The following is a 72,089-nucleotide window of genomic DNA, read 5'->3' on the forward strand; positions in this document are numbered from 1 at the left end:
AATAGAGCCGGAATCGTTCTGTACGGCCCAAGCGGCACAAAACTGGAGTATGCACTACGCTTTGAGTTCGTGGCATCCAACAATGAAGCAGAGTATGATGCGTTAATAGTCGGGCTAGCTCTAGCCAAAGAAGTGAAAGCCAAGCATATCGTCATCTGCAGCGATTCCCAGCTCGTGGTCAACCAAGTCACAGGCGAATACAAAGCTCGTGAACCAAATATGATTGCCTACTTGGCCAAAGTAAGAGAGACTCTGCTTAACTTCCAGTCACACTTCATCAAGCAAATCCCAAGATCGGAGAACGTTGAGGCCGATGCCCTGTCCTAGTTAGCCAGCACCTGTGATAATACCATGAGAACCGTGTACATAGAGAACCTACCTCGGCCTAGCATTCTCGAGGGGGCAGAGGAGGTCGCTCCTATTATTCAAGCAGAGCCGAGCTGGATTGATCTGCTCGCGAGCTTCCTGCTACACGGCACCCTCCTTGCAGACCGCAATGCCGCCAGGAGGGTAAAGCATCAGGCGACCAAATACGTCATGATAGACGAATGATTGTACCGAAGATCTTACACGCTCCCCTACCTGCGCTTCCTACGACCTTTCGAAACCAAGCTCGTGCTCACTCATGAGGGCCTGTACGGTGGACACTTGGGGGGTAGGGCCCTCACCCAAAAAGCGCTACGATAGGGGTACTATTGGCCAACAATGAAAGAAGACGTGATCGAGCTCGTTAGAAAGTGTGACAAGTGCCAAAAGCACGCCAATATCCACCATCAACCTGCCATCGATCTGAAGTATCTCACCAGCCCGTGGCCTTTTGCACAGTGGGGGATCGATATACTTGGACCGTTTCCACCAACAACAAGCCAGAGGAGGTTCCTAGTGGTAGCAGTTGATTATTTCACCAAGTGGGTAGAAGCTGAACCTCTCGTAACAATCACAGCTCGGAACGTATAGAACTTCTTTTGGAAAAATATAGTGTGCCGCTTCGGGTTACCTCGGGTACTGATTTCTGATAACGGTAAGCTGTTTGAGGACATTAAATTCCAGAACTGATGCCAAGACATGGGAATTTGGCAGAACTTTACCTCAGTCGCACACCCTCAAGCAAATGGTCAAGTGGAAGTCACAAACAGAGCTATCCTCTACGGACTGAAGGCACGGCTAGACCGAGCTAAGGGACTATGGGCAGACGAGCAACCTAGTGTTCTATGGGTTTATCGAACCACAGTGAAGACCGCCACAGGTGAAACCCCCTTCAACCTCACCTACGGCACTGAAGCAGTCATCCCAACCGAGATCGAGGTTCCCTCGCTACGACTAGAAGCGTACGATGACAAGGCAAATGAAGATGAGCTACGCACTAACCTCGACCTCCTTGATGAAGTACAGGACCTCGCATATATTAGGACCGCGGCCTACCAGCAGAGGGTATCTCGGTACTATAACGCCAAGGTCAAGAAGCGGAACCTCCGTGTCGGCGACCTAGTCCTCCACGTGTGTATTTAATGCGATTGGTCAATCAAGTTTGAATTTTAGGTCAAATCCACCCATCACACTCCATGAACTCCTCGCACCAAAGGGGAATCCTTAGCCCAAGGAGTGGAGGCAATTGATGGAGGGTGATTTGACCCGACCTCCTAAGAAGGTGACACGTGGATGTGACTTAGCATAAGCAACAACTCAGCATGACAGCTTGGTTACAACTAAGTAGCGAGCTCGTTAAGGTCCTCCCAGGACAGCCCGTTACATTACAGCTTGCCACGGAACGAGCTCGCTACAGCGCGAACTCATGGACCCCGGCTTGTGGGAAGGGAATACTCCAAGACAAGTCTATCCCAGCTCGGGAGTTGAGAGAACCAGCTTGCTCCAATACTTAGGCAAAAAGACTACCCCAAAGGCAACCTCAGGCGGAATCACCTCGGGACACATCCAGGAGCTCCTTACAAGGCAGCTCGCTACAAAGTAGTTCGCTGTTAAGCGATGCGGAGTTCTCAGGAAGCTTCTTATTTGACAAGACCGTACCCATCAGACTGCATCACGTCTCCTGATTGACGGTGCAGTCCCTGCCAACCCAACAGACTGCACCCACATCCCTCGAAAGGTGGTGGCGTGTCTGTCCTTTCCAGATCGTGTCTCTCATCCGATTGGGTAGTACCCTGCAACAGTTACCTGCGCAGCCCTAGCAAATAACGGCTGCAACAAAGAGACAGTGGCGGTTACGCCCATTTTGACAAGAACACATGCATTTAAAGGCCCCAGGGTCGAAGGGGTGAATGTATCTTGCATCTTGTATCTTGAGTTAGTCTCGAACTTTCATTGATCTATCGCTACTTGCACTCTTAGCTCTCTTCGCATTCCTTACCGCTTTCTCAGGTGTTCTAACTTAAGCATCGGAGTATTCCCACCGGGCAAGCCCCTCGGGAATCCTTCACCGTCTTCTCCTCAGGTACCATCCGTCACCAGCTAGGAGCTAGTCGACTGCTAGCTAGGAGTGCCCGGATCACGTTGCATCAATTATTATAATTTTAATAAATATTTATTTTAAAAAATAAATTTTCAATAATTATTAGAATATAGATAGTTTTCTTTTGTAATGAAACGTGGAGGGTTAATGATTAATTGAGATTGATAGAATATAGGCAGAAGTGGTTGTCGATAATCACTTTTGCATTTTCTGCATTTTTTAGGAAAGGATTGAAAATAGTGGTATTGGGTTGTGGGTTTCAACAACAACTTCTCAGAAAATGCCATGCACCTAGCTTTCCAGAAAAATGAGAAAGCCATATGTATGAATGATGGGGGATTGTAGCCTAGTAATGGGCTATGGGCTTTAGCAGGAATTTCTTAGCAATTGCTACGTGTCTAGCTTTCTAGAAAATGAGAAGACCACTTTTTTGAATGGTGATAGCGGGATATAGGCTTTAACAACAACTTCTTAGAAAATGCCATGTGTCTAAATTTGAAAAAACCATGTGTCTGAATAGTGGGGGCTATAACCTAAAAACCTTCCTTTAATATATATATATTAGATAACAATATTCCTGGATTAACAACTTAGGTGAATGATGATGCAGTTTACAGTAAATCTGAACCGTCCATCAAACAAGTCGCTTTGTTGCAAAATAATCATATAAAATAATAAATTAGGAACAACATTTTCGATAAAGTGGTATATAAAAATTATATATGTTTTTTTCTATATTAAATACCCATTTTATTAAAATGGGGGTAACCTAATGAATAGTATAATAGTATACATAAATATATTTTTATAATCATGAATAAACAAGATCAAGAAGAATACATGTGAAGTGTTCGGATCAAAGGGTGATATTTATGACGTGCGGCTGCAATGGCTGTTGGGACTGTGTATTGGGACTCTGCCTTGGGACCATATCCAAATTCATATATAGGGATGTTAATGGGTTGGGTTAAATGGTAAATCTAGCCTGAGGGTCGAGTTAGAGTTAGACATATTCGGCTTTAGGGTCGGGTTTGAGTTTGGATTATTCAGTCCGAGTTGGATTCGGATTTTGATCATTTAACCCAAGTCGGGTTTGGGTTTGGCTGACCTGCCCATCGAGTCATGATACCCTACAAATATACAAAGTTTTCTTTTAACTTCTGACTTTTAACCATATAGCCTTAAAGTTTAAGATTTATTTACATGTTAATTTTGGATTTTTTATTTTTCAATGGAAAAATGTTACCTTATAATCTATAAAACAATTTCCTAACTTAAATTAATAGATTTTAGGTCTTCAATATGTGTTAAGAAAGTACAATTGAAATGCTACAAGCCAAGTCAGGTTGGTATATATTGGGTTAGAGCCTATAGGGTCTGGCTGGCCCACTGGAGGTTCGGGTTAGGGTTAAGGCAAACCCAACCTGTTGACATCCCTACAACCCTACCCATATGTGAAAAGTGAAATACAAAAACTACCTTTTATGAGTCGGTTTGTTTGTGATACAAATCTGAATTAGATACAAAGTTTGCACCTAGATAAATTTTGCATCCATTTGTTTGTTAATATGATTTGCACTTTTTGATAAAAAATTGTACTTTTTTGTCTTATTTATGCTCATTAGCTTTGCAAAATTTGCATCCCAAATACTAATGTATAATTTGCACCACCATCTTCCTATATCTTTGTTCTCTCCTATATATAATGGGTAGCGGTGGCAATTGGGCGGGTTGGGTTGGGTTTGGTTTGGGTTGAGCTTCAACCCAACCCATCTAACCCGCCAACCCATTAATGACCCAATTGTATAAAATTAAATGGGTTGGATTCAACCCAAACCCACCTTGACCCAATCAACCCACCCAAACCCATTAATCTTATATTTCTATACTTGAAACAAGAAAATAACTCTCATTTAACAAATAAGTTGGTCATAGCTTGGTGGTAATAATAGTTGTTACTTGTGTAAATGGTGCAAGTTCAAATCACATTACATGTATGTTATTTTTACACAAGCGGTGAAGCCATTTAACTATGTTCAGGGTTTTGGATTTGACTAAACCACTTAGGTTTAAATCAATCAGACCAACTTGAACTATCTAATTGGATTGTATTCGTGCTAATCACATCAAGAGTGGTTGAATTGTTTGGATTTAGATCAATCCGGTTGGACCAGACTAGACCAGTTCAGTCAATAGTAGATTAACTTAGACCAACCCATATCATGTTGCAATGGGTTTGGGACCGAACCAACTGGCCTAAAGTAAGTCCATGGAAGCAAAATCGGGTCGGGACAGAGTGGGCCACCACCTGTCCATTTCCTATTCCTAGATCGCCATGATTTGGAGCAGCTTGGGTTCGGCTTGGATTGACCGACCCAAACAAAGTGAACTAAGGTGATCAAGTTTGTTCATATTTAGATCAAGTTGAACTGGTCAAGTTGATTTGGGTGAAGTGTATTGATTCAAGGCAAAATTAATTTTAGTCAATAATTAATAAAAAATTAATACATTAATTATAAATTATTTCATTCAAACAAAGAAAATAAAAAAAAAACTAAGAAATTAATAATTGTATCTTTACTGATTAACCCAATGTTTATCCATAACCCAATTCAACCCAATCCATTTAAATTGACCCAATGAGTGAGTGGTCAATCCATTTCCAACCCGCGAAATAAATGGATGGATGGGATGAATTAGATACGGGGTGTATTGGGTGAGAAATTACCATCCCTACGGAGACCTCGAAATCTTGTTTCCTATATTACAAACAAATAACCCTTGTCCTACCTCTATTTTTTTTACATAAATAAAATATATATCACATTATTTTGCTTCCTAATTTACTTCTCACCATCAAATAATACAAAGCCAAATCTGAAGCAAAAGTAAAATTTTTAAAGCGTACAATCGCATGAATCCGTGACATGGTGAGGTACAGTTACTGAGGCTGGGTGGTGAGCTCTGAGCTGCACCTCATCTTCTGACACACCCCCACCTGCGGCCTACAGAAAATCCTTCCACGATGCGATGCAAAGCTGACTCCGTTACTCGTCGTCTTCAAAAGAAATCAACTCTTTTCTTTAGGCTGTCTTTTGTTTGAAGGAAAAAGTAGAGAAAGGTAAGAAAAACTTTTACAAACCTTGTATGAATTTTTTTACTTTTTCCTTCCTTTTCCTTCGAATCAAACGTAGCCTTAACGCTACAACACAAAGTTAGCGTCTCTTTTTTAGATTTTGGAGCCGTGTTGAACCGGAACAGTGTATCTAGCTGATGGGCATGTTCATTTTTCCACACAGCAACCCCAGGTTGACTGTTTCTACGAAATAGAGCTAGATGGCTGGTCCAGTCCAGGCCCAGTTTGGTTCTGATTTAAAACAAGGGCCAGGCTCGAGCCATATTGTCCAGAAGTCAATGAAGAATGGACCATTTCATCTTCGCGTGCGAAAATGCCTAACCTAAACCCAACCAAAACCATCATCCAACCTAGTTTAGGTATACCCGAAAAGTTTGCCACTCATACCACTAAAAATCTAAAACTAGGTCCACCACAGCCCCTGGATTTCTACCACGTACAGATCATCCATCTGAAACCGTCCAACACACGTTCAATCGATTTATTAACAGCCTCATAGTAAACGAACCGTGTTTGCCCAAATGCTGACGAAAAGGACAGTTGCTGTCTTGCCGAGAAATTGATATCCAAAACAAAATCAAATACCACAGAATTCATTGCGACAAAGCCATTGATAACAGCCAAGTTTCTCATTCACAAGCAAAGCATGATGGGTCCCACGCGCGACAACAGCCAAGTTTCTCCCAAGTCCTAACGCCTAACCGAGCACAAGCAGAAACCAGAGAAAGGAATTCTGTGAATCTATATATCTCTCTCTCACTCTCATTTTCTGAATTCCTCCGACGCGGACTCGTCTACCATATGTCAACCCAGACCCAACTGGCCGGAATCTCCCGCGGCTCTTCTCTTCTTATCTATGCATACAACATTACAACCCACCAAAGAACAAGGCCTCAAGTCGTCTCTATCCTCCACCTTCTTCAACTCAGCCCAGAAGACGTTCTGAAATCTGAACCAGTAGAAAGAAACCATTAACCATCAAATTAATTCCTCCTTTCTTCTTCGCACATGGGCAACTACAACTCTTGCACGCTGGCCAGCCCACCGGGGAGACAGTCAAGAGGCGCAAAAGTGATCCTACCAAGTGGCGAAATCCGGCAACTCGACGGGCAGGTCAAGGCGGCGGAGCTGATGTTCGAGACACCTAATTACTTCTTGGTGAATTCCCGGTCGCTGCAGATTGGGCGGAGGTTTTCTGCGCTTAACGCGGATAAAGATTTGGAGATGGGTAATGTTTATATCATGTTCCCGATGAAGAGGGTCAATTCTGTTATCACAGCTGCGGATATGGGGGTCTTGTTCATGAGTGCCAACTCGGCCGCCAAGCGGGCTTCGGATGGAAAGGTTAGGATCTTGCCGGAGGCTATCAGTGGGAATTCATGGGTCACGCCGGTGTCGGCTGTTAACAATTCGAGCAGCAGCGAGGCACCGTTGCCAAGACTGGATTTGGGTGATATTGAAAAGTTCTCGACCCCAGAGTTCAGGCGTAGGTTGTCTGTGTGTAGGTCAAAGAAGCCCTTGCTAGAGACCATTACAGAAGAGCCCATTTGTTCAAGATGAAGATAAATCAACTTCTTCTTCTTCTTCTTCTTTGGAATGTAACCAGAAGAGCCCATTTGACCCTTCTCTTCTGGAATGTAACTCTCCTAATTTTAGCAAAAATTAGACATACTTAGGAAAAATCATTCTACAGATTGCATGAACGAACTTAACAATAGTTGTATTCAAATATAGAATTAATGTTATCCAGATTTTTCTGTATGGATAATTTATATTTTGAGCATTGCCAGAAAAGGAATTGCAATATTTTGTGGATTTTGTTTTTACCACTGTGTTTGTCCCTCAAAGGTTAAGGTGGTTGGATTTGAAATCATCAGATAATTAGGAGATATTCTATGTGAATTGTTTTTCTTATTGTGAGTTTCAAAGAAAAATTAAAACCACATGTGTTGAAAACAAACTGCACACTGTTTCTAAAAACAAAAACACGATCTTAATTAGTTGTTTAATATATGCTTTTTTTTTCAAAACTGAAACAGGGAAAAAAATCTTCTTGAATTTTTAGTTTGAAAAACATGTTTTCATCTGATGATATCTGATCATTATCATTCACAAGTCATACATTATTCGTGCCCCATAATTTGTTCTTTTGTTTTAAAACCCATCATTTTGATGGTTTCAGAACATAAATTGATATATGAAATAAAACCAACTTAGTTTTGCTTCTCAAAACAAAAATGTAGTTGAAGAACATGATTTTGTTCTTTTGCGGATGTAGCAATTTCATAAACAATTCGTATTGTAGAAGCACCTCCTTATTGTGGATCAATGTGCAAACACTTCTATTGTGTGGATAATCCTTCTACCTGAAGCCTTAATACATTAGCAAATCCAATGAATCAGAAAGGTTAGAACTTTGAATATATATATATATATATATATATATATATATATATATATATAACATTTTTATGGTGAATCCACTACAAATTCCTTGCTTTGAAGTTTGAAGTTAGAAGACTTTACTTAGATGTAAAGAGAGATTATTAATTAGTCAGCATATGTGAAGTAACTAATCAAAATGATACTAAATCAGTATTTAATAGAGTTTGCTTTCCCCCTATGATTCAAAGGGGCTATTATGATTTATGAATCTTGTACAACCCCACCACACACACACAATAATAATAATAATAATAATAATAATAATAATAATAATAATAATAATAATAAAGAGATGTTATTATGAATACTTTTCAATTAGGCTATGTTTGGTTTGAAGGGAAAGGTGTGGTATGATTTCTTTCGTTACTTGCAGACTTATATGCTTGAATTATTAGTTTTTGATGGGGGTCAATAGAAAATCGTTATAAGATAATTACTTTTTTTTCTGGAAACCATTTTATTTAAAAAACTAACTTTTATGTTCATCTTAATCTTTTAAATTGAAATACAATGCAAATGTATAACTAATTAAGCAACCATTTCAAAGCTTGCAGTTAAGATCATGGCTATTAATATAAAAAGATAATAAATAAATTAAAAGAAGAAATTGAATCAATTTAAAATATATATCATAAATTCATAATATAAAATAAATTGCAAAGAAGAATAACCCTAAATACCAAAGTCATCCTTTACCAACAAAATAACAATATCATCAATAAACAATAATATATATTTGACTGAAAATTCTGTGAAGTACAAAAATAAAACATATCTAACTTCCAAAAAAATAGAGAAGCAAAACTAATCTTCATTCAAAAGAGCAGGTTTATTTTTAATGAAAAAAAAAGAACATTGTTAAGGATGTATCATTATATGAGGTAGATGATTCAATTAGTCTTTATTAAAAAAACTAATTTATTCTAAAAATAAATAAAAATGTTAGTGACATTTGAAGACTGAGTCCGGCCCCAAAGAGATTTTACTTCTATATTTAGTTTTTTTTCTTCAATGGTTTGGTAACTATGTGGTAGTTATGATAGATGATAACATTTTGCTTGGTACTTTCCATTTGTTATAATTAACACAAGATAAAGCAAAAGACAAGCTACAGCTGGGCTTCATCTAAAAGAGCAGTATTCAACGCACCAAGTAGTAAAAGTAGATGCCTACCTAAAAAATGTAGTAAAAGCAGGTGATGTTGTAATAGGTTTCTTTTTTCTTTATTTTTTCCCATTGCTGCTTATTTTGGAGACCTTTTCATCTCCAATAGAATTTAATTGATAAATGGGATCTAATTAGGGGTGTCAACGGTATTTGAAAATTCGATTTCAAATTCGAGATTCGACATAATCGAATCAAATTCGAATAATTCAAATATCTAGTTGATAAATTTTGGATATCTTATTTATATCGAATAGTTAATCGGATTCAAATTCGGATATGACCTGATTCGATTCGATAAATATCCGAATTCGACCAATTATTTAATTCTTATATATAGTATATAAAATATTTAAATGTTTTATATAATTTATATATATAATAATTAAATTATATAAATAATTTATATATATTATATACTTTATACAAATAAAATATTTATTTTATATATTTATTAATTATCTAAAATAATTAATTGGTCAAATTTGAAATGAATATTTGAATATTTAATCGAATTCAAATTCAAATATTAATTTTCAATATCCATTGGACATCAAATCAAATTTGGATATTGGATTTTCTATCATAATCGAATTCGGATATTGCCTTATTCAATTCGAATTCAATCCATTTACACCCCTAAATACAATGCAGTAAATACAAATAATGGGTCTCCAATAAGTATGAGGGGGTTTTATTTTAATTAATAGATTCAAGAGGAAAACAACTATTGCAATAGGGTAGCATCCATTTGTTTGAATTCCACTTCCAATTTGATATGGTTAAGGGTGATTTGAACTTATTCGCTTATATTTGGATTGGATACGAATCTATCCAAGTAAATATGTTGCATGTGGCAATATCATATCACGATAATAACCTCATTATCCTTATCAAACCCATTAAAAAAGATAAATAATCAAAATACTATTCCAAAATGTTTATCTAATAAATATCTTATCAAATAGCATTTTAGAATAAACACCTATGTGGTGATTGACGGATACCATTTTTCAAATAAGCAACCGCAGAACCAAACACCATCTTTATTTTGTGATGGATCCTCCCTCAAATTTCTAATTCTAGCACATTGCCCCCTATCCCATTAATGGAGTTAATAGTGAAAGTAAAATCACCAAACTATTGGGTGAAGATTCTATGGGCTTACAAAACAAGTCAACAACAAATATCAAAATGATGAAAATAGCTATTTTAAAGCACATATTGTTCTCATGATAAACTTTGTAGAATGAAAGTTAAGAATAAAACATAAGAGTTAGTTTTTTAACAAAAAAAACTAAACTCAAAAGGGCCAAATAATTTTATAGTTTTATAAAGGGTCATTTACTAAAACACCCTCTATAGTTTCCTCATCTTTCCCTTCCTTTCCCTACCTTTTTCCTTCAAACCAAACATAGACTATAGTTTGTATTTTACTAAAACATCTCTTATAATTTGCAATATTGACTTTCCTTTAGATGAAAGTGGAAATGATAGTTTTAACACTAACATCCATTCAAATAAATTTAATCAAAAGAAACTAAAAACAAAACTGCTATTTTTGCCCCTAGTAAAACATGGATAAGCACTCTATTTTTCTCTATTAGGTCAATTTTGTTTTCTATACTAAAAAGTGATAGGAGTACTTTTGGAATAAACAACAATGGGTCCATGCCCTTAAACATTTTCCACTTAGTTTAGGTGATTATGTTACTATTTTTACATGGCAAAATAAATAATTCTTAATGAAAGGTTGGTTAAGAAAATAGGTTGAAAACTATAAGGCTGAGTTTGGAAGGAGTACAAATGTAAATATGTACAGTGCAAATACATCTATACTACTTTAAAAAGCACCAATGGCCTCAAGAATATTTCTGGAATTTTCTAAGGACAAAATTTACCCTTTTATATTTAAATTTATTGATAACAAATGAGGGCAAATAGGGTAATCAGTTCTTGATATTAAATGAGCTTAAAAGCAGTAATTTTAAGATATTCAATGCATTCAATTATCTCTCATTAAATCCAACATTTAAGTTATTAACTTGCATTCATGTTCATTGAATCATATATTTAAGTCATTTTTGTTTTCTTCTCATCATTAAGTTTTATTAATTAAATACATACTTAATAAATTAATAATTCCAATAACATAAAAGCTTATACTTTTAAAGTCTACCTAACAAAAATAGTATTTTCATCTAGGTGATGGTAAAAAATAAATAAATCATTTTGGGTCAAATGGGTCAATACATGTTGCCAAGATTAAATAATAAAATGAAAAATGAAAAATTAAAAAAATTGAGAACATTTTTAGCATACATATTAAACAATAATAAGTATGATAAATAAGAAATGTTTTTATTAATGATGTAAATGAAATGTAAAATTTAAAACCAATTAGAAATAAAAATATTTTCCTATTATACTCATTAACTCCTATATTTAAGATATATTTTTCTCACAATTAAACTATTGTAACTAAATCCATAATATTAAATTTAATAGTATAAAAATAAATATTTTGAAAAGTAATTTGAAAACAAAACCATTTTCTTCCATCCTGGTGGTAAGCAAGTAATTCGACCACTTGGGGTGAAATAGATTAATAAGTAATGCCATAATTAAATAATAAAAAATTAAAATAAATAACTATGAAATGTAATAAGTATTTTTATTAATGATGAAAATGGAATGTTAAAATCTATCTAGAAATGAAATGATGCCATAGTCAAATAATAACTTTTTTAATAATAGGAAATAACAACAATCACAAAAATAAAAAATAAAAAAAAGATAAAGAAAATTTTGGGCACATATCTAATGTTATATATTTAAAAAAAATAAAATATTGGGTGCATCTCTAATATTCTATATATATATATAATGAAAACACAAAAAGAAATAGTTTTATATTTTTACAAAATATATCTTGAAATTATGTACTAACAATTTAAATTCTGCTTTCCAGATTATCAATTTAAATTTTATTCAAATAATAAAAACTTAACATTAAAAATAAAATCTTATTTAAATATTTCAATAAATAAATATCATAAATAACAAATATTATAAATATAAAAATAACTATATAACAAAATATTTAGTAATACGTAATTGCTTTAAATAGATAAAATTCAAATAACAAAAAATTCAAGTATTTTACATATTATTTGAACATTTAAATAAATATTTAACATAACTAGATTTTAAATAGTTAAAATAACGAAAATATGTAATAAATTTAAAAATTTTCATAAAAGTATAAAAATATTAATAATAACATAATATTGAAATTAATAATAATTTAATATCTTACAAAATTAACAATGAAATTATGTACTAATAGTATAAATTATAATTTAATGGATTATTAAATTCAGTAAAAAAATTTAAATATTTTATATATTATTTAAATATTTAAATAACTAGATTTAAATAGTTAAAATAACGAAATTATGTAATAAATTTAAAAAATTTCTTAAAAGTAGAAAAATAATTATAGAATAATATTGAAATTAATAATAATTCAATATCTTACAAAATTAACTATAAAAAATATGTAATAATAGTATAAATTATAATTTTATGGATTATTAAATTCAACAAATAATTAATATTTTAAAATTTAAATATCTTACATATTATTTTAGTAGTTAAGTAACTAAATATTTTAAATAACAAAATGTTTAACATAACTAGATTTTAAATTAGTTAAAATAAAGAAGTTATGTAATAAATTTAAAACAATATGAAAAGTAGAAAAATACTTATAACATAATATTGAAAATAATAATAATTTAATATTTTACAAAATTAATCCGTAAATAACTTTAATAATAATTTAATATTTTACATAATATTGTAAGTAACTAATTTGATTTATATCAATTAATAATTTGAGAAAATAACTTTCATAAAAATTAATTTTTATTAATAATAATTATAAACTCCCAATATATATTTATTATATAATTATATATTATAATATTAATATTTATTGTATTTCAGTAATTATTTATTATTTTTTGTGATAAATGTATTTTCAATATAATTATGTATAAATTTATTTTTGTTTTGTTATTTATCAAAAAACTTTTAATAATTATTGGAGAGTAAACTACTATTATTGAATTTTTTAAATTTTGTTTATTGTACTTATTGTATTTTTTATATAACTTATTGATTAATATTTATTAGAGATTATACTATTATTTGAGATTATACTATTTATTGACTAATTTAATATATTTTTAGTACTTATTGTATTTTTGCAATTATTGTATTTTTTTCATTATCAATATATTTTTCAATAATTGTATATTTTCGCTATAAATTTTTCAACAATTATTGGAGATTAAAATATTGTTATTTGTCAAAGATGAGACTATTAATTTATTTGAAATTATGAATGTTCATGATTTGGTTCGGTTCGGTTGTATGTTGATTTGCCAACCAAATTGACCTGGTCAATTGAAACTGACTGACCATTTGTAAAAACCGACCCACTCAAGTTGTATTAGTTTGGGTCCTTTTTTTTTGTCAGTTGGTTCAAAAGATTTAAACTTGAAAATTAAATTTAAATTTTAAAAACTATAGTGCAATTGTTAAAAATTAAATTTATAATATAAAACATTTTAGACTAAGAAATATGGGAAATTTCCCACTTTTGCATATTAAAAATTATATTTAATATATATATATAGTGGTCAAGTCATCCGATTTTGGTCGATTTACAAATGGCCAAAGAAAAACTGATCCAATATGATCAGGTCAAGTTGATCGGGTTGGTCGATTTCATCAATTTAATGAATAAACCTAATTGAAATTAATTATTGTTATTTTTGTATTATAAAAAAATTTATTAAAAGTAGTATATAAAATATGAATAATTATTAATTATTTATAAATTTGAAAATATAAAATAGTTTTATACTCTTATGTAGGGGTGTCAATTGGACTAGATTTGGTCCAATCCGGTTTAGTCCAATGTGAGTCCATTACAAATGGACCTGGTCCAATCTAGTCCAATGGATATTTTGGACCAGTCCAGAGACTGTCCAATCTGTTCAAATTCCTGTTAATTTAGATTGGTTTCAATTCAAACTTGGTCCATTGACACCTATGTTCTTATTTTCTATCAATGGACCAAATATTGGCTCAATCCAATATAAATTCATTATGGACAAACCAGGTCCAATCCAATATATTATATTGGTCTGTCCAGTCTGTCCAAATTCAATATGTCTTATTGGTCCATCCAATCCGTCCAAATGGATTTTGATTTGGACGGAGTCCAACCCAAAACTGGTCCATTGACCCCCCTACTCTTATGTGTTTCTATTAGGGTTAATTAGTAGAACACACCTTAGAGTCTTACATATTTACTTAAACCTACCTTATAGTTTTCATTTTAACAGAATATCTCATATATTTTCCAACTTATTTACTTAATCGACCTTTCATTAAGGAGTGTTTGCTTTGTCATTAGGACCATGATTTTTTATTTCAAAAATACCCTTGTCACTTTTTTTGTATAACAAACTTGACCAAATATAGCCAATAGAGTGGTTGCCCGTATCTTACTAGGGGAAAAATGGTATTTTTATTTTTGTCTTCTTTTGACAAAATTTATTTAAATGAACATTAGGGTCGACCTTGTCATTTTCCATTGTCATCTAATGGAAGATTGATTAAATCCATAGTAAATTATAAGTGTTGTTTTAGTAAAATACAAACTATAGGGTAAATTTTAGTAAATCCATGAAACTATAAGGGGTGTTTTAGTAAATGCCCCTTTCTATTATTTAGCTTTCACGTAACAAATCCCGTGCATTGCACGAGTCCCCACTAGTGCATTCATTATATTGAACAAAAATAAGTTTTATACATAAGAAACAATTTTATCAATGATGGAAATGTAATACAAAATTTAATGTCAACCTAGAAATCAAATTATTTTTCTTTTTAGATGGTGGGTTAGTGTATTGAGTCAAATGACACCATAGACAAACAAAAATTAAGTGCAATAAGTAAAAGATATTTTATATAATGTAAATGAAATATGTAATTAAAGGGAAAATTATAGTCAAAGTCATTTGTAGATTTAAAATTAGGTTGTAGGTTGGTCTAGAAACCAACAAAACTCTAGCAAATGACTCTACATTTCAAATTATAAAAAATCCCCGCCATATCATTGAAGGTTTATGTGGTTGTTGCCAACATGAGACTTTTAGTCCATGTTGGACATAGCAAAAAGCCTATACCGAAAATATGTTTTCAGTTTCTCTCCCACTCCATTTCTCTCTTGATCTCCCTCCCTTATCTCTCACTCTCACAATCATCTCTCGATCTCCCACTCCTTCTGTCTCTCCCACTCTTTCAGTTTTGGTCTATAGTCAAATCAAAACCTCTCTCTCTCTCTCTCTTTCTCTCTCTCTCTCTCTCTCTCTCTCTCTTTCTCTCTTAGTGTGTGTGTGTGTGTGTGCATGAGAGAGAGAGAGAGAGAGAGAGAGACCAAAAACCTTTTTTTATTTTTCCAATCACCCAACATTAAAGGGCAATTTTGGTATAAGATTTTTGTTGTGTCTAATATGAATTAAGAGTCCTATGTTGGCAACAACCACATAAGCCTTTAATGACATGGCAAGGGTTTTTATAATTTGAAATGTAGAGCCAATTGTCAAAGTTTTGTTGATTTATAGACCAACTTGTAGCCTAATTTTAAATGTAAAGGCAACTTCGACTATATTTTTCCCTAATTTAAAACTAATTCGAAAGCAAAACTATTTTCTTATTTAGATGGTGGGTCAACGATCAAACTTTTCAAAGAAATCTATGATGTCATAATTGAATAATAAATATTTTAAAAAAATAGAACATAAAAAATGAAAATATACAAAAATTTGTCGAAAACATTTGAGAACATTTTTGACGTTATATATTCATCATATTAAATAAAAATAATTGTTAAAATAAAAGTTACTTTTATTTATGATAAAAATGCAATACAAAATTTAATAATAATAATTGATATTTTCTATAAGCATTTAATTTTATTTAATCATATTGTTACTTTTGTTAATTTTCAATTTTTATCTTAACTATGATATATCTAAAATTCAAGTAATAAATATAAAGAAAAATTTCTCACATGCAATGCATGTTCTTAATTACTAGTACAAAATAATACAAAATATAAAGTTTTGCACTCTATATATTTGCATTTGTATTCTTTCCAAACTGAACCTAAAGGGTGTTTTAGTAAAATGCAAATTATAGGATAAGTTTAAATAAATCTATAAAACTATTGTGGTGTTCTAGTAAATAATCCTTTCTAAAACACTAACAGTTTGGGGTTTGAAAAATGTTTAACGAAATATTGCATGAAGTTAACTAGCGGCTGTGAAGTGTTAAAATCCAAGAGTTCGGGGGGTTTCGTAGGGGACCTCAAACCAAACACAACCAAAAGAGAAAGATTTAACACCAGTAAACTATGATTACCAAAAAAAAAAGAAAAAAAAACCCCAGTAAACTAAACACTAACGCCGTACGTGCACAAGGCGGACATCTTCACCGCTGAAGTAGAATCAAGCAGTCGGTCCGCTGCTGCAGGTCTGGTCAGGTAATGGGCTGAATTTCAGAATTTGTTGAGACAACGCGCGCGTCGCTAAATTACATCCCTCGGCGAAAACGAGAAAAAACCAGACGATGACCGTCGAAAATCCCACTAAATGCACATTCTGTTTGACCTTGAGGCCTTCTATCGATGTATCCGTTTAGCTGACATTCATTCTTTCACGTCCCTCGTTGAATACTCCGCTGCTACTTCTTCTAGGGCTTTCCTGTTTATCCCTGTGTGAGTGTGTTCTTGATCATGGCGGGAATTCGTTGGCCTCCCGATGATTCGGAGCTTTCCCAAGCGAGAGTTCCGAGCACCTCCGACCTCATTTCTGATGACGATCGCTCCATCGCTGCGGATTCTTGGTCCATAAAGAGCGATTACGGAAGCACTTTGGACGACGAGCAGCGTCACGTCGACGCCGCTGATGCGCTCTCCACCGCCACCTTTCGAGCTGCATCCGATTACAGGTTGGTACCTCTCAGTTGCTTATGTTTATTTATTTTTTCGTCTTTGTTTGATTATTCTTCCCCTGTTCGCTTTAAGGTATTGGTGGAATTTGAAGAAAAGGAAATGTAATTACTTAGATTAGATGAACAAGCTTTCTCGTTTGTGGTTCTGTCTTTAGATGTATAATGGCTAATGCATTGGAATTGGTTTGCCGTTCTTGAATAGTGGATGGGATTGAGTTTTGGCTCCACATTTCTTTAATTTTTGTCGGTGAGAAAAAAAGCTTGTAGAGAACTAGAGATTATGGAATGTATGCAATGGGATGTGAAAATGTGACGTGTTAAAAGTTAAAACATTAAGCAGTAAAGGTAAAGTTGATTGTAAAATGAGGTTTTGTTGTTTAAATTTGAAGGCGAGCAATTTCATGTATGCACACTTTTGCTACAAATTGGTGGATATTTACTTATCCATAAATATATATTTGGAAACAGTTCTGACAAGGAGGAACCAGATGCTGAAGTGGAGCCATCAGTGTTGGGCTTGCAGAGCTACTGGGATGCCACGTACGCAGATGAATTGGCAAATTTTCATGAACATGGTCACTCTGGTGAAGTCTGGTGAGTGCTAATCGTAGCCTCATTAGGGAAAGATTCATTTCGTTAATTAGTTGCTTCTCTTCTCCATTTTCTGGTAGTCAAAGTTTCTCTGTTTTCTTGTGTGGTATTTTTCCTGCTCTCTCATGGGGGGTTTCCCTTCTCTTTACACCTTTGAATCATCATTTTTGCTTAGCAGAAAAAGGGGAACATTGTATGCGATGTTTCTGCATTGTGATTGCTTCTGCTTATGTGATTTTTGGTGCATGACTTCAATCCAGCCGTAATGTCTAGCATGTTAATAGGTTGACAGTCTATTTAGGAATTAGGTTTATGATCATTACTTGTTATTTAATTTTGATACCCTATAAAAAATGACAATACAGATTTAATTTGCAAAATTAGAATATCCCCAGATTTATCTTTAGCCCTTCATCATTCTAACCCTTAGATCTCATCATTTTTATGGTGAGGCTAGTTGAACCATAAATATACTTACCTCACTACTCCTTTGTTGTTATAATGAATGATGCCAATAGATACAAGGTTTAAGTATAACAAATTTTTTAGGTATCTTCTTGGGATTTTGTTACAGGGTCCAAAAATCCAGCTTGCTCTCGAGAAAGGAAAAAGGCAGTACAAGAAAATCATGCTGAAAATTATTGAATTTTCATTACTGAAAGTTTATGAGATAGATTTGCACTCAAGAAATTGCTAAATCTTCAGTGGTGGATAGTCTGTATATTGGAAACTACATGGTCATAGTTGATAGCTACGATGCTTAGTAGATGAAATAGGAATAATGTTTAATATTTACCTCTGACATGGAAGAGGCAGATGATATTTGCAAAAGCATTGCTAGTTGAAATGCTCAAGTGAACTTTGAACAGCATCTGATGTGGTCACTGAAATTGTTTCAAAAGATACTTCAATTGTCTTCTGTTGTAACTTTGGAAGAACTGGAGTAAAAAATTGAAAAGAGATAATGGGATATATGGAAACAAAGTGCACTCTTAGTTGAATTTCAGGACAAGCATATGATCTCATAAAACTAATTAATCCTTTGCACCTACTTCTTTTAGCCTACAAGCTAAGAAAGTATTTTTTTTCCTCATCTTCTTTCCCTACTCTATAAATAGGAAATAGTTAATTGACTGATAGGTTTGAGACAAAAAAAATTCATTGGTACAAGGTGAGGCATCTCTTTGGGAATTTATATTCCTTTTCTTGTTCAATCAGTTGTCAACTAGGGGTTCTTTCTATTCAAAAATGCAAAGTCCAGAGTGGGTATTTACTCATTCCCAAAGCTACAATACTAAATTCCGAGCCTGGATTGACCCATCCTGAAATTTTAGACAGGCTGGGCTTGGGCCCAAAACTTTTTTTTTTTTTTCATTTTTTTGATTGGGCCTGGGTCTAGCCCTTGGGTAGCCCGATCATTGTCCAACCTGAACCAGCCCAACTATAAAAACATATACACATACATAATATTTCTGTCTAATGCCATAAATACATACATACATACATACAAAATATATAATATTCCTATCTAATGATTTAGATTACTGATGTGAGATTGGCCCAGGCCTGAGCCCAGCTTGAGTATGTCAAATTTTAGTTTGGTCTGAGTCTGGGTTGTGTAGATCTGTCCTGACCTTCAGCTCGATCCAGGCCTGAGCCTTAGGCCCAAGTCTTAGGATTAGGCTTGGCTTGGCCTTTATCTAGCTAGCCTATCCTGGTTGCATCCATAACTCTGACTATTCTTTCCAGTCAGTGCTTTCACCTGCAGCTTGACTGTTGACCTGTTATGTCTGTTTTGGGTGCTTAATTCATTATCCACCTACAAATAAATAGAAACAGTTGTCAAAATTGTCTCTTTTTTCGGTAGGGAATTTGTTAGAATTGTCAAATGCAGGATTTTTGAAAGCATTGCTTCCTAAATGCTTGTTCTGCTTGGTTATGAGATACACAACACTTATATCTGCATCATAATTGACTAGTCTGACTGTTCATCGTCTTTTAGGTTTGGAGCTAAGCTCATGGAAATTGTTGCATCTTGGACCAAAAACCTATGTGATGACATTTTGCAAGGTTATCACATAAGTTATGAGATGCACACCATCTTATATTCACATAGAAATTGATTAATCTGACTGTTCATTGTCTTTTAGGTTTAGAGCTGAGGTCATGGACATTGTTGCATCTTGGACCAAAAGCCTATGTGATGACATTTGGCAAGGTCATCACATAAGTTATGAGATGTACAACATCTTATATTCACATAGGAATTGATTAATTTAACTGTTCATTGTCTTTTAGGTTTGGAGCTGAGGTCATGGACATTGTTGCATCTTGGACCAAAAATTTATGTGATGACATAGCACAAGGTCGGTTGCAAGGTCTTGCTGATGGTGCCAAATCTGAGTCAGTTGAACAGGGTGGCAAAATTTTATCTAGCTGGAATGTACTTGATATTGGAACCGGCAATGGTCTGCTTCTCCATGAGCTTGCAAAGCAAGGGTATTGTTTGCAATTTATTATATTTTTACCTCTACGTGATTCAAAATGGTACTGTCTGCTAGTGGCAAATATTGTTCATCCTCCTTTTTTCCTTGAATTTTGAGGAACATTTGTGCCATCTCTCCCTTCCCCCATTTGCGTGTTTTGCATCCATGCATGATTACATAGCATATTGCTGATTTGCTTTCGAACACTGGAAACTAACTCAAACACCATTCAGTTGACACAACAAAACCACTGAATTGCCCTCTTCAACAGAAAGATTTCATTTTTTTTCCTTTAACCTCAGTTATAATTATTTAATAATGAGTCTCCCCAAGTCCCCTTCCCTCAACTATGATACCCGGATGCCTGTACATACTTAGCATTGCCAGTTTCAGACATGATACTTGCTGGATACAACATTGGATGCTACATAGACACTTTTAGATATACTCTGTATTACACTTATAAAATATGTAAAAGGGTATTTCAAGAAAATTATACTATGATAAAATCTATTCATGTTAGAAATTAGTTAATTTAAAAAAGTTTTTTTTTGAAGAAAGGTAGGGTTCAAATCTATGCTGTCTTCCTTTATAGTTTAATTCGAAACCATTGTCATTCTCAATAAGTATTCATAGCAACAAAAATAAGAAAGAAAAAACAACTATTGTTATTCTTCATGAGATTAATCCCTTTGTTGCCTTTCTTCTCTGGCATATCAACAATCTCTAGAGAAAGAACATCAGGTTTTCTCATGGGGACCACTAACCACTCACCAAAACCGCTGATCTCTGTTGCCAGTACAGAAGAGAACCAGTTATTTTCCAGGCCATTCATATCACATTCTCTAGCTTCCTTTTCTTGTCAACTTTTCAGGCATATCTTTTGTTAGAATCTTCAACTAGATTGCTGCTACAAGCACAGTCAGGTACTTTAAGGATATCAAGTAACCATCCAAAAAAATTGGCTAGTCACTAGACGAATCAACATTATCCAAGTATAATCTTTTATTTGTTGGTCTTTGAAGTTTGTAGATCACTGATACCCCTCCTACGTGTTTAAAACTGCCTGTAAGCCATGTCTATCTATCCTTGAAAAATCCCCATACAACCTGTCTTGACAAACTAAGCTTCCATATGAAAAACTGCCAAATAGACCCTACCTTTTTAATGCCAACTAAAATATTTTTTTAGATACTCCCTCCACTAACTTTCTCTATCTTAAAAAAAAGGAAAAGCATTGGGACCCAAAGAGTCCATCCTACATTGCCACCCCTTAAAAGCTTCAGCCCATTAAAACCCAACTTAAGCCCCCTTCTTACCACATGACCTCTGCCCCCTATACTCTCACCACTAAAACCCAACTTGAACTAGAAATTCTCTGATCACCAATTCACTCCAAATCAACTTTTTGATGTCCATCCCTGTCTCCAACCTTGAACTCCAACATCATTCCTAATCCCCCCAAAGAGCTTAAACAATAAAACAAAAAAAAGCTTTAATTTCTTTACATTACCACTGAACCCAAAAATATTGCTCCCCATTTATTCCTTGCTTAGCTAAATGATCTGTAAAGCCATTAGCTGATCTTGGATTCCAATGAATGAACACCAGCATCTCCCTTGAAAGCCTTCTAAGCTTTTTGATCTCATTCCTGAAATGCCAAGGAAATTTCTCTTCTGGTTTCAGCCAGCTAATAATTACCTTGGAATCTCCTTCAGTTACCAGCTTCCTCACCCCTAGCTCCATTGCTTTTTGCACCCCAAAAATCACAGCCTTTAATTCAGTGGTTGTAGAGTCTCCTATACCAAGTGGTCCTGAATACTACCCAACTTCTTCCTTTTCATTCCTTATCACTCGTCCTATACTGGAGGGCCCCGGATTGCCAAAGCTGCTTCCATCAAAGTTCAGCTTGAGAAAGCCAATCTCAGGTGGATCCCACTCTCTTACTAATTTCTTTTTCAAAGTAGAGGAAGCTGCAACCACTCCTAAACCCTCCCCTTCAACAAAAATTCTTATCATATTTCTCCCTTGTAAACAACAAATCCACTTCAAGTCGAATCCTATTTAAATAATTGACCTCTACAAGAATTCTTGCGTTGTTGATGATCTTCCAACAGAGGTTTTTCCTGTCAACTGAAATGAAGTGACCACAAGTGCCTCTGATTGCCTTCAAAATATTTGGTTGTGGAAGGGGATTCTAGGGTGGTTTTAGGATGGTTAAAAAACACCAATAAGGTTTGAATTGTAATCTATAGAAATTAAGGGAGGGGTTAGGTATCTCCATGGAGCCAACAGTCCACAAGAGCAAGGAGGAAGGACACTTGAGTTTTTGAAAAGTGACTTCTAGAGATACATCCATTATTAGGCAAATGGCACTAGAGATTCCCTAGTGACTTAGACAAGTTTTGGCACCTAGTAATTAGGAGTATTCCTGGACATATTTCCTATAGGTGGGACTTTAGTCTTCATGCTAGAGCTTCTTAGCTGTCACCTTGGAAAGCCATCACATCCATCGTTCCATCTTTTATTTATGTTCATTCTAGTTCTAAAACCTTGTTTTGGAAGGACCTTTGGTTGGGGGGAAGACTTTAAGGATTTGTATCCCTCATTCAATCTTGTACTCAGCAAAGATTGTGTGGTATCCCATTGTGTTTCTATATCCAAACATGGGCTTGCTTGTGATTTGGGCTTTAGAAGGGGTCTAAGGGGCAATGAAACCTCAAAGATCATTGCCTTACTTGATATCTTAGAAGAAGTCATTGATCCTAGTGAGCGTGATGAGAGAATTTGGACTCTTACAACTTTTGGAGCCTATACTTGTGCTCCTTTTTTCAATCTCTTAATAGAAACCCTCAATGTGGGGATTAGTTGGGCTTCCCTGCCTTCCTAGGGGTCTGTAGGGGGCATTGTGACAATGTGGAAAAATGATGTACTTATAGGTCTGGAGGAGTTGATAGGACAATTTTCAGTTTCTTTGAAGTTTAGGCAAGTGGAGGATGGACTTGAATTGGTGTTAAACCAATATTTATGGGCCGAATGACTATAGGGAGAGGAGTAAGTTATGGGAAGAACTGGCTAATATACGGGGTTTTTGGGAAAGGCCATGGTGTTTAGTCGGTGACTTCAATGTAATCAGATTTTTGGAAGAAACAAACAGTCCCAGACAAAGGTTGACTACGAGCATGAGGAAATTTAATCAATTTGCGGATGCTTTTGAATTTAAGGAGATTCCATTATCACATAGTTGTTTTACTTGGTCCAATCTCCAAGTGAATCTTGTTTGTTCCTAGTTGGACAGATTCTTATTTTCAAATGATTGGGAAGAACATTGGAGGAATTTGACCTCTAGATCACTTCCAAGAGTAACTTCCGACCACTGGCTTATTGTAATTTGTAAGGAGGAGATGGGAAATGCAGGACCTGCTCCTTTCAGATTTGAAAATATGTGGTTAGGACACCCGGGCTTCCTTCAGAAAGTTAAAGAGTGGTGGGTAGAGAGTAATCCAATAGTGGAATGGAGTGAAATAAGGTTTCACAAGAAGCTCCATCATTTGAAAGATAGAATCAAGGAATGGAACCTCTTAGAGTTTGGGAGATTGGAAGAAAGGAAGCAATCTATGATTACACAAATTGAAGTCTTGGATATCAAAGAAGAGAGGGGATGCCTTACAGAAGAGGATAAGGAACAAAGATGGAAATTGTGCAAATAGTTAGAAGATTATCTGCTCAAGGAGGAAATAAGTTGGAGGCAAAAATCAAGATGTAAGTGGCTGAAAGAGGGGGATAGAAACACCAAGTTTTTTTAGGTTGTGGCAAATGGAAGAAGGAAAAGGAACTTTATCTCAAGTCTGGAGATTGAAGGGGTAACAGTTTCCAATCAAAGAGAGATTGCTGGGGCTTTTGCGGATCATTTTAGGTGTATATTTAGAAGACCTCTGAATAATAGGGTGTGGTTGGAGGGGCCAAATTTGAAGTTAGAGGATAGGGAGTGGCTGGAGAGGAAATTTGACCTGGAAGAGATAAAGGAGGTAGTGTTCTCTATGGATAGATCAAAGGCACTAGGGCCAGATGGTTTCACAATGGCTTTCTATCAGGATTGTTTGGAGGTACTAAAAGAGGATCTAATGAGGGTATTTGGTGAATTCCATAATTCCACATTCATTGCCTTGGTGCCCAAGAAAAAAGGTGCAAACCATCCGAAGGACTACAAACTAATCTTCTTAGTTAATAGCCTCTATAAGATTATCAATAAGGTGTTGTCCATCAGGATTAGGAAAGTGCTCCTAGAAATTATAGCAAATAACCAAGGAGCTTTTGTGAAGGGGAGGCAAATAACAGACCAAATACTTATATAGCTAATGAGAGTTTGGAGGATTTCAAGAGATCTAAGAAAAAAGGGGTGGTCTGCAAATTGGATTTGGAAAAGGCTTATGACTTGGTTGATTGGTCTTTCCTGTTGGAGGTGATGATCAATTTTGGGTTTGGAGACAATTGGTGTAAGTGGGTGATGGGTTGCATTAGGACTTGTCACTACTCTATATTGGTGAATGGGACAGTGATGGATTTCTTTCCAGCTTTGAGAGGGATTAGACAAAGAGATCCCCTCTCTCCTTTTTTATTTACTTTAGTTGCAGAGGTGTTGGGGCGACTAATTTGTAGAGCAGATTCCATGGAGTTAATAAGGGGGTGGAGAGTTGGAAGGGAGAACATACCACTCACACACTTGCAATTTGCAAATGACACAATCTTGTTTTGTGAAGGAGGGGACCCCAATAGGATCAGGAACTTGAAGCTCACTATACAACTCTTTGAACAAATGTCAAACCTTAAAGTGAATTTTGAGAAAAGTTGTATAGTAGGAGTTAATTTGGGGGAGGTGGAGATATCTCAATGTGTAGACATTTTGGAGTGCGTAGTATCTAATTGGCCCTTAAACTACCTTGGTTTGCCATTGGGAGATAACCCTCAGAAAGGAGAGTTTTGGGATCTAGTTGTGGAGAGGTTTGAGAAGAGGCTTGCCACATGGAAGAAAAATTATTTGTCTCTAGGAGGGAGAATCACCCTAATTAGGTCTACATTGGCTAACCTTCCGGTTTATTTTTTGTCAGCCTTTAAGGTCCCGATTGGGGTGGCTAGTAGGTTGGAAAAACTAACAAGAGACTTCCTTTGGGAGCCGGGGGAGGAGAAAAAGGACCATAGGGTTAGGTGGGAGGTGGTGTGTAGAAGCAAGAAGGAAGGAGGTTTGGGTATTGGGAACATAAGAAATATGAACTTGGCACTACTAGGGAAATGGTTGTGGAGATTCTCATTGGAGAAAGAAAAGCTTTGGGTTAAGATTGGTAGTATTCATGGGATTGTAGACAATGGATGGGACTATAGGATTCTGACAAGGACTACAAGAGCATCTCCTTGGAAAGCTATTCAAGTTATTTTGCCTTTGTTCTCTCCCTGGATCAGGTATGACTTGCACTTAGGCAATCTCATTAAATTTTGGGAACATGTTTGGGTTGGAAATTCTCCTTTAGAAGACCAATTCCTGGCTCTTTTTTCTATCACTACCCTTAAAAATGAATCGGTTTCTACCTTCCTTGTACCTTCCAACTCAACTTCTGGGTTTGGTTGGAACTTGGGTTTGAGAAGAGACATAAGGGACTCAAAGTTAGACTGTACCTTATTGTTACTATCCATCCTTGATGGGGTTTTCCTGGATCCAACAAAGGCAGATAGTGGAATCTGGACACTCACTCCCTTGGGGTTCTTCACCTGTGCCTCATTCTTTAAAGCCCTATTACAACCATCTTCTGTTGGAGTGTCCTTTCCTGTTAAAGAGGTGCGGTGTCAACCTATACCTCTGAAGGTTGGGAGTTTCCGTTGGGAAGCCTTTTTGGAAAGAGTTAATACAGGAGATTTGCTTCAAAGGAAAAGACCCAATAACTGTTTGTCTCCTCACTGGTGTGTCCTCTGTAAAGCCGATGATGAGTCTGGATACAACTTATTAATTTCCTGTCAGTTTGCTAAATTCATTTGGGAATGGCTTACTTCTTTGTTTAGGTGCAGGTGAACATCCCCATTGGATGTGCAAAGCTTATTAACTTCCACTCCTAACTGGTTAACAAAAAGGGGTAAGACTATGTGGCGATGTGTTAGGGCTGCAGTTTGTTGGACTTTCTGGGAAGAGAGAAACTCACGGATCTTTTCAGAAAAGAGGAGAAGTTTGGAAACAATAGTGGAGGTTACTCATATTAGGGTGATACATTGGCTGAAAACCTTGGACTTGTTTTGCAGATTTCTCTGTAGATGAGTTGCTAAGAAAGTGGAAGGAGATTGCAGAATCAGTTTCAGCCAAGAAGGCTTCAAGTTCTTGTTGGACCCCTCCATCGCAAGGCTTTACTAAACTGAACTTCGATGGCAGCAGTATGGACAATCCAAGGCCCTCCGGAATAGGGAGAGTTATAAGAGATGAAAAAGGGAATCTGCTAGCCATGTATTCTGGTCCAATTGGGGTGGGAGATTCCTTGAGGGCTGAGATACTAGCGGATTTTGAAGGGGTACAAAGGGATAAAGACATGAATATCAAGAAATTGATCATAGAAGGAGATTCTGAAATTGTGGTGAACTGGCTAAAAGAGGACAACTCTAGGCTTTGGAAGTACAGCAATGAAAAGAGAAGATTTAAGTGGCTGACTAAGGAACTTGAAATTCAATGTACATGGGTAAAGATAAGGGCAAATTCATTGGCAAGGGTAACAGAAACTCTATGTTTTGGGCTGTGTTGTAAATTTGTAATTGCTTTTTAATTTGGGTGTACCTTGGTTGTTTCTGGGAGTTAAGATTGTTTAGTTCCCTTGCTTTGTAACTTTTTATTCCATTAATAAAGTTCACTGTTATTGATAAAGAAAAAGAAACCCTCAATCATTCATTATCTGCCCTATTAATGCCATTTGGAAAGGTCCAATCCCACCTAAAATTAGAGCCTTTTTGTTGAGAGATCTATCATGACAAGATTAATTCCTGTGAGAGCTTGCTAAAGAAGGAAACCATGGTGGTTGCTCTCTCCTTGTATTTGCCTCATGTATTGAGCACATGGTGAAAACTCTTTCCACTTAATCTCCTTTAGATTTGAGTTTTGCTATTTAGAATTCTTTTCTTCCTCTATTTGGAAATAGGTGGATCCCTCTTGCAAATTTAAAGAGTTTATTCCTTAACTCGTTTTTCTCTCTTCCCAAGAAAAGGGGTAAAGTGCTTTGGAGGAGCACAAATAGGGGTGATCATTTCTAATCCAGCCCAGAAGCTTGGCCCTACCTAGCCTGGAAATTTCATTGTTGGGTCTGGACTCTGGACCTAAATAATAATTCAAGCCTCTCCCAGGCCTGACCTAGCCTGCAATAGAAGAGATTGGAGCTATGATACCCACATGGGAGAATCTCCATTAGTCTTGAATCTCTTGATAAATGGAGGACAAAGAGAAGAGAGATGAGAGAAATGTGAGAGAAAGAGGAAATTTGGTTATGAAGTTCAGGGAAGAAGGAAGAGCCACTATCTACATAATAGGAGAAGCAGTAGAATGGCTGAAAGGATACACAGATGGGGCTTTGTTTACCATTAAGATCGATGGGTGGAAAAGCACACTGGAACTCTCAAGTAGAATGTATCAAGAGATTCTAAAAAAAACAACCAGAAAGGGTGGTTCTTGGAGGTTTCAGGTTTTTTTGGAAGCAATAGAAAACAACTTATATGTATTCTAGAAGGAAAAAGAGGTTGGGGTTGGAGACTGTTGGCACAAAAGATACAAAACTTACTGACAATTACAGAAGGTGAACTGGCTACTTTCAGAATCCCTGTTGTCAATCAAGGAGAACCTTTTGTGATTTCTTCTGAGTGCCCTTGGATTGAAGGAGCATCTGAAAACTGTGTGCTAGAGGAAGTCCAGCAACACCTTTGAGTGGCTAACCTAAGTAAGGTTCAGAGGCTGGTCTTGGAAAATGATAAAAGAGATTGGGAAAGACTGGTTTTAAAGGCTGGGCTTGGAAGAAGGTTTCTAACTGAAGGTGATTGTAGAGGCTAAGGGAAAACTTCAAGTAATTTCTGGAGTTTCAGTGTTCCCTTTTGATGATAGAAGAGCCATTCTGGATTCTGAATACAGGGTCGAAGATGGTAAACTTTAAATCAATGGAGGCTGAACTGGGGGTGGTTTTATTAGAAAATTGGTCGTTTGGTCGTTCCTTTGCAGCAAGAGGGAGGTAGAAGCTGGAGCTTTTGAAATAAGGTCGACTGGCTTACATTTCCCTCTGTGTAAGAAACCTTCAATTGAATGAATTGTTTAAGCTCCAGGGTGTGTCCTTTTGGAGCTTGATGTAGCTACTTTATGAGCAGCAAAGGTTAAGATCACCGGAGTCAAGCCAGAGGACGCCCCTCGGTTGATTGACATCCTTGTCAACAGCCTCTGCACCAAAGTTTGGTTGGTGACAGAATCTGAAGCGTCGCTTTGGGGAGAGGAGCTAGAGGTTGAAGATGATGTAGACATGGAAGCTAGGAATAGACGTGGCTGCAGAGGAAAGGAGGGGAGATTTGGTTTTAATGGCGTGTTCAATTTGGAAGGGGAACAGTCGAAAGTTGGGGCACAACCTGAGGTAGGCTTTGAAAAAGAAAATATTCCAAAAACTTTTAGAGGTAACCCTGAAATGGTGGATGGTAAATCCTACACCAAAGTTACTGGAAAGTTAAAATTCCTCCCAAGTTCAAATTATTCATGTGGTGAGTCATTAGGAGGTTTATTTTTGCTAAAAGGGATTTGATTCAACTAGGTATCAATGTGGATGATGTTTGTCCTTTGTGTAAGAATGCTCAAGAATCTGTGTTACATTCGTTTTATTATTGTCCCTTTATTAGGGCTGTTCTGTTTGGTAGTGCTTGGAGTTTAAGAGTAATTTCTCAGTATTCCTCTTTAGTAGACTTTATTTTGGAGCTTGTTAATTCTTTGGTCTCTTGGGGATCCTCTGATGAAGTTTTGGAATGGTTAGCTATTGCTTTATATATTTAATAATATTAATAGATCAATCGTTTGGGTTCTGAATTCAGCTAACAAATTATTTGGGTTAAGGGGCAGCGGGTCAAATTATATAAATTCTAGTTATGCTGTAAACATTATTTCGTTGGAAGATTTGGAAGTTTGGGTCAAATTATAGTTATTCAATGTGATGAGGGTGTTGCTAACTCGGGTAGGATTACTTACGGACTTTGTGTTATGGCTGCAGGTGGTATAGGAGGCACATGGAAGGATACAGTGGTAGCTGAATTAAGAGCAATTTGGAAGGCTATTCTTCTTGCTAAGGATAATCAATGGATTCCATTAATTTCTCTTCTGGGTCAAAACCTAAAAATCTTCCAAGAAGACAACACTCCAGAAAAAGTAACTTGATTCCATTAATTTCCAACATCTTTGACCTCCACTACTGGAAGACACCTCAACAAACTGCTAAGTGTTAACCTCCTCCATCTTCTTTCAGGCCTTCAAAGAACAACGTTTTAATGCATGTTCCCTGTTTTTCTTTTGATCAAACATCTTTTTCTTTTTCTTTTTTTTGATCAGCAAGAAAAATCTTATTAATTATATTAATTGGTGAAAACAAATTAATACATTAGATTGGCTCCAGCCACCCATAAAGACATTGACCAAACCTAACCCCAAATAAAATTACAATAGTTCCCAAAACAACTGCTGTTTATAGACCCCCTGTTTTACTAAAGCATCAGCCATCCCATTTGCAGTCTTTCTTACCCAATTAAAAGTAATGTTCAGCTCCCTTGATAGGGTCTCTATTTCCCTAAAAGCATGTAGATCCATAGCACAAGATGCTTACTCCTGGCCCAAGAAACAACCAGTTTTGAGTCTCCCTCTACTTCCAAGTGTTGGAAGTTTGATTGCTTAGCTAGTCTTAAGCCTTGCAGCAATACACAGTTCAGCATTTAGTGAGTCTCCCAATCCTAAGGGTCCTGAAAACATAGCCACCACCCTGCCTTCTCTAGAAAACCTAGAATACCTGCCATTCCCGAACTTTCCATGGAACTCCCATCAAAACACCTCCAATGCCTTTCATCAAGAATCTTTACCTAAGAAAAAAATTGTAAAACTGTACTCTATTTTCTTCTTTAATTTTATCCTATAAAAATATACCCAATGATTTTTTTTGGTTGGAAATGGTAACTTCATTAAAGATAATTCAAAGTACAATTGTCAACCCCAAGAATAGGGTGTTGACCCAATCTGCATGCTGATTACAATACTGTCCAAAACATGTTTTCCCTAACAGTCCCTTGTTTTGGTAAAGTATCTAACCCATTCACTGACCTTCTTGTCCACCTGAAACACTCACAAATCTCCCTTGTTATGCTACGTATTTCCCTTATCAACTGTCTTTGTTTTCAAGCTTCCAAGCAACCTGACTGCATCCAACCAATTAGCAACTTAGAGTCCCCTTCAATCTCAATTCAATGCAACCACAACTGTTTGGCATGTCTTACACCTTGAAGCCAAGCCATCACCTCTGCTTTCAATGAATCTCCTGCTTCTATTGGTCCCGAAAACATTGCAATAATTCTGTCTTCTCAATCTCTAAATACTCCCCCTATACCTGATGGGCCCGGATTACCTATAAAGCTTCCATCAAAGTTCAACTTCGTCCATTGTTGTGTTGATAGGAGTTCCTGTACCTCACCCCAACTTCTATAGATGTCATCAACTAAGAAGTCTTTAAACAACTCACTTGATTTCAACCAGTGAATAACCTTGACGGTTATTCCTTCTACAATTTCCTCCTTGGATCTTTTGACATTTTTAAAGTTCCTATTATTTCTTTCTTCCCAAACTGACCACAAAACAGCTTCTCTTGTAGCTCTCCACATGATTCTTCCACATGTTTATCCACCAACCGACCAATGCTCACTCTTCCTTTCTCTGAATTATCTTCCCCAACAGCCTTTTCAGCTTCATCCCCCACTTTCTCCTCTTCTCTCTCTCTTGTGGTTTCCCCATTCTCCCTTTGCTCCCCCGTTTCCCCTTTCAACCCTGATTCCTATCACACCTTGCCCACCATTTTTTCTTCCTGTTATTAGACCTATGTGAAGCATCCCCATCCCTTTTTCTCTTTCAATTATTGCTCCCTTCGACCACTGCTTCAAACCCAACTCCCTTGAGATTTCCTTCCTTCTCAAAGCACCCCCATCACAAAGGAGAAGATGAAGTTAGATGGAGAAGTATCAAGTGAACAACTAGAACCCACCTTGTTATTCAGTTGAGCGATGATTTCCAATGTTTTCGCTCCCACAGTTGTTACCAAAATTCCTTGTTCCCTGTTCACTGAACCTTCAACAATCCCTTCGATTTCCCCCTAAAAGCTCTCCCCTTCCCTGCATGTGCTATTGGTCTCCAACTGCTGGATGTCCAGTCAATTCAGGCTCTTTTTTTTTATCAATAGGTCAATTCAGGCTCTCGAGAACCTTCCTTGCTTTGATCCCCTCTTGAGTTCAGTTCTTCCACCACCTATAAGCCTTTGCATTGCAGTAGTTCATCCTTTCGATTGCCATTTGCTTGGAGCACCTTCATCTTCCTTCCTTCTGAAACTCCAATCACTCTACCATCTTTATACTTTGTAACCACCTATTGTCCAATTATTTATGGGATCAACCCCTATTTGCCAAGATCTACCCTTCTTCAAGCTAATACCCTTTTTTCCAAATATACCCCTAGAAACTTGAGACCCTTTGTTCTCGTTTCCACATTTGAAACTCTTTGCAAGATTCTTAAAAAAAGTTGTCCCCACTCCCTTTTTTGTACTGAATCTTACTGCCAATCACTAGTTGCTTATCCCTCTCCCTTGCCTCCCCTCGGAATGATCCTTGGCCTCCCTTCGACACCTCTGCCACACCTGCCACCTGTCCACCTCCTCTTGTCCCACCCGCCAACCTGACAGCTCTCCATCTTCCGCAACTCCAATTTCTTCTTCACTATCACTCCTATTCTACTCCATAATCTTCTCCTCTGCCTTCCGAAATGTTTATTCTGGACCTTCAAATTATTCTCAGCTCATAACATGCTCCTGCAAATTAAAGCATTAGTTTGTTTGGAATTTCAGCAATGTCCCCGTCTCCCTGACTTCGACCAGAATCCTTGCCACATTGAACTTGTCCCAAGCTTTGTTTTTATCATCAACTTCAGGAATTTGGCGCAGCAATTTCCCATTTATAGTTTCTTAGATCCCCTTCTCTTTTTGTGTTGAACTGGAATTTGGGCTTCACTAGGAATCTTAGAGAGTCCGAGGTTCCCATTGTGTCTGCTTTGCTTACCTTGCTGAATTCGGTGGTCCTAGGGGAAGATGGTTTGGATAGTAGGGCGTGGACCCTTAATCCAACCGGTCTTTTCACATGTAAGTCTTTGTTTACCTCGCTTGTTGCCTCCTCACCTCGTCCTCCTTCCTTCCCTGTTAAGGAAATATTGTGTGCTCCCATTCCTCCTAGAGTTGGTGCTTTTTGTTGGGAAGTGTTTCATGGTTGTTTTAACACTTGTGATTTACTGCAAAGGAAGAGGCCAAATTAGTGTTTGTTCCCCAATTGGTGCTACTTGTGCAAGTTAAATGGCGAGACTTCATTTCATCTCTTAATATCTTGCCCTTTTGTCAGTTTTATCTGGGATTGGTTTGCTTCTCTTTTTGGGCGTAGGTGGCTTCCTCCTGCTTTCTTGGAAGGGTTGTTTAGCCCTTCTGTTTGCAGCTCTACAAAAAGGAGGGGCAGATTGATGTGGAAATGTAGGGCAGTAATAGTTTGGACTGTTTGGGAAGAAAGAAACTCAAGAACCTTCCAGGACAAGATGTGTAAGGAAGCCTTAATAGAGGTCATAACTCTGAGAGTGGCTCAATGGGTCAAGACATTGGAACTCTTCTCTGATGATTTCTTTAGATCTTGGGGAGTTATTGCTGACTCATCCTCTAGAAGACAGCTGATAAAAGTGGAATAGTCTCCTTCTATTGGCTGATGAAGCTGAATTTCAATGAGAGTTGTGTGGGCAATCCAGGACTATCCAGAATTGGGGGCGTAATTAGGGATGAGGAAGGAAAAATATGCTCCTTTTTCTCAGGTCCAATTGAGCAAGGTGATGTTGTCACAGCAGAATTTTTGGCAGCAGTTTTTGGGGTTGAGAAAGCCAAAGAATTGGGTTTTGGGAGGTTAATTATTGAAGGTGATTCTAAAATAGTTGTGAACTGGTTAAAGAAGGGGGAAGGAGTGTCTTGGCATCTATGGAATGATCTCAGATGGTTCACCTGGCTCTCAAAGGATATGCTCACTCAGGTTAATTGGGTTAGAAGGTCTGCAAACAGCTTGGCGGATGGTCTAGCTAAGCAAGGGGTTCAGGGACAATCTATGTTTTGGGCTCATTTGTAATTCTGTGGGGGATTTAGACATTGTCGTGTCTATTTGTTTATTCCACTTCTTGTTGTTCTGTTTCTTCTCCAGCTGTCACATACCACCAATCCAACCTTAAATCCCACTCTTCTTTTTATTTTTTTCTGAATTCAATACCCACTCTGCATACTGTCTACTGTGAAACATAAACAACAGCAGACCTGTGCTCAACTTCCTTACCTCCATCACCTTCTCCCTTCCCCATTCCAGTGCCACCCAAGCTTCAAGTTTCTCCACCTTTGCCTCCTTTCCCACAAATCTACCAACTAAACTCGCCTGTAACACTTGCATTCTATCTTCCATCTTCCCTTTGATCAGATCCTCTAACCACTACCATATCGTCCTTTCTGCTCCTTTGCCCATTGGTATAGACTCAAGTTTTTCCTCTATTTTTTCTCTTTGAGTTCTCTCCTGTTCTTTGATTCACAGCATCAATACTATCCTTCTCAACTTGTTCAATTCCTTTTGCTTTAAATTCTTCAAGCATTACAAAAAGTTAAACTCCAAATTATGTCGGTCTTTTCTCTATCCTCCCTCCTAATTTCCACCCTTCTTCCGCTACTGCTACTTCTTTGTTCCAAATCCTTCCAAATGATGATGTTGTTAGGAACAAAAAGCTATGTATGTTATATTGAAAAACATATAGTTTAAGTGAGCATATACTATTTGGGAGGTATTTAACAAAGAAAATTTTAGATTGCCCTATAAGGCAACTATAGTTGCTAGATATGCATAATTTTGTCTTTTATGTTTCATTCTTCTTTCTTCTAGTCAAATTTATCCTCTTAGGCTTCGAAGTAAGTCTCCTATTGTGTAACGTATGGTTTTCAGCTTAGTAATGGGAATATGTGTTTCGAGTTTTTAGCTTACAAGGTGGTAACTTGTTAAAAACTAACATTTAGATTTATTTGTAGCATTTAGTACTTTACATTTATTTCTTTGTTATTATGTTTTGGATTTGAAGCAATAATAGACCAAATTGTGATGTGCTCCTCCAGGTTCTGTGAGCTGACTGGATCTGATTATAGTGAAGGGGCAATCAACCTTGCTCGAAGCCTTGCTGATCATGATGGATTTAGTAACATCAACTTCTTGGTATGTAATGATTCATATTTCTGATTTTATGTTCTTTCGTGTTTTTGTTATTTTCCATAAAACCTTAGCCTCAAAACTTGAGAGTTTTCCTCCATTTTGCTGCCAGCAGTAAGAGTCTTTTGCTCTCCATTTCTTCTTCTAGCCCACTAAATGACTATATATATTAAAGTTTGTAACTGTTATCGATAAAAAAATGTAAAAATAAAAAAAAACCATCATGTAAGCCATTCTTTTGGATGCTTGCACAATATTTGAGCTGCTTGAAACCAATTAACTTAAAATGGCATAGAGTAAGTATGTTTTTATTTTTTATCAGTCGTACAATCAAAGAGAATCTTTCTGCAAGAATAGAATCAAAATATTGGATTGGATTCTGATATTACAAGAATTTAAAGAAGCTTCCAAAGAACCATTTGGGTCTGACTTTTGGTCAGCATTAGAGTTAGAAAATGGAGATGTTGGTTGTTTAAGTTTCTTGTATTTTCTTTATTTGTAATATCTTTTATTTTAATGAATTTTTCTTTATTATTTACTTTCAATCAAAGAGATACATCCGCACCCTCCTACCCAAAGGTGAATGGATGGGAAACAGTGACCATCACTGGCCAAGTGGCAAGTGACAACATAGTGAAACTGAACACCTGACATACCATATACACTATTGGTTTGTTTAGTTATGTCCCTGATTCTTTATGGGTCTGCAACAAATATGATTGACAATTAATAGTCTTACTTTTTTTATGATTCTTTTTCTTTTCTTTTTTTTTTTTTATTGGAAATGGTAACTCCATTAAAGCAATATAAAGAAATATCAAGGTACAACTGGCAACCCCTGAAATAGGGTGTTGAACCCAAGGTAATTTTTGTTACAACACTGCCCAGAATAAAGGCTCCCTTGCAGTCCCTTGTTTGACTAAGGTATCAGCTAGTCCATTAGCTGACCTTGTCCACTTGAAACAAGCACCAGTCTCGCTTGTTATGCTAAGGAGTTTGCTTATGGACTGTCTATATATCCAAGCTCCCAAGCTACCTGACTGCAACCCTTCAATTAGCAATTTATAGTCTCTTATCTCAATTTGGTGTAGCCCTAACTGTTTGGCATATCTTACACCTTGAAGCAAAGCCATAGCCTCCACTCTCAATGAATCTCCCACTCCTATTGGCCCTGAAAACATAGCAAAATTCTACCATCCTCATCTCTGAATACTCCCCCTATACCCGAAGGACCTGGATTGCCTTCTAGAGCTCCTAACTCTGAATACTTTTTTGCTGATTCTCTATACAGTTTTTTTTTTCTATGGAATTTTTTACACCAATTTTTATTCAATGCATTTGTTGTAGGTTGATGATGTTCTTGAGACAAAATTGGAGAAGCAGTTCCAACTTGTTATGGATAAAGGTACTTTAGACGCAATTGGATTGCATCCAGATGGCACCTTGAAAAGGTAATAACTTGAGTATTTACTTCATTGATTGTCAATTTTCCATGCATTTATATTTGTATGCTGAGATATGTCTTGCTAAGCATCAGTCATTCTTCACTGGGCAGACAACTAACCTAGATGTCATAATTGGGAATTTTTTTTGAAAGAAGTTAACTGATTTCATAAAAAGTAGAGAAGGGTACACAAGAAAGTGTACAAATACGTAACAGGGGCCAGACCCCTGAGAATTACACAGGAGTTTTGTCACAATACAAGCAGTCCAGAATGACACCTATTTTTGCTAATCCATCTGCAATGGCATTTAGCTCCCTTGGAATCCAGTACAGAGAAACATTCATAGGAGCCAATAGGTCTCTTGCCTCTGTTAAGAAGTGACTAAGTCTCCACGGTCCAGCTTCCTGTTGTCCTAACCATTTTATAGTGTTTGCTGAGTCGCCTTCAATGGAGAAGTTCTGAATACGTAGTTTGCTGACTAGGCGAATCCCTGTAAGAGCTGCTAACACTTTTGCCTTTGTAGAATCAGCTATTCCAATCGGTCCACTGTATACCCAGTAGATGAGCCCATTTTCATCTCTTAGGGTTCCCCCTATGCCGGAAACTCCAGGGTTACCCAGAGAACTTCCATCAGGCACAAATTGGCCCTTGTGCTTTTAAAACACTGCTATCAGCCAGTAAACCTTACCTCTCTTGCTTAGACCTCTTCCATGCCACTGAGAAATCAAGTCCTGAAGGTGATTAGGAGCCACCCAACTATACTCAACTAGCTAAAGGAAGTAGTTCCAGATGTTGCTGGTTACCTGGCAGTGTATGAAGAGGTGGTCAGCTGTCTTTCCCTCATGGAGACAAATGATACAAACATGAGGGGCTATAAAGCCTTCCAAGGTTCTTCTTTTGAAGTAACTCACAAGTGTTTACTCGATTCAGACAAGCCTCCCAAACAAAGAAACTCACTCTTGAGGGGACAAACTTACACCAGATCTTCTTGAAAGGGAAGTCACAATCTCGGTTTCCTACAACCAGAGCTTCGAAGAAAGTCTTGGCCGAGAACTCACCTCCTGGGTGGGGTTTCCAGACTCGGGAGTCTTGGGAGTTTGGGGAAATGTAAACTTCTCTGATAGAGAGGAGGAGGTCAGCTAACTCAGTGATCTCCGGTTCCCGTAAGGGTCTTCTGAGGCTCAAGTTTATGTTGCTTTCATTGGGAGAATTGGGGAGGCACTGAGAGATGGTTGCATCTTTGTTTAGGGTAAGGTTGTAAATCCTAGGATAATATGCTCATGCGGAATCACTCCACCACAGATCAGTCCAGAACTTTATTCTATTTCCATTACCCACCCTAAATCTTATGAAAGAAAAAAAGAGGTGGTGAATGGAAGTGATACCTTTCCAAGGATTTGAGGAAGCTAGTCGGTTTGAGCGGAGATTGCAGTACCAACCGTTTGCATTTAACCCATACTTGCTGGTGATGATAACTGCCCAAAGGGAGTTTGATTCAATGGGGAATGTCCACAATCTGTGATCTGATTTTGGCAGGGATCTGAAACACTGAAAGGAAGTAGACGGGCATGTTTGCAAGAGAAGCCTTTATGAGGGTGAGTCTGCCCCCTTTTGAGAGATAGCAACGTTTCCAAGTAGCTAACTTCTTTTCACATTTTTCCACCACTGGCTCCCAGAAACTTGGACTTTTTGGATTCCCACCAAAGGGCAAGCCCAAATAAGATAGGGGGAAATTTTCCACTCGATAATTCAGAGTTTCCTTGAAACTTTCTAGGAGGGAATCTTCAATTTGGTTCACAGTTGCTAGGATACTCTGAGTAATTAACCTTCAACCCAAAGACTAATTCGAAGCATTGAAGCACTCTTTTCATACTTGTGATATTCTCCAAATTGGCTTCCAGGAACAGGATGACATCATCTGCAAATAGGAGATGGGATATATTCATGGCATCTCTTCCTACCTCAAACCCCTTGATTAAGTTAAGGCTTTGGGCTTTCTCCATTTGCTGGATAAAGACATCCATTACCAAAGTTTAGAGGAACGGGGAGAGAGGACAGCCCTGTCGGAGACCCCTACTTGCTTTAAAGTAACCTTTGGGCTCTCCATTGATCATGATAACCAGGTTGAACTTATACAGCCTTTCATCCACTGCAGCCACCTCGTTCCAAACCCCCTCAATTTTAGAACTTGGAGAAGGCAGTCCCAATCTACTTTGTCATAAGCTTTTTCCAGATCTAGTTTCACAAGTAGGCCCGTCCTTCCACTCTTCCTTCTATCTTTGACAACTTCGTTTGCAATTAGGGTGCTGTCTATAATTTGTCTTCCTTTCATGAATGCAAACTGGTTTGGAGAGACCAACTCTTTTAGGACTTCTCTAAGTCTTTTTGCTAAAACCTTTGATAGGATTTTGTACACACTCGCTACTAGGCTTATTGGTCTGAAATCTTTCATTTCCAAGACACCATTTTCTTTTGAATGAGGCAAATAAGTGTAGAGTTATTTCCTTTGTTTACAACCGCCATGGAGTGGAAATCCTTAAAGACCTCCAAAAGATCCACTCTTACAACTTCCCAACATATCTAAAAAAGAAGATTGGGAAACCATCGGGCCCAGGGGCTCTGTGTCCATCCATCTTGAATACTGCTTCTCTTATTTCTTGCTCCTCAAATTCCTTTTCGAGCCATATTCTCTTATCTTCTGCTAGAGTCGGCCCTTCCCAACTTCTTAAATTAAACTTTCTACCACTTTCCTTAGAGTAAAGATTTTTGAAGTGGTTAAGAAATGCTTCTGTGATTTCTTCAGCATCTTCCACCTCCCTCTTGTCCACCTTAATTTTTGAGATGAGGTTCTTTCTACGCCTACCCGATGCATAGCTGTGGAAGAATTTTGAGTTATTATCTCCTTTAACCATCTGACCCTAGACCTCTGCCTACAAAAGATTTCTTCTCTTCTGATTACCTTTTCCCAAGAATTCCTTAAATCATCTCTCCTACTTCTTCCTTCTTCGTCCAGAACTCCTGATTGCTCTCTGTTATCTAGATCTTCCAACTCCAAGAGGATGGCACTTTTTTCCTCTGCAAACGATTTAAATTCTTCTCTCCCCCAGGCTTTCAGTTTTCTTTTCAGGAATTTCACCTTTTGCAACAATCTGTGCCCAGCCCAGCCCTGGACTCTACATTCCTCCCACCAGGAAGCTACATTTTGTGGAAATCTTTATGTAAAGTCCACATTTTCTCCAGTCTAAAAGGGGGTTTACCATTCAGGACCAGATCTGTTCTTAGGACTAAAGGCCAGTGGTCTGAAGTGCAGCGGGGTCTGATTTCTTGGAGAAAATTTGGGACCTTTTCTACCCAATCTGAAGTTACCAGAAACCTATCTAGTCTGCAGCTTGTTGGGTTCTCTTGAAGATTTGACCAAGTGAACTGGCCATTATGGAGGGGGAGGTCGCAAAGGTTATGTCTTGAAATAAATCTGGAGAAGTCTCTCATGCTTCTAGTTGCTTTTCTTCTGTTGGAGTTTTCTTGAGAGAACCTTGTGACATTGAAGTCTCCTCCTAAGACCCAAGGGATTTCATCAAATTCATGTAGAGCATCCAACTCTTCCCAGAGTCTTTGCCAATCTGCAGGAGCATTTGGTCCTTATACAACAGTCAAAATCCAGCTGAAACCATCATTCTTATTGGTAAAGAGAACAGAGATTGAGAATTCTCCTTTATCAATTTCAATGCCCGAAACCTCCTCTTCATTCCAAGCTAGGAAAATTCAGTTTCTTTTGACTTCTTTTCTTCTTGCTTAGGTTTGTTTGGTACCATTTGCCCTTTCAGGCTCAAACATTTAGAGAGACAATGGCATTTCATGTCAAAACTCCAACACAGACATTTTGGCACGAAACTTGTTTGGTTGGTACTTATGCTGACTAGCTGTTGAATAAATGTTTTGACTTTTGAGCAGCATTGTGTTTAGTATTGGCATTGCTACCTAAAACGTTAGAATGGAATGTTTATATTCAATGTCACACCACTCTACTATACTGATTCTCATCCAATGGTCAAATTTAAAAATAAATGTTTTCTACTAATTGGCTCATTATTAAACATAGACTAACATCTAGATGCAGATCTAATGGTTATAAAAGCATAGAACCAGGAAAAAAAACTTTTGTTTTGGAGGTAGGGTTTATAGGTATTTGAACGTGCCAGAACTAAGATCCAGTATGTGATGCACCAGAATGTATTTCTATGCTGCCACATAGGACATGAACTAAGACCCAGGTCATTGGACTGTTTCTTCAAACGTGCAGCCAATGGAGAAAACATCAATGCTGTTTCCCCCAACACCCCCTGGTTTATGTTTCTAGTAAAAACGTTTTATGACTGGTTCAACTCAAAACAGTTTCAACAAAAGAGAAAAATAATGTTTAAATTCAAACCATTAAAGTGGTGTTGATATGGCAGTGTTTCAAGTGGAAACAGACAAGATACCAAACATCACCCTAGCGAGTAAACATAATATGTGTTTTAAACTTCAAGATGTTTTGGAATCAATTGATTCACCCAAACTGCAACTAAGAAAGCTAAATCCATGCATTTCATGATTTCAAATGCTGAAAGAAATACGAGTTTATTTTTTTGCTCATCTTCTCTTTTCAGGATCATGTATTGGGATTCAGTCTCGAAGTTGGTTGCTCCCGGTGGAATATTGGTTAGCACTGTATCTTCTCCAAGCTTGTTTTTGAATGCTAACTCTTATTTATTGTGGTGTTTTCTGAACTGGTTAATGATGTTAAATACCATCTAATCATATTCAATCACGGGTCTGGGCCTCTTGGGTCCAATCCAATACCATTTTTTTTTTCTGATTTCTGACCCTATTTGTGGTCATGGTTGCAGGTGATCACATCATGTAACAATACAAAAGATGAATTGGTGCACGAGGTGGATAATTTCAACCAAAGAAAACTCGTCTCCCAGGACCCTGAGGCCCCCAAGGACCAACAAGCTCTGTTCCGATATCTAAGTCATGTTCAGTCATACCCTACATTCACGTTTGGAGGATCAGAAGGATCACGTGTTGCCACTGTGGCATTTCTGCGGAGCTGAACCAGTTTTTGATGATTCAGATTGGTAATGCTTTCATCATTGTGTGGGTGTGAGATTTAGGTCTTTGTGCGTGTGAGAGAATGAGGGATAGGGGCTTTTGTTTGGTTGTTTCAACTGAACATATTTTGGTTGATGCTGTAAGAAACATTCAGTTCACTGCTCTTTTGGAAAGTAGAATGATCCTTCTGGGCTTTTGGTTCGAGGGTAGTACTGAATCATCTCAATGGAGGAGAGCGTTTCCAACCAGCATGTTTAAGCACTTGTATGAACTTCAAAGTGATCTGTTCTTGAGCTAAATCGTGCAAAATGACCAATCCCAACTTGACAAGGCATTATTTTACCCAAAGAAAAAGCAAAAAGCTTGACGAGGCATTTACTTTTTGCCTACTACGAAATGCTGTGGATTATATTTCCAGTGTCAAAATTATTGTTTATAGAATCGGCCATGAATCTAGGACTAGGAAAACTGAATGACCACCTTTCTGTTTTCCATCCTGTTAATTCGCTTATTGAATACGATTTATTATAACGGGACAAGTTAGGGCTGCTCAGTTGGTGGTCATGCTTGTGTTTCATTTGGTTTGCGAAGACAACTAATGTTATGCTGGTTCAGCAATTCATGGTTCCAACTATTTTATAGTTCACTCAACCAGGAAACATGGTTTGTTGATGTAAGCATGGCAATGACAATTATGTAGGGTATTTCACACACCAATATGGCTCCAGTTATAATGTTTCATATGATATAGCTGGCCTTTGTAACTATTTTATAGGGTTTTCCTTTTACTCAAGTGGCATTCGCATATCTAATATCTTTTCATTTTGCCATCCTACCCTAATTTTATGGTTGACATCCTTTCAATATCTTCTTTGTTATGAACTAGCGAACATGCACATACTTTGCCAATTCTTGATGATGATGATAAATAGTAATGTGGCTAATTTTATTACATCTTTTTTATGCTTTTATGTGTATAAAATAATTCTTTTTTATTTCATTTATAAAATTTTTCATAAAGTTGTCTTTTATTTTTTAATTTTTATTATTTAATTATGACATTGAAGGTTGACCTATTAAACACTAATGGTTGAATTGTTTACCCACCACCTAGATAAAATAATGATTTTGTTTTTTTTTTGTTTTATATTGTTAAAGGCAATAGAATTAACTAATAAAATTTATTGATGAGAAAAAACACCTTAAATATAAGATTTAATAAATGGGAGTTAATACCTCAAATATAAGACTTAATAAAGAGGGGGTGAGGTGAAAGTAATAGCTCGAATTACATTTTTTGCTCTCATAATTAGAGATAAACCAAATTCAATATTTATCACCATTGTTTTTTGTTTAATATGATGAATATACAATATTAGAGATATATCCAGCTGTTTTCTATGAAATTTATGTATTCTTTGCTTTTTTTTTGTATTTTTATTATTTGATTATTACACCAAATGTTAATACATTTGATGTGAAAGTAGAACTATTAACCCACCACCAACCAAGAAAACAATTTCACTTTTTTGTTAGTTTAAATTTTGTATATCATTTTCATCTTCAATAAAAATAATTTTTTTATCACACTTATTTTTCTTTAATATGATTAATATAAAATATCAAAGATATGGCCAAATTTTCTACAACTTTTTTGTATTTATTTATATTTTAAAAATTTTATTAGTTAGGTATAATATCATGGGTATATACATTTGATTTGACCTAAATGGTTGAATTGCTTACGAGCCACTTGTAATAGTTTCATTTTTGGGTTTTTTTTAAGACAAGTTTTATATTATTAAAATATTGGATATAGATCCAATTAGTATAAACTATTAATGACAAAAAAAATCCCTTAAATATAGGATTTAATGAAAGAGAATGCAAGTTAATATTATATACACACACACACACACACACACACTAAAACATAGTAGCGAAGAAATTTTTTCCTTTTTTGAATTTTCTATTTTTTTTTATTTCACTAGCAAGGACTCCTGCGATGCATGGGAAAATCTAAAAGATTTAATAGTTTTATTTTTCATTTAATATTGATTTATAAAAAATAAATATTGTTAATTGAATATCAACAAATACTTTTTAATAAATTTAGTTTTATTAATAATTTGTATAGTTTTAATAATTTTTATTCTTTTTATTATTTTGTAAATTAAATTTTGATTAACATTAAATAAATAAAAATAATTATAAAAGATAACATTTTTATTAATTCCACTAATAATTAATGATTATATAGGAATGACAACGGGGTGGGTTCAGGGCAGGACACCCCATCCCTTTCTCTGCCCCATGGTCAAGACACTTTACCCCATCCCTGCCCCATCCCTAGTGTCACGTGGGTTTAGGGCAAGGCAACCACTCCTCAATGTCGGGCAAGTTCAGGGGCAAGGCACCCCACTCCTCATCAAGGATGGAGAATCCTCGAATTTCCTTGCCCCATCCCCTGTATTGGGCGGGTTCAAGTAGAGGTGTAAATTGGGTCTTGCTAGGTTGATATGACACGACCCACATGTGGCCCGTACAAAGTGTGATTCTGCCGTGCTGGCCCACGAGGTGTCCCGGGCCGTGCCTCCCTCCTCTAGGGTAATTTGGGGGGTTGGTTTGGCATGGCCCACGGCCCGAGTCCGCACGGGCACGTGTGCCGTGCTATGGGTCGAGCCTTGGGCCAGGCCATGCCATACACCGAGCCGAGCTCAAGACAAGGCACCCACTCCCAGTCAAAGGTTTTTAAAATTGGATTGGATAGGGAACCGTTTTGGGGTTGAATGGTCCAACTGTTTGATCCAAACAGACGACCCACTTTGACAAAAAAAAAAGAAAAATGGAAAAAGGCCAAAAACTGTTGTCTGGGTTGACAGTTCGACCGCCCAGGTCAGCAGTTCGCTAACCAAATAAATGGTTTTTGGACAAAAAGCGGTTTTGAGGTGAAACGGTATTCGGTTTCCAATTTTTCCGGTCTAACAATCTAGTTTGATCTAGTTTTAAAAACATTGTCCCCATCAACCCAATATTAAAAAAAATAATAATATAATATTTTAAAAAATTAATAACGAAATTATGTAATAATAGTATGAATTATACTTTTGTGGATTATTAAATTCAATAAATAGTTAATATTTTAAAATTTAAATAATGATATTATTTAAATAACTAAATAATATTGTAAATAACTAATTTCACTTATATCAATTAATAATTCTAGAAAAAACTTTAAAAAAATTAAAGTTTATTAATAATAATTTTAAAATCTTAATCTGTATTTATTATATATTTAAATATACTAAAATCAATATTTGTCATATTTCAAGTAATTATTTATTGTTTTTTGTGATAAATATATTTTCAACAAGTATGTATAAATCTATTTTTGTTTTTTATTTAATAGAAAATTTTAAATAATTATTAGAGATTAAACTACTGTTATTTAACTTTTTAAGTTTAATTTATTGTACTTATTGTATTTTTGTTATAATTTATTAATCAATATTTATTAAAGATTAAACTATTATTTGAGATTACACTATTTATTTACTAATTTAATATATTTTTTAGTATCTATTGTATTTTTGTAATTATTGTAATTTTTGTATTTTTATTGTTATTTATTGTATTTTTATTACCAATATATTTTCAATAAATTTGTATTTTTGCTATAAATTTTCAATAATTATTGAAGATTAAACTATTTTTAGTTATTAGAAATTAGACTATGAATTTAGCCAAAATTAGGAGTGTTCACGGGTTGGTTCGGTTTGATTATAGGCTGTTTGGCCAACTAAATCAACTTAGTTAGGTTGGGGAGTTAGTCACCCAAAACTAGGGGTTCAAATAGATTGGATTAGATTCGAATTAGGGTAATCTGAATTAGATCCGATACTGTTAATTGCAGATCCCAGGTATGATACACATCGATCTGAATTCGAATCTGATGAGGAAGTTAGATTTTCATATATGATCCTATCTAATTTGATTTTAAAAAATTAAAAAATTATTAAAATTAAAATAAATATAACAATTTAAATAAAGAAAAACAAAAACTACAATAATCTTTTCAACTATTTTCGTCATCTATATACATGTTTTTTTATAAAAAAATAAGTAATATAACAAATTTACAAAAATGCAATATAAAAAATTATTTATAAATGAATAAAAAAGTAATATATCTATGTGTGTTATATATTTATATAAATAAATAAATAACATATATATCTGATTGAATCTTATCGAATTAGATAGGGACCAGGTGATCTGAATTTGATCCGATTTCTAATCAGATCTGATTCGAAGATTCGAAATGGGGCTATCTGAATCCCAGAATATAGGACCTGACTTCGGATTGGATCATGATCTGATCCATTTGCACCCCTTCCAGAAACCAACTTGGGTTGTATCAGTTTGAGTCGATTTTCAGTTTGCTTAGTTAGTTCAAAAGATTTAAACTTAAAAAATAAAATTGAAAATTAAATTCATGATATAAAATACTTTAGACTCAGAAAAATGGGAAACTTCCCACTTTCCTGTATTAAAAAATTACATTAAAAATATAAAATATAAATATATATCTATGGTCGGGTTGTTCAATTTTGGTCAATTTACAAATGGTCAAAGCGAAATTTGATCTAACATAGTGAGGTTAGGAAATTGTTGAACCAAAGCTGGTCAAAAATACTATAAAATCGACTAACTCGAGTCGAGTTGGTTGGTTTCATTATTACGATTAACAACGCTAATTGAAATTAATTATTATTATTTTTGTGTTATAAAAAAATTATTAATAGTAGTATATAAGGGAAAATCTATGATGCGGGAAAGATATGGTATCGAAAGAGCTTTGACCAATGGAAATCCACCCATGAATTTTGATAAATAACACTTATTGGCTACCACGTTAATGATACTAGTTGATTGGTCAAAAAAATTTCAGATATCATATATTTTCTATATCATTGTCAAACTCAAAAATATAAATAATTATTAATTATTTAAAAATTTAAAAATATAAAACAATTGTATACTCTTATGTGTTTCTATTATTTAGCCTTCGTTTCACAAATCTCGTGTATCACATGGGTCCCCACTATTTATATACTAAAATAAATCAATCTAGGTCAACAATCCTCTCCATCTATTTTCCCTTCCTAGTTTTCTCCCTTACGAAGATCCATTATAATTATAAAATCGGTTGTCTCTCCCATAGGTGTTTTAATATTGGTTTTTGCACCCTTTCCATACTTATATTACCCATTGTAATTAGCCATAATAAACTTAGATCTCCCATATCTTTCCACACTTTTGTTAGGATACCATCATATTCTAATACATTTTTCTTCTCGTCTTGCTTAGTGACTCTCATTCACTTTGGTGGTCCTAATTTTATGAAGATGTATGTCGCATTTCTTTACTAAAAGGATTATAGGAAGACGTCATCAATCCCTCCTCTACTAGCACCCATTACATGTTTTTATTAGATAAATATTCAAAACAAAGCTTTTTCCATATTTCCATATAGCTTTTTCCATATTTCCTTAATTTCTATCTTGATATTTTATTATAACTCTTAGCTCTTTCTCTTTGATTTACTTAATTTGAGTTGTGTTTGGGAAGTCTTTCCGTGCGGGTTTCGGACTGTTTAGAATCTTGGAAGCCCGAATTCTGAGCTTTTCCTATTTGGTAATGGAGAGGTCTATTGGGAAAAAGCTCCAGCCCACAAAAGACACAAACATCCTGAATTTAGGCTTGTTTAGGAAGCTTCAAATGAAGCTTTTACAATCTTTTACTGCCTCGTCTTCTTCGAATGTGTGGCATGACACACACATTTGGGAGAAAATGGGTTATCTTTCAACAAAATTTGAATGTGTAAGTGGGACCCACCAATGTGGGTCCCACATACATGTCCACCAATGGCATGTGGGGCCCACTTTGGAAAATGTATGTGGGGCCCACATTACATATTATGCATATGTTGAAATGTATGTGGGACCCATTTATGGTGATTGAACGTGAGACCCAGAACTATGAAATGCACATTTAGATATATATGTGGGTCCCACATATGTAAAATGAAAAGTTTGTTGACCAACACATAAGACATTCATATATACATAATACATATTTTCATCACATTACCAAATGGTCTTCTAGCTTTTATGGTAGTTCCGAAGATCTATGAAAAATATTTCAACCAAAGTCTTTGGTCTTTCAAGTTCTATTTGCAAAAGCTTATCATGCCTTTTAACTGTCAGATCTTGCAACAAATCTTCTAGAAAAGACTTGCCAAACGGGTACTTGATCTTTTTAATTAATCTATTATAATGTAATAGTTTTATTTTTGAATTCAACTCAATGAGGTATCACATCCCCAAGAAGATTTAAAATATTGATATAACAAGCACGATAGGTGACATATTGGTTTTATCTTATCATTTGATTGTGTTAGCATTACAAGAAAAACAGTGTAAGCTGGCGATTTAGAGCCGGTGTTCCCTATGACCCCCTAATAGATACAACGGTTTTAAAACTAAACCGGATGTGAACCAATATAATCTTACAATGAACCAGTCTAACGAAGGGATGCGGGGAAGCCAAAAAAAATACTTCTCCTGCATGTGCACTCTGCTTCCTATTCGAAAGGAGAATAGTTTTTTGACAAAGAATATTGCAGAGGGAGATTCTATCTTCATATAGAGATTGAGAAAGAAATCTAGGATTACAACTTACAAGTGTTGTAAGTTGTTCGCTTGAGAAGGGGGATGATTTCTTTCGATTCAGAGATATCCAACCCAGCATCGACCTGTGTTCGTTTGAGTAGGAGAAGAGAAGGTAATGCCATATAATCCTTCTTGGTTTAACACTTGTGCTTTGGAAGTAGGAGGTTGAAGGGTATAAGGGGTTCTGGATAGGAGGTCGAAGGGTTTTCAATGAAAAACCCTTCGGTCATCAAGTTAGTAGCCAAATGAAAACCAATAAGAACAAAAGCTGGGGGGAAGTTATCTATAAGAGAGGCAACCGATGCCATTTGGTTTTACCATCATGGTTCTCATAATCAGAAGCTAGGGGGAACTGAGAATAATCACAAAAGTTAATGCTTTCTTTTGTCCAGTGACACAGCAACTATGGTTTTACAATCCTATCAAAATAGTTCCAAATATATTAAAACATAGTCAAACATATTCAACCATATATTTAAAGTTACTAACACAAATTCATTAAAACTGTGTTTGGAAACGATGCAAATGGAGTGTAAATCCCGGTTCATGGTAAATTTGTACTCTGGTTTACTTTTGCCTGTGTTCGACAACATTACATTTTTGCATTGACAAATGACAGACCAATGCATATTTACATTGATAATAAGATGTAAAAGTATATCAATAAAAAAGAAATAAATTTACATTCAAGTGGGCTTTTGATAAAAAAAATCATATGCTTTATTGGAATTCATGTTTGCATCCATTACAACTAAAAGTCTATTTGGTAAGAAGATAAATTCGTCAATGCAAAACTAACCCAATTTTACAATTTATATGAACTGTTTTATATTCTACATATTTGCATTCACACATATTTGCATCGTTTCCAAACACAGCTTTAGTGATTCATAAGAAAAATACAAACACTCAACATAAATCCCAAATAACAAACACAATCATCAATTACTATGCAGGACCCCCCACTGGTCCATGCGAAGTGCGATGGAAACTTCCCTGACTCCACCCTACTTGTACAGGATTGGGGAAATGGGAAATTTTGCCACCCTACTTCATTGGAATGTCAATTATTATTAAATAGATTATATTTTTTTTTGAAATTTATCATTATATACCTGAAAAAAAACATTCCCTTCATTGCTAAAAAACATTCCCTTCATTGCTAATGTTTAATATGAAAAATGGCATTCATTTTATTCATTAGCTGTTCGTTTATGTCAAATAAGCTAGGAGATAGAAGGGAAATGTTACATTGGAGTGGACTCAAGAATCCGTAGTGTGTTGGACTCAGATGTGTGTTCAACATGGGCAGGTGCATTTAGGAGAGTCCATATAACACTACTTCTAGTATTGCCGTTAAGGAATGATATATTTATAGTACTCCAAGTGACAATTTAATTAAGACTTTAGTTACTTTGTTATTTAAGCAAATGCAATTCTATTAAATAAGGATGTTTTATTATTTGCAGTTATTATAAAGAGTTAATTATTCTTAAAATAATCATTTAAGTATAACTTCTAAAAACACTTTATGTCTTGCATGGTTCAACTGAAGTTGCTTATTCAAAGATTTAGATCAACAAATCCAAATATTGATTTTAGTTATATGCAAATGTGTTGCTAGGGAATTTTCTAGCCTCACCATTGTTTCCAACTAAATTTTATTGAAACTAATAAAATATTCCCTGGATTTATAAGTTAAAAGTTATTTTTAAATTCTTTTGAAATGTTGGGAAAGTTTCAAGAAGATTTGGATTTTTTTAATTCCTTAGGGTTCTTTAGGGGGATGCAATTTGGGTAGACTTGGGTTCAACATTTATTAAATTTTGCAAGTGGCCCAGCATTAATATTGGACCTTATTCTATTGAAACTCTTCAATTCATCATCATCATCATCATCTAAGCCTTATCCCAACTATATAGAATTGCCTACATGGATCATGTTTCTGAATTCCATTTATTTAGTGCCATATCCAACGTTATATTATGGGTGCTTAAATCCTTTTGTTGCTACTTCCACCCAATTCCTTTTCAATCTACCTCTAGCTCTTCTAGCCCCTTCAAACTTGTAACAGACACTTCTTCTAATGGGTGCTATAGATGGTCTTCTATGCATGAGGTCAAATGATCTTAGTCTACTTTCTTTCATCTTATCATCTAGGAGTTGTACTTTCTAGTTTTACCATTCCTACTTCATACAACATAACTGGCCTCACAACTGTTATATAGAATTTTCTTTTTAGCCAAAGTGGTATTTCCCTATCATGTGAGAGTCTAGAGGTACCCTAGCATTTTGCCCATCCTATTCTAATTCTATGAACAACATACTCCTCAATCTTCCCTTTGTTATGAATTATTAAACCAAGGTAATTGTTAAAAGGCTGTTTGTCTTTTGTTTTATTTTTTGTTTAGTATCATAGGGATGCTATTGTAATTCCCCCTCTTTGTTAAGGCCGTTTATAGGTTGTTTGTCTTTTGTTTTATTTCTATTTAGTATCACAGGGGTACTATTGTAATTTCCCCTCTTTTATATTCTGTTATGGTCGCCCTAATATAAATACCAAAAAAGTTGGTGCCGCCAGCATTGAGTTTTGCTCATAGATCTCTCTTTTCTCCTCTTCCTTCTCTCTTTTCTTCACTTTCTCTTTTGGATAATATGGTATCAGAGTAGGTCCATATGATCTAAAAGGAGATCAAGAAAGCACTCTTTTGTTTTCTTCCTTCACTTGCTACTGAATTTTTTCTCTGAAGAACCAAAGTAGATCTTTGGACTGATTTTAGAATGTGAGGTGATCAACACTTGTACCTTCCTTTTTTGTAGGATCAAGTGATCCTTGTGGTGGTTGTAGGTCGAAGGTGACTTGTATGTGTTGTGACAGTAGCTTTGTGGTGTATTTGTAGGTCGGAGATGACATGTGTGTTGTGACAACAGTCTGGTGGTTAGTTTGTAGTTCGGTGATGACTTGTAGGTGTCATAACAACAGTAAAACATTTTTTTGGTGATTGAAGGACTGTGTTCAAATTAAAAGGTGGTTGTCTCTAGCTTCTTGGTGCAAAGTTTTTTCAAAAATAATATAGTGTGTGAAAGGGAAACAGGTTGGACTATATTTTTTTCTAGTTCTTTTTTGGAACTCTTTTGAGTGTGATATGAACCCAGTTATCATGAATAGTGAAGATTTTGCCACATCTGGTGTTTTCTCAATGTAGAACGGACTGAGTAGGGGTATGGATTTATCCTTCCTTATGGCTGTCATACCTCTTGATGGTCTCAATTACTTAAAATGGTCAAAGGGGATTAGGTTATACATTACTACAAAGGGAAAGATAGGATATACAAATGAAAGAATTAAAGAACCTAATTCTGGGAGTGTTGAACATGATAGATAAAACTTGGAAAACAACATGCTAATGTCATGGATCTTAGTGTCTATGCAACCTTAGGTGAGAAGAAATTTTATATAGCTGAAACAACTTATGAGATTTGGGAACAAGCAAAGTTAACCTATTCTGAATTGCGCCACTATGCAAAAATCTATCAGTTACAAGTAGGGGTGATCATGGGCCAGGCCAGGCTTGGGCTAGGATTTGCACTTATGATAATGGCTATAGCTTAGGCCTGGCCCCGGCCCCGGCCCAGCCTAGGGTTTCAGGCCTAAAACATAAGCCCTAATCCAGGTCTATATGGGCCCGGGCCAGGCCAGGCCTGATTCCGGGCCAATGTCACTCATATATAAAATATTACATATCTATATATTAAATAGCATAACATGCATATAAACTTATTTTATACATTATATAATATAAAATATTACATATAATATAAATTATACATGTCATGTTATAATATTTATATAAAATATATAATATAATGTAAAATAACATGTATACATATGTATACATTATACACAAAATGTGTAAGTTTAAATATATGTGGGCCGGGCCAGGCTTAAAGTGTTAAGCCCAAACCCGGCCCTAAAATTTGTGGGCTTGATGTGGGCTTGGTTCCGGGCCGGGCTTGAACACAAAACCCAAACCCAAGTCTAGAATTTCTAGGCTAGGCCAAGCTGTGCTGAAATGATCACCCTAGTTACAAGCAGAATCCTCTACTTGTAAACAGGGGGAGAGGAGTCTCTCTGTGTACTATTCAAACTTGTCTTTCATTTGGAAGGAATTGGATCACTACCAAAGTGTAAATTGGAAGTGTGATGAAGATGTCAAAACGTATAGGTCTCTTGTTTTGCAACAGTGAGTCTTTGCCTTCCTCCTTGGCTGGAACCCTATGTATGAACCCATTAGACCTTGGAAGCAAGGATCTCCCATCCGTCCAAGAGGTATATGCTCTAGTACAATCAAAGGAAAGTAGAAGAAATCTGATGAATAATTTTGGGGGAGATGCAGTTGTGTTTGCAATAAAAGAAAGTATTGTTACAGGTGGGGGAAATCCCTTTAAGAAGATAAACTCTCAAAAAAGGGTGGTTGATAAAGAAAAATTATGATGCACCCATTGCCAAGAGTCTTAGCACATTCGTGACACATGCTAGGACCTTCATAGGAAGTCAAAATGGGCTTAAGAAATAAATAAGAAACAAGGTTGAGATCTGAATAAGAAGTTAGGACAGCAAGGTTCAAGAAAGCTCACCACAACAAACATGGCAACTCAAGAGAACTAGCCTCCGACTACGACTACAACTCAGACATACACCTCTGGTTCTGACCCTATGGAGGATATCATTAATTCCTTCCGTGGCCATTTAGAACTTTATGGTAGGGCAATTCATTAGATGGATGCTCCTCCTCCATCAACTTCATATGCGTCTAAATCAGGTAATTTTTCCACATCTCTCCATGTATTGTCTCATTCCTCTAACTCTCCTTGGATAATTGATTCTGAAGCGTCAAAACATATGACTGATAAGTCTACTTACTTTCAAACCTATCATTTTCTTTCTGGAAGATAGAAAGTGAGATTGGCTGATGGTTCATTTTCTACCATAGCTGGTCAATGAACCATTTCTCTTCCTTTTGGTCCTATCATTTTTAATGTTTTACATGTTCCACAATTCCCTATTAATTTATTTTTTGTTAGTAGTATCACTAATTCATTAAAGTGTTCAGTAACCTTTGTCCCTTCTTATTGTGTGATTCATGATTTAATTAGCCTCAGGGAAGATGATTGGTAGATGATGTATGATGGATGGTCTTGTAGTCATAGAGTCTAAGAGTCAGTCTTGTAAGAGTCAGGCCTATTTATGACACAATCCTCATGGTAATTTATCCTTTAATTCCATAAAGATTGTGTTTCCAAAGTTTTTTAAGTTAGTGTTAGTGTCAGAGTTGATATGTCAAACTTGTCAATTGAGTAAACATTGTAGAACTCATTTTTCTTTAAAAAATAATAAATCTGAATTTTCTTTTCATATTGTTCATTATGATGTTTGGTGCCTATATGACCATATACACCTAGATGACCAACTTGGGACATTTTATTGGTTAAACATCTCCTACTACATTCGTATACACTTGATGGCTGACTATATAGTGGGGGCGCTATTATTGGTTATCCCACTCACTTAGTTCAGTTCCTTGTTTGTTTTTCCTCTATTCTCTCTTTTTCTTTTTTCTTTTTTATTTTGTCTCTTTTCTTTTCCTACTACATGGCTAATCATTGAGTCTCTTAACTTTTCCAATTCCTGACCCCTCCTCGACGATCTTTTCATTTGTCCACTCCAAAAATATTATTTTTTATTAAAATTCTCTACTATCTCTCTTGGACTCTTGCGAGTACATGTGTTAAAGCGAAGCCTTCAAAGAAGAGAGCTTTTCTCTCTTATAATCTGAATTAATACAATTAATTTATTTAGTTCTGTACTAAATTATATACATCACCTGAATTAATACAAAATTGTATAATTATTTTGTTTAAATTAAATGATAAATACTTTTCAATGAATCAACATGATTTTGACAAAAATATAAGGTAATCCAAATCCACTAATTTTGTATTATATTCGGATCATGTTTATGTGATGTACCAAATATTGCCACTTTAACTTTAGCTCAAATTAGAAAGTTGCTGCATTTTTTTTTGACAAGTCACATATAATACATTTCTAACTCAAATAGAAGTCCCAACACAATGACTTTCAATACTTAACATTGGTGTGGGCCTCATTTTGTAGATGAAGTAGGTTTTTAGTTATAAATAAGAAGGTTATTACCCTATGTTAGAGGTCAATCCTAACAGAGATCATGACTCTTTTCATAGTTCAACCAATTTGGTCAATGGTGGGTTGAAAATATTGCTTTCAATAAGTGATAAAATGAGGAAAAGTAAAATAAGATTATTTGATCATATGCAAAGAAGACCATCTATAGGACTAGTATGATAAAGTTGTATGTTGTAAGTTAAAGATTAGAACTAGGGGCAGACAAAAAAAGGACAAGGGTTGTAGTAATAAATTATTTAAGGGTCATAACTTGATTATTGATGTGGCACTGAATAAAACAGATGGCTAAATGGAATTCATATAATATGGCTTAGATGATTATAAAAATGATGAAGACAATGTTGTATAACAAGAACCGTACAGTCATTTTCATATATGGGTTGACTATGACACCAGAAAAACATGATATCAAAAACCTTACACTAAATAAATTGGCATCATAAAAGAGATGACCAATCAGGTAGTATTAATCACAATTCATGCGATGCTTTGAGTGGTCAAAACTCTTTTGGTACCATGTCTTTTCAGTATCATAGATTTTTCCTCTTCATAATTGTTTTATTGGTTTCCCTAATGTATTTATGCACACCCCTTCTCCCCATAAACACCATCCCCCCATGAATTGGGAATCCCCCCCCCCCCCCCCTACGTGGATCCAAACTGTATGCATTAGGAATTCTGAGGGTGACTGAACTCAAATTACCCTTTGATATATACAATACAATCAAATTGTTAGTGGTTTTTCTTTCTTTCTTTCTTTTGCTAGGAAAGCTTTTGGTGTATATTTGGCTGTTTAGGAAAAAACCTTGGATATTTGGGAGCATTACACATTACACATAATTATGGGTGCGGAGTAAATGAATATTTGCAATCTATCTTTGAGCATAAATGACAAAGGACTGATGGAGCTAAACTCCTATCACGAGTGAAATGCAAGTATCCCATGGGGCCCACACCTTATGTGTGTAAGATACTGGCATAAATTAAGTGATAATTTTATAAGAAACAATCACATTAAACTTTAGGCCATTAGTAACATGTAAATTACCAATATTAATATTAGTAGATAGACATAATTTATGTGAAATATGTATTTAGACTTTTGAATATGAATAATTATTTATTTCTTTGATTTATCATTTACCTATCATTTTATGATAATATTAATATGTTTGATTGTTTTCGTATATTGCTTATAATATATTTATTTCTAGAGACAATTAAATTATATGACATATTTTTGCTGTGACATTTATTTTTAACATCATAAAAATTGGATTTTTTACAGCATTTCTTTTAAACATCAGCAAGACTCCCTTTTTGTAATGGAACATATCTTGTACTTGTCATCAGGAGATGTTTCCAATACACATCTCAGTATGCATTGAGAACATCTCTCGTATTTGTCATTGGGAGATTTCCCAATACACGATTGGGATGTGTTGTGGGAAGTTGTGGGGTGCCCCACATGCACATCTCAATGTGCATTGGGAACATCTCCCGTACTTGTCATCAGGAGATGTTTTTGATGGTGTGCGATCTGGCAGCTCTCACGTGGCATATGACTCAAACGCTGAATCGGGAGTTTACTCTGTCGATGGCCGAGTTGAGTTTGGCCGAGCTATATGATTCTGCAAGAGAGAGTTAGAGTGCCCAGGTTGCTTTTACTCAGGGTGGGCACTCTGATGCTTAAGTCAGTGAAGAGTTCTTAGAGATTCTTAAGAGATTAGAGAGTGTGAGAGTTTAATCGTGCATACCTCTTGAAGTGGAAATGAGACCTTTATATAGGCGTAAGTGGTTTGAGACCTCCTGTAACGGGTCCCTGACTCTTGTAGAACCATTTTTGTTAAGTCGCGGGAGAGTAATGACGTCATTTACGTAATCTGCATAGAGGGCTAAGGTCCATCCGATTGGCTCTGGTGCACGTGATGCGTGTAGGTCGGCCTAATGGTCGACTCATTAATATTCTGGAGAACTCAGTCTGGCAACAGATCTAGGTGACAAGTCAGCGAGCATGCCTTGTAGGTTGCCAATAGTAACTTTCTTCGCTCGATCGATCTCTGAGGTAGGTCGCTCCTTGTTCAAAAATCGTTCAAATTGGCCAAGCCGAGGTACTTTAGGTCGGCCTTGGCGATGAGCTACTAGCCGACTTGCTGAGGTGATCTGCTTACTCAGCACCGAAGTATCACTTGGAAGCCACATATCGTGATGCCATTCGGAAGACCAAATTACTCCTCATCAGTTCCAAATACACAGTTGGGATGTGTTGTAGGGCACCCAACATGCACACCTTGGCATGCATTGGAAACATCTCTCATAATTGTTATCAAGAGATGTTCCCATTTCCCAATACATGGTTGGAATGTGCTATGGGGGCATCGGGTGTCCCACATGCACATCTTAGCGTGCATTGAGAACATCTCCTGTTCCAAATGGGGTAGTCTTTTTCGAAGTTCAGAAGTAGAAACTGACCTCATCCATTTCATCTCCCTTTTGTTTGTCTTGTGAACATGGAATCATTTATAGGATTTTATGGTATATTTGTTAGTGTACCTTTTTAACTTTGTTGTATTTTTCTTCATGACTGACTACTATTAATGGATTGGTGTTTCAGGGATATATATTATTTATATTTGAAGTTAAAAAGAAAATGTAAATTCTATAGCAGAGGGTAAGTTATTTGCTTTCCTTTCTGGCAAAATTCAATAACCTAAAAATGGGAATGGCTAGTTTCGTTGTTTGTCTAATCCCAAAACTTTATAAGCAAAAACAAATTCTAAGTCCTGTCCAAAATGCCTTTAAATTTTTCTTAAATAAATAAAGTACTGAGAAACGCATTTGTAGAAAACTTTATAAGTAAAACTAGAAGCGCCATATCCTTGGTGAAAGGATGAGAGATCCATCGTATGACGCCCGAAGAATGCGGAATTAGGGGGCGAATTTCAAAAATTTTTCTCTCCCTTCAATTGGGAATTGCATTCCCTATTTAGAAAATCATATTTTCAAGGATCATTCTTGAACCTTAAACTGAACCAGATCTGAACCAAAAGGAGTAAGGGAGGATTATACCTGATACAGAGAAATAATATCCCCCAACGAAGGTGTTCATGCCCAAGGAAGGATCCAAAGACTGCTCCCACTGAAGATGGCGCAGTGCAGGATGGAGCAGAATCAGCAGTGTTCTTCTCCAAGAACTCTATCCTTCGCAAGAAACAGTAGGATGGCATGTGAGCACAGCTTCCTATCAATTCTTCCTCCAAGAACTGATGTCAAGATCCAATCTTGACTTCTCCCACAACTGGAGATCGAACTGGCAAACAGGGCGGCAAGAATAGGGAAGCGGCAAGAGAGTATTCGCAAGGTGCAGAAATCTCTCTTCTTGTGATTTCAGCACTGAAGAAAATCTGATGTGTGTGTTTTTCTTAGGTTGCCGCCCCCTTCTTTTGTTAACCTAAAAGATCAGCTCCTAATCCAATTAGGAGCAGCTTATCCAAATCATATTTGGATAAGACCTCTCTTTAGGTGATATGGATAAACCCTTATCTTATCTGCAGATTAGATTAGCTTTCTCCTAATCTCATTAGGAGGTTTCTAGATCTGAATCACATTCAGATCTGGACTCTCTGAGTGGATAGGATTAAGACCCTATCCTATCTGCTAATCTATCTCAGAATTCGCCCCATAATTAATTAAATAAATAGCCCAGTTCGAAATGGGCTTTAGGCCCATTAAGCTTATGTACTCACTTAACCATCCTAACTGCTGCCCAGTTGGGCTTCCTTGTATGGCGTGGGACCCAAGCATTGATATACACATCAGCCACATGGGTTCGGCCCAGCCTTTGTTACAAGGCCTAGCCGAATACACTGTTAAAGACAGTGCACCCCCTGAAACCCATCGAATGGGCTCTATGGGCCCAACACTTACCCTAAGTGGTCCCTGGGACGAGCCACCTTGTAACACCCAGGGACTGTGGGCAGATGCAAGATTAGCCCATCAGGTATTATCCTCAATGGTCTTACACTTAACCTCTCAGCCCATAATGATCATACACTGCCCGACAAGAGAGGACCTCTCCCTCAGCTGCAAGGAACAATGTTGCACTCTCTACTTATGTGGATCCCAGGAATTAAAACCTTATTGCAAACATTTTAGAAACCATAGTATATATACTTTTATATCTCATATAAAATATTTTTTGCAAAAACAAATCTCAACGATTGAAATCGGCTGCCGGCAGTCTTTGTTTCCATCAGTGAGAGTGCATCCCCGATCATTACCTTTGTCCGACAAAGGGGCTGATCCTGTCACTATGATCACCCACTCAGATGAATTCTCAGACAGTCCCAACATACCCAGGTTTTGACCCCCACTAAGGATCTCACTTATTGGTATATCAAAGACAGCCCAATCCGACACCTAGTGTAGTATCATAATCGAGTCTAGGGGTCGGGTGTAACTTTCCAGTTTTGCCCATCAATCTCCAAGGTCCAGGGCAATACTGAAAATCTGGTCCAGTTCAAAGATTCAATTAATCCTACACTGTATGTGCCTAGGGTCTCACCCTGGTAGCTGAGACAGGTCACCCCAACCGACTTGGTGGCACCACAGTGTCAGCCTTGTCAGGATAGATCTCCCCAGACTGATCCACTGGCTGTGAACATTCTAAACTAACACGAGTCTCATTAAGTGTCCAGTTTAAGGGTATTACACAGAAACATACCAAGGGAACATGAATCAAATATGCACTTTTATTCATTTACAATAAACTCATAAAGTACATCATTCTGATTGAAGCTAAGGACATACAAAACTGTCTAACACTTGGATCTTTCAGTTTTAGAAAGAAAACAAAGACAAAATGTCCCCAACTTGAGAAGAAGTGTAAAAACAGAGAAAATAGAGGTAGGGTTCGTAGCCTTATCGCAAATGTCATAAGTTTATCGCAGAGATAGGGAGGTTGAACGCACGTATTTTCTCTTTCATTAATTGATAAAGAAATGAGGTATAAATACATTTGGGTCGGTCGGTGGGTAATCAACTTACAAGTTGCAACTAATTGGCCCAAGTGGTACAAGTAGTTTGTAACTAACTGCCATGTGGGCGTAAGCCAAGCCAATTGTCCTTAGTCTAATTCTAACACCCTCCCCTCAAGTTGGAGCGTGATAAGACGTAACGCCCAACTTGAGAACGAGGTTTTGAAATGTTGACACCCCTGGATCTTTGGTTAGGAGATTTACTGCTTGATTGTTGTTATTGATGTGGAAAGTTTTGATCTCGATACTCTGAATACACTCTCGGACAAAATGACAGTCAATATCTATGTGCTTTGTGCGTTCATGGAAAACTGGATTGGCAGCGATGTGGAGAGTAGCTTGACTATCATAGTGTAATTCCATGGGTGTTATGATGTGAATTGTTAGATCTATAAACTCATTTAAGCCAAATGAGTTATGATGTTGTGACCGCCATGGCTCGATACTCGGCCTTTACCGAGGATTGTGACATAGTGTGTTGTTTCGTGGTCTTCTAGGAGATTGGAGACTGCCCAAGCATTATGATATAACCCGTTGTGGAGTGCCGGGTAAGTGGACAGCTAGCCCAGTTCGAGTCACAGAAGGCCCGGACCACAAAATCATTAGTGGATGGGATAAAGACACCATGATGGGAGATGAATTTGAGATATCTGACCACCCATAAAGCAGCCTGGAGGTGCTCTTCTCGTGGATCTTGCATGAATTGACTAAGCTGATTTATTGCGAAGCCCGTAAGGTACTGAAGGCGGCCCACCAAACGCCTGTATTGAGCTGGATCTGAGAGGACTGGATTGGCATCATTATTGAAGTGCCGTTGTTGTTCCATGGGAGTTGAACATGGTTTACATTCGTGCATCCCAGTTTCATTAAAAATGTCAATGATGTGTTTATGCTGGCTTAGGAAAACACCTGAGTTCGAATGGGCCACCTCAATGCCTAAAACATATGTTAAGGGTCCAAGATCCTTGATGCTGAAACACTCATTGAGGTAAGATTTGAGGGAAGCAATACGGCTTGGATCATTTCCTGTGATGATGAGGTCATCCACATACACGAATGTGGAGTTGTCTTGTTTGCTTGTAAAAAGTGAATAGTCTGCCACTGATTGGGTAAAGCCTACACCCAAGAGTTCATGAGTAAATTTTTGGAACCACATCCATGAAGCTTGTTTGAGGCCATATAAGGATTTTTGGAGTTTGCAAATTCGTTGATCCCCATCTTTGGCAAATCCAAGAGGGATGCGCATGTAAACATCTTCTTGGAGTTCATCGTGGAGGAATGCATTGTTTACATCCAGTTGATGAAGTTCCCAACATTTGGCAACGACCACTGCGATTAGGCAACAAACAGTAACGATCTTTGCTATAGGCGCGAAGGTGTCGTGGTAGTCAAGCCCCTCAACTTGATTATAACCTTTTACCACCAAATGGGCCTTGTATCTCTCAATACTGCCATCAACTTTCAATTTGATCTTGTAGACCCATTTTGAGCCTATGGCTTTCTTTCCAGGTGGTAAGTCCACAAGTGTCCATGTGTTATTGTGCTCAAGTGCTTCAATTTCGGCTACCATTGCATGTCACCATTTGGGATCATTGACAACCTCTATAAAGGAAGATGGTTCTACTTCTAAGGAAATTGTATCCAGGCAGGCACCCACGCTGGTGACCGCATTAGCAAGAGATGGTGGAAGTTGGTAGTAATATGAACGCAAGCGAGTGGATACTTGTCGAGGTCTATGCGATCGTGGGCCAGGTTGAGTGAGAACTTGGTTATTTTCTTCAATGGTTGTTTCTGGGCTGCCAGTGGATGTGCTTGTGATTGGTGGTGCCTCATGCATGTCATGAACCAATGGATCAGGTGATATAGTTGAATCATGGTCGGATGCAGGCAATGGTATGACACGAGTGGCTGATGTTGGGTATGAAGTCTGAAATGGGAATTGAACTTCATAAAATATGACATCCCGCGAGGTAAAAATGTGCCCAGTGTCTATATCAAACACACGATACCCTTTTTGACCAAATGGATACCCAACAAACACACATCGTGTTGCCCTACTAGAGAATTTGTCATGAGGTTTGGGCCATAATTTTGCATAATAGAGACAGCCAAACACTCGCATGTGGTTGTAACTTGGGATTTGTTGCAGTAGCACTTCTGATGGTGATTTACCTGAAAGAAATGGCATTGGTAGCTGATTAATGATATATGTGGCCGTGAGTAGACATTCACCCTAGAATGTGATAGGTAGTGAAGCTTGGAACCGTAATGCACGGGCGACTTCTAGCAGGTGACGGTGTTTGCGCTCTACAACACTGTTTTGCTAAGGGCTTGCTATGCAAGAATGTTGCTGGATTATGCCCTGTTCAACAAAGTAATTGAGGAGAGGAATAGAGAAAAATTCCTTGCCATTATCTGATCGAATTTTTCGAACGGAATGACCATATTGCCTTTTTACAATAGCACAAAAGGATATGAGATGACAAATAACTTCAGATTTAAATTTCAAAAGATATGTCCAAGTACATCTAGTATGATCATCAACAATGGTAAGAAAATAATGTGTGCCTGTGTGTGATGGAGTCTTGTACCCTCCCCATAAGTCGCAATGTACCAGGTCAAAGGGTTGAGCAGCTCGAGACTGTTGAATTGGAAATGGTAGTTTGGATTGTTTGGTCCTGTGGCATGCGTCACAACAGCTGGTTTGAGTAAGGGTCAGAATCTCTTGGATGAGGGAAAGGTGCTGTGAAGAAGCATGTCCAAGTCGTCTATGCCAAAGCTCTTGGTTTTTATTCAAGGTTGTAGTAAGCGCAATAGAACTATCTACAGATCCAATATTGGTAAAGTAATACAGTCCATTCACAAGTTTACCCATCCCAATCACGGTCCGAGAGGCCAGGTCCTGGAGAACACAGAATGAAGGAAAGAACAAAACAACACATTGCAGCTCCTTTGTAAGTTTGCTAATAATGAGTAAATTGCAGTGGAATTTTGGGACATGTAAAACATGATTGATGACCAGTTTCGGTCCAAGATTCGCAGTTCCATAATGAGATGCAGTTGTAACAATCCCATTCGAAAGATGAATTGGTTTGGAAGATTGCAGCTGAGTGCTAGATAATGATGCAGTAGAAGCCATATGGTCAGAAGCACCACTATCTAGGATCCATCCAATGGAAATATTGGAGTTTTTACTAGAAAGGTTTACATGTGCAGTTGATTCATGGTTCTCTCTGCTCAACAAGCCCATTAGTTGGTTATATTGCCAGATGCTCAGCCCAGTAATAGGTGATTCATCATCATTGGTGTCTGCATTGGCAAATGAACTCGGTTGGGGGGTCTTGCCAAACTTTGTAGAACAATTTGATCTGCCTTTCTCCCATCCGGCAGGGTAACCCACAAGCTTGTAGCATCATTCCCTCGTGTGCCCAGCTTTCTTGCAATGATCGCAAACGAACTTAGAACAATTGTGATTCTCAGATTCTTAAGGGTTGGATCTTGATACACTGTTCAATGCAGCAACTTCAGGGTTGGGCGGTCCTTGAAGGGAAATAGACATCTGGTGCCGTTCTTCTTGGATCACAAGAGAATATGCCTTGTTCAAACTCGGTAGTGGATCCAATCCCAGAATGTTCGATCGAATGATGTTGAAAGATTCATTCAAACCCATCAAAAATTGGTCGAGTTTTTCTTTCTCATGGTCCGCAATGAATTGCTTCAAAGCTCTGCAGGTACACTGAGGCAGATCAGTGAGGCTTCCGAGTTCATCCCATAACCCTTTGAGTCTAGTAAAATAACCATCTATGGTTAGGTCTCCTTGCTGTAGCATTGCCACAAGTCTCGTTTCAACTGGTGGATCCGTGGGATCTTGCTCTGTGCAAATCTCTCCTCTAACTCTTTCCAGATCTCAAAAGTCGAGTAAATGAAGGCTACACTCTCATGGAGTTCTTTCCCCAAAGAATTAAACAGCCAAGAAACCACCATCGAATTACCTTTAACCCAAGCATCCTCGTCTGGTGATGTTCTTGCGGGCCGTGGCAAAGATTCGTCCACGAACCGGTATTTGTTCTTGGCTCTTAGTGCAGTTCTCATGGTTCACTGCCATGTCGGATAATTATCTCCGGTCAAGGGAAAGGATACAAGAATACTTCCTGGTTATTGGATGGGTGCAGGTAGTAAGGAGAGCTTGGATCAGATTTCATGGCCGTCACGGCTGGAAGCAATGGCGGGTTTTGATAATGATGAGAACAAAGGGGATGAACCAGGAGGGAATTATAGGTTGTTTCAGCTGTAAAAGGTAGTAGGGGTGAAAGGGATTATAGCTTTGATACCATGTAAAAACAGAGAAAATAGAGATAGGGTTTGTAGCCTTATTGCAAATGTCGTAAATTTATTGCAAAGACAGGGAGGCTGAATGCACGTATTTTCTCTTTCATTAATTGATAAAGAAATGAAGTATAAATATATTTGGGTCAGTCGGTGGATAACCTACTTACAAGTTGCAACTATACAAGTGGTTTATAACTAAATGCCACGTGGGCATAAGCCAATCCAGCTGTCCTTATTCTAGTTTTGTAATGTCTACTGAAAGAATTGCATCACACCATGCTCAGGAATGCTGAAATATATAGTACAGTCCTCTTGGAATAAGACAGTTCAGCGGGGGGGGGGGGGGGGGGGGGGGGGGGGGGGAGGGGGGGATAAGGAAGAGAGTACAGGAAAAACGAATGAAAAGAAAGTATAAGAATTGGTGTTGGAATTAAAACGTTGAAAGAATCAAAACTGCGAATCAAAGTTAATGATGGAAAAAACAATAAATATACGAGGGTATAATAGGAATCATAAGTGTATGAGTCGGTGATGATGAGCCCTAACAATAGTAGTAATAGATAAATATGAATGGTTGAATCCTTCTTACCTGCTTGTAGAGCAGGAAATATGGATGTCTGGTTGATTGCCTGTGGTAAGTGTATGAATCCTTCTTACCTCCTTATGTACATAGCTAGTCCAAGGGCCTATAAACCAGATTGATTGATTTGAGAATTTTTTTAGAAATAACTACACTGTATTTTACTTCAGTAAGGCCCAATGTCCGCAAATTGGCATCAATTCTAAGCTGGTATTTATCTTAATTGTACTTTGGGTCTAAAAATTTTGACCTTGAAGCCTCGGGTTTGCATCTGTCCCCTACAGATTTGCTTCCCAAAAACGTCCCACAAAACTTATGTGCGACGCGTGTCATGACATACGTGTACTAGTGCGATGCGTGTGGACTCCATTTCATGTCGTTTCCAGCACTTCCCTTAATTCCTCTCTCTCTCCCAAAAGGGTTTCTTCTCTCATTCTACTTGAAACTGAAACCCTTGGCGCCCAAAAGGGTTTCAAGCACCTCCGTTTCCTGTACCTCCGGTCGAGTTCCGCCGGCCGACGCCGACGGCCAGACCAGCAGGAGGTAAGTAAATATATGTTGTTTAAGAAGTAAAATAAAAGAAAACCGGTTTCGATTAATGTGTTTTGTTCAACATATATGTTTTATCCTCTTTTTCATTTCTATCATTGATTCTCCTCTACTTCTCCAATTTCCCATAAAAATAGGGCCATAATTTATTCAAATTTGGTTTTCCAAATCAAATAATATTTATATCTATAGATATGATTTCAAGCAAATTAAAGAGAGGGGAATAAGGGGAATGTTATATTTCCTATATATTCATGGCATCTTCCATTATTGTTAAACAATCCATTATTTATGAAAATTATTAAAAATTTCTGAGAAATATTCTACCAAAAATTATGAATTAATTATTTCAGAAATAATCCTTTATTTAACAAATATTAAATAATTTAATAACATACCAAAAATTAATAAACAATCCATTCTTTAATAATTTTCGGTTATTAATAAATGTTCAAAATTTCAATGTTTATCATAATTTACACTAATCATTGTAATTTAATAAATGTTCATTAAATTTTACAATAATTTAGAGAAACTCTTTAACCATTAATCCATATTTTTTCAATAAGTAATTAAAAAATTAAGAAATTAATCTATGAAAATAATATTCTCCAAAACTATTTAAATAATAATCTATTATTATTATTCAACTAAATAATTATTAAAAATTAGAAAACTTAATTTAGGAAATTAATCTATAAGAAATTATTTCATAATTATTTAAATAACAATCTATTATTATTATTTCAATAAATAATTATTAAATAATTTAGGAAATTATTAAGTCTATTCACACTGATTTAGTTCACTTGGTTGACTTCGACCATACTTGGTTTTACATTAATTAACAACAAATGGTTACTTTTAATTAAGAATAATATTAAATCATTTAGGCTTTAAAATTAAATAATTTACATTAATTTATTATTATTATAAGTAATTAATTTACTATACATTACTACTAGTCAATAGTAATTTCAATAGATTTTTGGAAATTACCATAAAATATTGTAATTTATTGTTATTTAATTTACTGTTAGTTAATTGGTTATAGAAAATTATTAGAATTGTAGGGATGGCAATTTTCCCTATAAAATTGGGCCCTCACCCTGCCCCACCCTGAACGGGGGCAAGTTTTCTCAAATCTTAAATGTGGATGGAGCATAGATGGGGTGGGGACAGGAAAAATATTTTTGTCCCAAATTAGGGATGGGGTTTACATATAATTCCCCAAACCCAATGTTAAATTATTAAAAGATTTGCAGATTTAATATTGATTTTTAAAATATCTCTAGGTTTTACTCATATTTTTATAATCCTAGGATTCCATAATCTCATTCCTAAAATACCCCCAAATTTTCATAACCCAATTCCTAAAATACCCCCAAATTCCCATTGCCTTATTTGTAAAATATCCATAAATTAGATATTTTTAGATGGTTGACTCAGGGTGGGGAAATTTTGGGGATTCCCAATCCCTGACGGGGGAATGGGTGCCTTGTCCTGAACCTGCCCCGCCACTAAGGTCAGGGCAGGGATGGAGTAGAGTGTCTTGACTAACGAAGGTGAGGGACAAGGAAGGGTGCCCCATCCTGTGCATCGCACGGACCCCACTAGTATATTCTATATATATACTAAAGTAGAGCTTACCATGTTAGTAGTCCTTGCTCCGTTACCCAAAACCAAGGAATTCTAAAGGGGTGCAAGATTCCCTCTAGAAGCACTAGGAGTTGCCACCTAACATGGCTTATCTCCTTTTTTGCTTTCCTTTTTATTAGGAAACTAACTATCTCACACTTTCTCCTAAATTATCTCTATCTCTCCCTAATTCCTATTCATTTCCTAAATTATCTCTAATTCCAATTTATCCTCTCCCACACTTTTCATCTATATCTATCTAAGGAAAGTTTCAATTAAAACATTTAAATATTATAATGAAATTATATAATAACTTTAAAATATTTATTAAAAACACAAAAAATAATTATAATAGGTTTTATAATATTCATATAATAAAAAAATTATATTTTTATGAAATTCATAATGAAATTATGTAATAACAACATAAATTATAATTTTATGGGTTATTCAATTTAATAAATAATTAATATTTTAAAACCTAAATAAAAATTATTTAAATAACAAAATATTAAAACTAGCTAAATAATTATGTAACAAAATATTTAAAATTACATAATAACTTTAAAGAAATAAAATTTAAATAACAATAATTATAATAGATTTCATTACTTTTGAATTAATAATAATTTTATATTTACAAAATTAAAAACGAAATTATGTAATAATAGTATAAATTATAATTTCATGGATTATTAAATTTAATAATTATTTAATATTTTAAAACTTTAAATAATTGTAATATCTAAATAATTAAATAATATTATAAACAACTAATTTTTAAGTACTTTAAATAACCAAATATTAATAACTAAATCATATCTTATATATTATTTCAAAAACAAAAAATAGATAAATAACAAAATTATGTTATAACTTTAAAAAAATTATCAAAAGCACAAAAGTAATTATAACTAGCAATGCCCCATGCGATGCACGGGATGTGGCACCCCTCCCTATACCTTGCCATCGTAGTCAAGACACTCTACCCAATCCCTGCCCTGTCCTCGGTAGCGGGGCAGGTTGGAAGCAAGGCACCCATTCCATATCGGATATGGGGAATCCCCAAATTTTCCCCACCCTGGAGAAACCACCTAAAAATAATATAATTTATGGATATTTTACAAATAGGATTATAGGAATTTGAGGTATTTTAGGAATTGGATTATGAAAATTTGGAGGTATTTTATAAATGGAATTGTGGGATCCTAGGATTGTAAGAATACGAGGAAAAACTTAGAGATATTTTAAAAGTCAATATCAAATCTACTGATATTTTACTAATTTACCATTGGGTTTAGGGAATTATATGCAAACCCCATCCCTTATTTGGAGCAAAAATATTTTCCCCATCCCCACCCTATCTCTTCCTCATCCCTATTTAAGATTTGAGAAAACTTGCCCCGCTCGGGGTGGGGTAGGGTATTATTTATGTTTTATATACTATTTTTTAAACATTATTTAAAAACAAAAAATGGATTAAATAACAAAATTCTATAGTAACTTTAATAAGAATATAAAATATAAATAAATGAAAAAATAAATATTATTGAAATAGTGGAAGTGGATTAAATAACTTAGAGGTATTAAAGCTTTTTATTAGTTATTTACTATATTTTCGCTATAAATTTTTAATAATTATTGTACATTAAATGATTGTTATTTGTTAGAGATTAAACTATTAATTTAACTAAAATTATGACTGTTCACTAGGCAATTCAGTTTGGTTGAAGATTGATTGTTTGGCTAGCCAAACTAATCTAGTCTGGTTAGGGAGTTGGTCACTCGAAAACTGACAAACCGTTCGTGAAAACTAACCATTGGTTAATTAATAAATGTTCAAATTTTTAATGTTTAGCGTAATTTACATCAATCATTGTAATTTAATAAATTTTCATTAAATTTTTACAATAATTATTTATTCATAAAAGATATTACTAATTGGTGTAATTTAGTAATTTCTATAAAATCAGTAATTATAGTTAAAAATTATCAAATATTTCAGGGAAACTCTTTAACTACTAATGCATAATTTTTAAATAAATAATAATTAAAAAATCAGGAAATTAATCCATGACAAAATATTCTCCAAAACTATTTAAATGATAGTCCATTATTATTATTATTCAACTAAATAATTATTAAAAAATTAGGAAAATTAAATTAGGAAATTAATCCATCATAAATTGTTTCATATTTATTTAAATAACAATCCATTATTATTTTAATAAATAATTATGAAATAATTTAGGAATCTATCCACACTAGTCTACACCACTAGGTTGACTTCAGCTATACTTGGCTTTACATTAATTAACAACAAATGATTTACTTTTAATTAAAATTAATGTAATTTACCATAATTACATTAATTTACTATAATTACATCACTTTGATTAATAGTAAATAATTTATGCTTAAAAAGTAAAAAATTTACACTAATTTATTGTTATTATAAATAACTAATTTACTATACATTTTTGCTAATAAAAAACAAGTTCAATAATTTTTGAAAATTATCATAAATATTATAATTTATTGTTATTTAATTTACTGTTAGTTAATTAGTTATAGAAAGTTATTAGACTTCTAGGGATGGTAATTTTCCTAGTAAAACTAGGGCCCTACCCTACCCCACCCTGAACAGGGCAAGTTTTCTCAAATTTTAAATAAGGATGGGGAAGAGTCAAGGTGGGGATGGGGAAAATATTTTTGCTCCAAATCAGGGACAGGGAAGGGATGGGGTTTGCATATAATTCTCCAAACTCAATGGTAAATTAGTAAAATATTAGCAGATTTAATATTGATTTTTAAAATATCTCTAAGTTTTCCTCATATTCTTATAATCCTAGGATCCCACAATTTGATCGATTTATAAAATACCCCCAAATTGTGATAATCTAATTCCTAAAGTACCCCCAAATCCCCATAATCCTATTTGTAAAATATCCATAAATTATATTATTTTTAGGTGGTTGCCTCGGGGTGGGGAAAATTTGGGGATTCCCCATCTTTTAGGAGGAATGGGTGCCTCGCCTCAAACACACCCCACCATCGGGATAGGGAGGGGACAGGGTAGAGTCTCTTAACTATGGGGGTGATGAACAAGGAGGAGTGCCCCATCCTCTGCATCACACGGGGCCCTCCTAATATATACTAAATTAATGTTATGCTACACGAGATGGCCTCTTTGTGCTTCATTACCCCAAGGGAGCAATTCTAAGCCTATGAAATTGCCAAATTGCATGGCTTATCTCCCTTTTTCCTCTCCCTTTTATTAGGAAACTATCACCCACTTTCTCCTAAATTATTCATAACTATCTATAATTCTTATTTATCTCCTAAATTATCTCTAATTCCCATTTATCCTCTCCCCCACTTTTCATCTATATCTATCTAATGAATGTTTCAATTAAAAAGTTAACACTTATTTCATTATTATAATGAAATTATGTAATAACTTTAAAATATTTATTAAAAACACAAAATAATTAATAATTTTCATATTATTAATAATTTTATATTTTTATGAAATTCATAATGAAATTATATAATAACAATATAAATTATAATTTTATGGATTGTTCAATTTAATAACTAAATAATATTTTAAAAATATATTTAAATGTTATTAAAATAATAAAAATTAAAATATAAAAAACAAAATATTATTTAAATATTTCAATTTCAATAATTAAATAATTTAAATAACAAAATATTTAATATTATTTAATAAATTTTAAATGAAAAACTATTTAAATATTTTAAATATTACTTAAGTATTTAAATAATGAAATATTTAACATAACTAATATTTAAATAGTTAAAATAACGAAATTATGTAATAATAGTATAAATTCTAATTTTATGGATTATTAAATTAATAAATAATTATTATTTTAAAATTTAAATAATTCTATTCTTTAAATAATTAAATATTATTTTAAATAACTAATTTTTAAATACTTTACATATCAAAAAATTAATAACTAAATCATATCTTATATATTATTTCAAAAACAAAAAATTGGTTAAATAACAAAATTATGTTATAACTTTAAAAATTTATCAAATATGCAAAGATAATTATAATAGATTTAATAATATTTAATAATAAGAATATAAAATATAAATATTTTAAAAAATAACTCAATAATATTATAAGTAAGTAATTAATAATACTAAATCATATTTTAAACATTATTTAAAAAAATTTAGATTAAATAACAAAATTATGTTATAACTTCAAAAAACTTATCAAAAACACAAAATTAATTATAAGATTAAATAATATTCGATAATAAGAATATAAAATATAAATAGTTGAAAAAAAATTAAATATTATTTAAATACTGAAAGTAGATTAAATAACTTAGAGGTATTAAAGCTTTCCATTAGTTATTTATTATATTTTTGTTATAAATATATTTTCAATAATTGCGTATTTTTGCTATAAATTTTCAATAATTATTGGAGATTAAACTACTAATTTAGCTGAAATTAGGAGATTTCACTAGAGAGTTAAATTCAATTGCAGATTATTTAGTCTGGGAAACCGGTTTGGTCGGGTTGGGGAGTTGGTCATTCAAAACTGACCGACCATTAGTGAAAACTGACCAACTTGAGTTGTGTCAATCAATGCTTTAAAAACCAACCAGGAAACCGACCTGCTTTTGCATGTGGGTCGTGATCACTAGTTCAACCGTCTGAGTCGAATGGGTAAGACCATTCCACATCAACACTCTATATATTTAACTTTCGCTTAACAAAATATGTGCCTCACATGGGTCACCACTAGACCTGGAACCAAGGTTTGGTGATGGTTCAAACGGTTCAACCAGTCGGGTCAGTGGTGGGTTGAAAACATTGGTATCGATTTGGGTCAATTTTCAATTTGGTTGGTCAGTTCAAAAGATTTAAACTTAAAAAAATTAAATTTAGAAATTAAATTTAAAATATTATAATGATATTATTAAAAGAACAAATTTTAAATTTTAAATATAAAATATTCTAGACTAAGAAATATGCGAATTTTTCTACTTTCCTGTATTAAAAAGGGTAAAAGACTTTAACCTCCTTTAAAGCTTCTCTTAAAGACTAAAACTTCCCATTTCTTTTCAAATTGGACTTAGACCACACTTGTCAATGTTATGTCTACCGGAATCATCCAGAAGTCTCTTTTGCCCCTGTTAGTTCTTTAAATTTTCAGAATAAAGACATAAAAAACTAGAAATCGTATTCAAAAGAAACAAAAACTTGGTATGTATCAAATCCCAAACTATGTTCAAGAACAATAACAGAAAACAGAATCCCCAGTATTCATGGAGTTCATTGAACAACATTTTTGTTGCTAATTAAAAACTGTATGATTCACAATCGATTATAGAAGGGGGCGGGGGGGAATGAAACGTTAAATAAAGTAAAGAGTACCCTTGTCCTCATGCCCATGAATGATGCTTAAAAGGGATTGATTCCATGGGCAGGCCTCTGTCTTTCTAATATGTTACCGCCACGGACCAAACAGAACT

At 35.6% G+C, this 72,089-nt stretch overlaps 2 protein-coding genes across 2 annotated transcripts; both read left to right on the forward strand.

The window, feature by feature from the left end:
* The first annotated feature begins 6,611 nt into the window (after positions 1-6,611).
* LOC104610092 (uncharacterized) lies at positions 6,612-7,163 on the forward strand. Its single transcript, XM_010276565.1, has one exon. It carries the CDS (start codon positions 6,612-6,614, stop codon positions 7,161-7,163), a length of 552 nt encoding a protein of 183 aa, XP_010274867.1.
* A 9,608-nt stretch (positions 7,164-16,771) lies between these two features.
* Positions 16,772-41,768, forward strand: LOC104610034 (uncharacterized). The gene is made up of 7 exons (XM_010276489.3): positions 16,772-17,303; positions 17,775-17,900; positions 20,196-20,396; positions 34,837-34,933; positions 36,275-36,378; positions 41,022-41,073; positions 41,262-41,768. The coding sequence occupies exons 1-7, from the start codon at positions 17,089-17,091 to the stop codon at positions 41,469-41,471; spliced, it is 1,005 nt and encodes a 334-aa protein (XP_010274791.1). The 5' UTR covers positions 16,772-17,088; the 3' UTR covers positions 41,472-41,768.
* Positions 41,769-72,089: the final 30,321 nt, after the last annotated feature.

Source organism: Nelumbo nucifera, chromosome 1 (genome assembly GCF_055504915.1).
Source record: "Nelumbo nucifera cultivar China Antique chromosome 1, China Antique-T2T, whole genome shotgun sequence".
NCBI lineage: Eukaryota > Viridiplantae > Streptophyta > Magnoliopsida > Proteales > Nelumbonaceae > Nelumbo > Nelumbo nucifera.

Bases quoted from the DNA above. Each gene is read 5' to 3' on its own strand.
- LOC104610092 (XM_010276565.1), top strand. From the start codon at position 6,612: ATGGGCAACTACAACTCTTGCACGCTGGCCAGCCCACCGGGGAGACAG.
- LOC104610034 (XM_010276489.3), top strand. From the start codon at position 17,089: ATGGCGGGAATTCGTTGGCCTCCCGATGATTCGGAGCTTTCCCAAGCG. The intron at 36,379-41,021 runs GTAATAACTTGA...TTCTCTTTTCAG, and splicing joins CCAGATGGCACCTTGAAAAG to GATCATGTATTGGGATTCAG. The intron at 41,074-41,261 runs GTTAGCACTGTA...TCATGGTTGCAG, and splicing joins TTGCTCCCGGTGGAATATTG to GTGATCACATCATGTAACAA.